This window comes from Phaethon aethereus (genome assembly GCF_964289735.1).
Source record: "Phaethon aethereus genome assembly, chromosome: 20".
In the NCBI taxonomy this organism is placed as follows: Eukaryota; Metazoa; Chordata; class Aves; order Phaethontiformes; family Phaethontidae; genus Phaethon; species Phaethon aethereus.
This window is the reverse complement of record NC_138596.1, coordinates 5,539,391-5,609,678: the sequence shown is the minus strand read 5'-3', so window position 1 is coordinate 5,609,678 and position 70,288 is coordinate 5,539,391. Positions and strand designations below refer to the sequence as shown.

General features: G+C 52.1%; 1 protein-coding gene across 1 annotated transcript; it reads left to right on the top strand.

The window, feature by feature from the left end:
- Nucleotides 1–18,723: 18,723 nt before the first annotated feature.
- Nucleotides 18,724–69,766, top strand: MEGF9 (multiple EGF like domains 9; the record flags this gene model as incomplete). The annotated part of the gene is made up of 6 exons (XM_082008946.1): nucleotides 18,724–19,051; nucleotides 47,495–47,696; nucleotides 60,341–60,480; nucleotides 64,022–64,165; nucleotides 65,067–65,339; nucleotides 69,312–69,766. The coding sequence occupies 6 exons, from the start codon at nucleotides 18,724–18,726 to the stop codon at nucleotides 69,764–69,766; spliced, it is 1,542 nt and encodes a 513-aa protein (XP_081865072.1).
- Between the last annotated feature and the right edge of the window lie 522 nt (nucleotides 69,767–70,288).

Sequence of the window (70,288 nt, the reverse complement as noted above, 5' to 3'; positions counted from 1 at the left end):
CAGGGCAGACCTTCCTCTGAGCCATTTCGTCATGCTTACACCAGTAAAGAAGCTTCCACAAATGACCAGAGCTTGTGCTGGGCTTAGCAGAGAGCCACAGGGTTTCATCCACTCCTCTTGTTCCCCTGTTGCTATTTTTGAAGGGAACCAAACAGGAACTAGCCAGAGGTAGGGGATCCTGAAGGAGGACCTCTTCGTACACGTGCACAAAAGGAGAGTGGGACAGGAGACGCCACTGCTGCTCCCTGCCCCATTAGAAACCATTACCTCCAGTAGAGACCATAATGGGCCCAACATACCTGCTAGTCCCTCTTCTTCCAAGCTTTTTTGAGTCTATGGGCCAGGCTGACGCAAGAGGCATCATCCGAAGCTCCCTGTCCCGAGATTCCCCTTTTCCTCTGGTTTCTGGCCTCAGCCTACCTTGCCCACATCAAGCAGATGGTGCCCCAAGCCTCGTGCTGGAAGTGCTGTTGGCCCAAATGAAGCGTAACGTGCCGAGTTGTCCCTAACAAAGGGGTCCTCTGTTTGGCTTTCCCATGAGGGTTATTATAGCCGGCGTTTATTTTGGACTGGGACCAAAACATGCATTAGTGTTCCTCATCCTGCGGATTTCTGTGCACAGCTTGAATGAGTGTGGGGGCTTACAGACGCCGTGCCAAGCTGGAGGAAAGTTTTTCAGGAGTTCGAAGTCTTCTTCCTACACGTACACCACTCAGAGAAATGGGCTCCGGGTGTCCCTGCATGCTGGGGAAGGTGTGGACCGGCCCCATACGTGCCCATCCTTGCCCGGTTTGCTGTGGGGCAGCGGTTAGCTGAGGGACAGGCTCAAGCCCCAGCTGTGCTGCTGGGCTGTGCAATGAGTCGTTTTGGTTTCTCATATCTGGATAATGATACTGAATTCCCATCATAGAGGTTTCAGGATGTAATGAGGGAAGCAACAGGTTCCCGCTGCGCTGGGAGGATGGATCTGCGGTGGTTGAAGAGGTGTTCCCATTCCCAGTGCACAGAGCTGCTGGAGAAATGTGTCTTTCCACACCCGGTGCTGCGTGTGCCGACCCTCACGCTATATGTGAGTTGCTCCGAGGAAGGTGTTACCTCTTCCCTGCAAACCTCTCCAGCGCACCTCCTGACCAAGGTCAGGAGAAACCCTTAAATCGCTTTTTGCAGCCTCAGAAGAAATGCCCGCAGGGTGCTGGGCAGCAGCAATGCAGGGTGACGTGAGCCCCAAGGTGGACGCTCGGACGCCCGCTCCCCCTGCGCTGCACCACCGCTGCCGCCGCAGGTGCTGCCGCCGTCTCCCCCGTGTTAGCAGTTTGCTCACCGTATTTTCGGCACGTCCTTTGCTGAATTATAAACGTCAAAGCAGATTGCATCTGCTCTCTGTGCCGTGCTGTAATTAGAAAACAATATTATTAAACCCAATTCCCATCTCTGCTTTCTTTTCATCTCCCCTCCTTCTTGTTGTTGCTCTATTCTCTTCCCTTTGCAGGCTGTGGCCTTTGGACCGAATGCTGATGAGCCGTTGTTCGGTCTAATCTGCAGCGCTTGTTAACGGGGTTGTTAACGTAGTTTCTAACCACCTGCTCCGTGTTGGCTTCCCCCAAGTCCCTGCCTCAAAGCTGGTTCAGTTCCTCTGCATCAGAGCCTGTTGCTGCAAAGGCGCCGGGGTTATCGCTCTTTTCTGATCGAGACGCTCAAGGGCACAAGCTTCGCCGCCCGCATTGGAACCGTGCTCTGCCCAAGCTCCTGTGTTTTGCTGCGAGGTGCAGAGAGGGGCCAGCGCAGCTCTGTGGGGTGTCCGTGCCGCAGTGATACTTTGGATAAATCGCTGCATATAGGCGTTGCATATAGTTTTGTATCCACCCGTATCCACAATCATTTGTTTCCAACGGGAGCATGGCCGGAGTTGGCAGCAAACCCTGTGATTTCTCCTGGGCTCCCACCCGAGACATCCAGCTGCCAACGCTGGGTGCTGGGTGCTTACAGTCACGCTTCACACAGCAAGGGGTTTACCTTCAATTCATGCATCTTACAGTCAAATTTCAAGTCTGAAGTGTGGGCACAACACCCACAAATACAACTCCCTCCGCCAAATGAGTCAAGTGGGGAGATGGGAACTGAGGAGGCGTGGGGACGCAGGGACAGGGAGGGTTGGGTGGCCCAAGAGGAGGGGTGCCCATGGAGCTGAGGTCTTGGGGTGTTACCCTCTGCAAGACAAAGCATGACTCATGCTTCGTTAATAGATGCTTTGAGCTTAATGGGTGACAGCAGCGCCGTAGTTGAGCACTATTTATACACGGCACTCCCGAGTGTGCCAAGATGCCATTTCAACCCCGGTTCAATGGCGCAGCCATGTTGCAGGCGCTCTGCAGTAACAGCAGCGCCCCGAGCTCCGCGTTACCCCACCCCGAGCTCCTGCCAGGGGCTGGGGGTGGAAAGCAGCTACAAGTCGCTGCTGGAAGAAGAGCTGGAAATAATCGACCACGTGTCAGAAGGAGCACATCTGGGGCGTGAGAGCACCATTCCCCTCAAGCCGACGGCCGGATGCTGGGATGGTTCAAACCGGCTCCTTCCCGGGGACCGAGCAGAGCTCACTCTTTGCAGCAGGTGATTCAGGTTATACTTCGAAGGTTGCTCTCATTTTGGTATCATTTTAGTATAGGAGTAGAAGGAAAGATCTAGAAGCTGAGGTTACTTTCAAGGGGAAAGTTAGTAGTAACTTAAAAGAATGACAAAACTGTATTGAAGACGTTTGTACAGCTTTCCTACCTAATGTTCTCCTGTTGTTGAGCACTGTGTTTTTGGCTGGGTGAGAGCCTCTGTCCCCACATACTGGGTGCCATCACCTCCCGGCGCAGGGTACTAGGAGACTAGTTTGCTGGGAGCTGCAGACAGCGATTTGCCAAACACAATGCCACCTTTGAACCTTAGTATTGCAGACAATAATACTCTTTTACATGCTAATAGATAGTATTGTTCTTCAAACGTTTGACGTTTGTAGTAATATAATATCTCTGGTGAAAAGCACGCCAGTAACAGGCACCGCTTCTCCAGGCAAGTGCTGAGGAAGCAGAGGGATGGAACAGGAATTAATATACAAGTTTTGTGACTGAATTTCACTTTAGGCTTCCTCCAATTGCTGCTGTTTCCTTCCTGTATTTCAGAATTGATGACTGCCCTGAAAGATAGTTCAAAAAAAGAAAAAAAACCCCAGTATAAATACAGCAGGAAATGTAGATGGGCTGTAAATCAGCATCATCCACCTGCAAGCTTTTCTGGCTGGTATCCAAATGAAAAATCAGGGACAGGCCCAAGTAGCGCTGCTTAATGTCAGAGGGAGGCAGTAGGCAGGAATGACTGCCTGGAAAAAATGTTTGCTTAAAACGAATGAATTATTAATAAACTTGTTATTTATTATTGTTCTTAAACAGCCTGTCTCACTGCACATGTTAAAACGGATTTCAGTCTTTCCTTATTCTGCCTAACAAATATTTGTGTGCAGATGTGAAGTGAGAAGGTGCTTCTCTCGGGGACGGTACCTAGATCCCCAACGAGATGCACAGAAGGGAATCCGTGTATATGGGGCACTAGGTAAGGATCAGAAATCAGCATTTCTGTTTGCATCCTGCCCACCAGAGGATAACTGCTTGTTCACGTGAATCAAACAACTCCGCGATGGCCAGCCAACCCATAACCGTGTCGGAAAACCTTCTAGGAGAAGACGTGCAGCAGCTCTAAAGGGGAAGCCACGAGGTGAGATGCAGGTGGAGGGAGGAGACAGAGGTGGCGTTTGACCCAAAATTCCTGGTGACTCCATCCAGAGCTTGGGTCCTGCCATGCATCCAAATAACCTCTCTGCTACATTCCCAACAGAGAGGAGGGCTTGAAGAATAGCAAGCCTTACATTTTTGGTGCTCGTTCCTGGCTGAGACAGGAGCAGAAATGTTGCCATGATGTCTACTGAGTAAATATGCGCTACTGCTGCTCTCGTTTGTCTTTACAGTTTTGGAGGAGATGCAGATGGTCCTTTAAATACTTGCAAAGCCTGCAACTTTTCCAGAGTGTTTTTTTACCCCTCTTTTTCCAAGCTACTTGGCTCCCTACAGTAATTAATATTATCTAATGGAGTGAAGAGCAAAGCAAAGCTTCATATTTGAGATTATTCACACAAACAAAAATGTAAACAGCTGCCTGAGAGAGAAGGAAGAAATGGGCTCTGAGACAGGACCCTGCAGGAACAAGCTTCCTGGAGCCGTAACAAAAGACTGTGCCGGGGTACTTGGTGCCCACTGGGTACAGCCAAGTGGGAGAGATGCCGTGTAGCCACGTCCTCATCAAACGGGGAGGACACTGGTAGCCCCAAGCGACTCTGTCTGGGGGGTTTTATTCCCTGGAGAACCTCAGTTCCCACAAAACCCGTTCCTCTCCAATGCTGCCATGCCGAGATTCATTGCCGTGCTCATCCGCATGGCTCAGTCTAGCTGAAAGTCCTCAAGGACTTGAGGAAGCACAAGGAGAAAATATCCCACATCAACTGCAGCCGCTTAGTTTCAGATCTGTTGCTTGCTCGTGGAGAACTGGATCATAAAGCTGGGTGATTTCAGAAAACATGAAAAGAATAACAGAGGGGCAGATCATTAGCTTGGCTCCATGGTGGCAGGTGGCTCTGGTCAAAGACAGCCCTAAGAGAGACCCCAGCAGAAGCATCTCTGGTTGCACGAATAGCTCTGTAATGAACTGGGCTGCAAGCTGATGTATTGCACATTTTGGAGGAGGCATTAGCTTTTAAACCAAGCAGGTAACCTCAGGAGAAGTGAAGGAAGCATTTCCCTTTGTGTTCCCCTGCCTTTCCCCCCTCGCTTGCCCTTTGGGCACAGTAACCCTCTCTTACTGGCCTATATAATTCGTCCTGACTTTGTTCAGATCTTGAAAGGGGCTTTTCCTCCTATGGCGTTTATAAAGCTTCAGTAATTTTTTCCAAGAGGTTTAATGACAAAAGTTTCTACTTCTGGGGCTGAGGAAAAGATTGTGGAGCTGGTGGCTGTGCCTGCAAGGCTCTTTGCAGGGCATGGGGATGGGAGCAGCGGCGTGGGAGCAGCTGGGGAAGGCAGAGGAGGAGACGGTAACCATGGGCAGACCGCTCCAAAAGAGCTGGGAAACAACATGCGACCCTGCCCGTAGCAAAGGAAAATATTTAAGGGAGTGCTGCAAACGCTGACTGCTAACGGAGGATTTGCTCAGGAACACGTGGCTAGACTGTGGCTCTGGGGGAATTAATGAATAGATGTACTGCAAGGGGCTTGAAGGAGCCTGTTACTGCAAAAAGGGGGGATTTCTCTTCGGCTCTGTGTGTTTGAGAAGGGTGCTGCTGGTCTTTGGGCAATGAGCTTGTGACCCACTGGGGAGCCCCAGATCCAGGGCAATGGCAGAGCCCTGTGTTTGCATTAAGCAGAAAGACAAAGCCCTGGTTTTAAAAAGAGAAAGCCCCTCTTCCCTTCTTCCCTTTGGGATGGCTCAACCCTCCCCAACTCGACGGCTCGAGTGCCTCAACCACTTGCACGTAATAATCAACTAACTCGTGACAAGGCTTATACTCAGGGTGTTCAGTAGCAAGTCCCCTGCAGGAGCCAGGGCTGCTCTTGCCTCAGACATGGCCGAAAGACGTGGGGAAGGGCCGAGGCAGGCGAAGGTGCTATGCACTCCTTGACATGGTAGAAAAAGAGAGCGGCAGCAAATTCTCAGATACCGTCTTGTTTTCGTGGCTCTCGTGGCCGAAGTGGGTCACTAGGCAGACGAGCCGCCTTTCTGCTGCCCTTCGTTGGTGGCTGGGCTGTACGCAGGCTCCGTCGGGCTGGCAGCTAAGCTGGCTTTAAAACCGTATATATTCCTGGTGTACTTCCTATGCCTATGCTGCGATGGGATCCTTTTCCACATTTTTTCTTGCAAGCCCTAAGTATCTGGATGCACACAATAAATAATAATAACAGTGGAAAAACGTCGGGAATACCAGCCATGCACTTTTTACTGAGTAAAGGTGTGCAGTTTTGCTACCTGCCCGTGAAGCCGCGGTTCTCGGCGTTGTGGGACTGCTCTTCGTGTTAGTGAACTTGACGAGCGTTTCGGTTGGAAAAGGGGGCTAAACCTACCCCCAGCAGATTCACAGCACCCACTTGATCTCTGGAAATAGCATCCCCTCCTCTCCCCAGCTCACTGTGTTGGTTGGGCATCCAGATGAAATGACTTTCTGAAGTCACAGAGGAAATTTGGGACGGCGTCAGGAAGAATCCACGTTTTAGGAGGTTTTGCTTCAAGCACAAGGTACTGGAGATGTTTTATGGTGATAAAGTCACTCCTGAGCCAGGATCTCCTCCCCAGGAGAAGAGCTGATGATGACCCTTGTGCTGCCACCCGTCCAGGACCTCAGTGCCTCATCAGCTCTGCAGAATAAAACAATTCACGTGGCCTGTGCTGATTCGCATAACAAGGGTGAGTTTCACCACCTCTCAGACTCCTCAGGTCGGGCTCTTGGTAGCAGAGCCAGAGGATTTCAGTGCAACGCTTTGTTGGCTGCATTCATACGCCTTCTCTGTGTCTCCTGTGGACAGACCGGTTGGGTATCTGAGATCTGGCGAGGACTTTTCTTCCAGACGGGAGAGACATTGGAAAGTTCCAAAATTCTCTGCGAGAGTTAGGCTGGAAAAGATATTTTGTGCTTGGTCAAATGGATTTTAATAATTGAAAACATTTTTGTTTTCATAATGATTTACTTTATATTCTAAAATTAGATATTAAAAATTGTTTCAAAACAGAAAAAATCAAGATAACTCATTCCAAAAGTTTGGGAAAAGGATGTTGTGACTCAGTAGGAGCAATGTGTTTCTCTTTCTGTCCCTAACACGATGTTTCTGTGAAATGCCCATGATCTTTTGATGTTTTCATTTTGACACGCTTGTGCTGTCCAACAGAGTAATGATTCTGTTTAAGCGTTTTTTCCAAGCACTTGCGCCTATTTAAATCAGAGCTGCGTTTCTGCTATTTGCGGGCGATTCAGGCGAGGTGCCGTGGGCACCATCACCATGGATATTCCTTGCACAGGCACGATGGTGCCAACAGAGAAATCGTGCATCGTAGGGAATGCACTTTATATAACTTCCTGGCTGAGGGAAAATTTCCCAAGTTTATGTTAGAGTCACCGAGCAAATCTCTCGGCTGCACAGGAACATCCATGTAGTACAAGGCTGGGGATGCTCAGATCCAGCCTAGAGAGCGCAGTGAGCCAAGCTGCAGCCAAAATACGCGTCTGATCCTCAAAACCACTCCAGTGCCCCAGCAGCTGTCAGGTTGGAGCCTCCTCTTTGCTCCCTCGCTCCCGTAAGGCAGCCTGCGACTTAATTCCTAGCTGCAAGCTGATGTTTGCGGGATTCCCGCAGGGCAAGCTCGTCGAGGGGCCGGGTGAGGAAGGCACGCGGGACTACACACCCAGCGCTTACTTTTCTGCGATCTTGCCCATCACGCAGTTGCTCACGAGGCTTTGGGGCGCTGGGTGCTGCCAACACTGGGTGATGCACATGCTGAGGGGCTCGCCCAGCGTGTCCGTGGGCTCTCCGCGTCTCTGCCTTCGGCCCCTGGCCCGGCGATGCGGCGCTGCGTGGCCATCCTTCCCCGCGTGCTCATACTTGTGGTGTGAGTAATCCGCCCGGGTGCCCCGCTCGCGGGTCACGGAGCCGCTCGGGCCGACCCAAACAGGGTCAGGAATCACTGCTGCCTTCGCAGCTCCAGCCTGATTGCTCCCTGGGGGGTTCAGACCCGAAGTGAGCCAGGATTTAGCCTGTCATCTCCCTGGAGCACAGCGGAGTTTTGTGGATACTGCACTAACAAATGAATTTGAAAGAAAAAACAAGAGTGGATTAACCCTCTTCTAGCACAGCCTGTGTGGCTGAGAGCGTGACGGAGCATCACAACACTCTCTGGGGCGATGTCTATGCCCACTGCTGTACTTCCTCTGCAACACACGATGCCCTATAACAAGCTCTAATGCTAAAACTGAATTTACACATGAAAAAGCCCAAAGCTATTTAGCTGGTAGCTCCTGGTCACTCCCGGTCACTCCCCTGCATCCACGTCCATGTCCCTTTGCCAACGTCCCTGGCGTGGTGGCTGCTGTCTCACACCACCCAGGCTGCTCCCGGGAGGCACCGGGGATCTCACGGGGGCAGATGATAGGGAAATGATACCACTGAGAGATTTGACAAATAAATCCTCAGGACCTCCTCCTAAGGCTGGAGAGTCGCCTGCCCCCTCCTTTGTTGGAGGTGGGTAAACGAAGCACAGAGAAGCATTGCTGGCCCGGAGGATGGCCTCTCCTTCAGAGCCCGGTGTTGGACTTTCTGAATGGAGGGGGAAGACATCTCCTGAGCTGAACCAGCTCCCTTCAGGCCTGGTGACACACCTGGACAAGCCAACAAATCTGCAGCCTTTGAATTCAACACCCACCTCTGCCCCCAAAGCCAACAAGAGCTTTGTTCGCTTCTGGACAGCCAAATTTCCACTACATAAATCCATCCCCGCTTCTACCCTGGCGTGAGGCACCATCAGCACTGCTATTCTACGAAACCAGTGCAGAATGGTTATCTTTTGTTGTTCCCCTTTTCATGAAAGCACAGGTCCGCCCTGGCCACCTGCGTGGTTAATCATAGACCTGAGTCTGCAGGTGGGAAGCTCGCTGGGTTCCCAGGACAATACGTTTTCTCTGGTGGCCACTCCACTTTTCGCCTTTCTCCTCACACCTTTAATATATATTTCTCTGAGGTGATGGACACAACAAGGAAATACGTTACCAAGGCAATAGAAGGAAAATCCAGGCCCCCTCAAGCAGGACCTGGAGGGGATAGGGGGGCAGCCAAAAGCACGAGATACTATTGTATAGCGCAAGAGCTGCACGAGGCTGGTGCGGAGGTTTGAGTACCCCGCACCGCTAGCTCTGGCAATACTTCCTCAGCAGGTAGGGATTTTGCCTCTCTCCATTGCTGGAGGGCTTTTGTGGGCAGCCCCGGGCCCAGGGGGATGCTCTGCACGGCATCCCTTCTGCCCCGGGCATCGGCTGAGCCGTGCAGGGAGGCTGCTGTGCCGGGGAGCCCGGCAGCGGACCCACGGGTCCTGGCACTGCTGTTCGGTGGGGTTACGCCAGCTCAGCTCTGAGGACGAGGGCGATGTCCGGAGCGCGCCTGCCCAGCACGCTGGCTTTGACTTCTGGCTCCTATAGAAAACAGGAGCAGGAACATTAGGTGATCCTTTATCCTTGCAGCCGTGCTGAGCTAAACCCCATGGTGGCATTTCGGGGGGTGCTGTGCTTTGCACGGGGCTCAGGAGAGGGGTGAGATGCGTCCGTTGCAGCCCAGGGCCCGGGTACCCGCTTGCCGGCCAGACCCCTTCTCCTGGAACAGGGATGCCGTTGCCACCCCTGAGCCCTCGGTAGGCGCTGGGCAGCATCGGCCAGTCGTGCCGCGCAAACAGGACCGTCCCTCTGCCCGGCAAGCGCCGCACATCGTCCTCAGAGCCGCCACCCCCAGTAACGCAGTGCTTCGGGGAGAGCAGGTTCGCTCCCACGCGGGGGGCAGATGTTGCGCAGCTGCGCGCGCCGCGTGGAGCAACACTGACGTGCGGCGGTCGGCCGCCGCCTCCGCCTGCCTCCCCTGCCCGCCCCGCGGCCCGTCCGCATCAGGGGTGGACGCGGGCCAAGCCTCGCATCGCTTGCTGAGAATTTAGCTATTTCCCAGTGGAAGAAAACATCCTGGCTGGTAATCTTCCTCCCGCAAAAGCGGTGTTTGCTGCAGAGAAATCACCTGCTGGTTAAGGAGGAGGGAATTGTTAACAGCTCTCCGGCAAGGAGCATTTTTTTCCAGCATGTTATTTAGATTTCTTTAAAACTGATCCCTAATACTGCCTATAAGTTACTGTGCTGCTTCCAGCCCTGATGGGCAGCGGTTCCTAGATGGAAAAGTGTGTGTATGCGCTGTAGCTGCAATACCAGCCAGGGCAAGGAAAAAAAAGGGAGAAGAGTTTCCGATATTTCAGCTCCCAGAAGCTCTGCCGGCAGCTGCGTGCGCCCGTGCTGAACAACGCTGCCCTTTTATCAGCGCCGACCGGGTTTGAAACCTGGCCAGGGAAATGGCATGAGCTTGGGGCTACCCCGGCCGCCAGCCGGGCTCCCCAGCGCAGCCACCGCGCGCCCAGCACGCGCTCGGGGTCGTGCCAGCTGGCTCCAGCCCCTGCTCCGCCGCCGCGGCCCGGCTGCGCCTGGACGCCTGCCCCCCCGAGCCCGGCAGCCCCGGGGCGGCCCGGGGAACGGGCGAGAAGGGACGGCAGGCAGATCCTGACGTCCGGTGCGAAACACCTCCCTTTTCCCAGGCTGTGGGTCGGTATCCAGCATTTAGCACACCACGCGTTTACAGTGCAAGACCAAAAGGCACTATTATAGCCTGAATAAGTGTGGAATGGGAGCAGTTCAGTGAGGAACTCCCGTGAAGGAAGGCTCCAGCCTTAGCAAACGGGGGTAGTTTGGGCTGGTTTGGTTCTGTATAAGGACTTGAGGGGGTTGTAGTGCAGCATCAGCTCAATGGGAACTTCTTGGCAGTGTGTGATGTTTTAGCCAAAAGACTGAATGAGATTCTTGGATGCATGGGAGTGGAAACGATGAGTAGGAGCCAGGAAAGGATTTTACCTTTTTATGGGCTGGGGAGGCCGATTTGGGAATTTTACATGCAGTTCAGGTGTCTGCATCTAAGAGAGGATGTTGAAAAGAGCTACAAAAATGATTGAAAGGCTGGAGAAACAGCTTTACGGGGGGGAGGACTTAAAGACCTCCATCTGTTTGCATTATTAAAAAAAAAAGAGGTTGAGAGGTGACTTGATGACAGTGTATAAATACCTTCACAGGGAGAAAAGAGCGGGCATTGCAGGTTCTGTAATCTGGGGGGTGGGGGGGAACACAGATGGATGGCTGGAAGCAAGAGCCAGATGAAGTCAAACTGGAAATTAATCACCTTCATTGTTAAAAAAAAACAACCATCAGGTCCAACATTTTGGACCAAATCCAAAGGAGAATGGTGTTTTTTTCATTCTCGGTGTCTTGAAATGAAGACTGGGGTCTTTTCTGGAAGATAGGTGTTAGCTAAGGCACAAACTAGCACTTACTGGCGCGGGCTCAACGTGGAGATCCTTGGGTTAAAATGGTTGTGTGGATACGCTCTGCGCTGCAGCGCCGTAAAGGACGCATTAGCACGAATGTTTGGGCTTATCCACCAGGCTTCTGAGCAGGGCTAATGAAGGACGTTAACTCGGGAGCAAAGATGTGGTCAAATCCATCATGGGGCTTTATTTTGCATATTGGCTTTTAAGAGGAAAAAAAAAAAAATCAGAGGCAAGCAAAAGCTTGACACAAACATCTGCCGGTGCGGAGCGGCTGGCCAGGGCACGGCCGGTCAGAATAACCCGCTGTAAGCGAGTGGACAAGTAGCTGCCCCGAATTAATGAAATCAGTTTAAGAAGGGGTTTAGCTGCGCTGGTGCAGAACCTCCTCGTGATGACAGCCTCGAGGCCCTTCCTAGTGGAAACGCCAGATCGGGCTGTCGGAGGGTGGGATTCTCCCTACCCTGGGCGCACATCTGGTCTTTTGTTCTGGACAATAGGAAGGCGCCTTCCTCTGCGCTCCCGCTTGCGCTGTGAGCCCTGTTCCCACTGGCCAGCCGCTGCCGCCGGCGGCTCTCAGGCTCCTCACATCCACCCCACCGCCTGCGTCCCCCGCTCCTGCCAGCTGAGAGCAGCCGGGCGCGGCTGGATTTTGGGATGTGGCGATGCCAGGTTGCGGCTCCTCGTAGCAATGAAGCTCAGTCCCAAGCGCTTGATGGAGAAGCAGAAACAAGAGGTCTTGCTTTGTCGGCTGATGGATTGTCCAGGGTTAGAGCTGAAATGGCCACTAAATGTCCCACCTGCACCTCTGTGAATATCAAGGACCTTCTGTCCTGCATTCACATCAAGACTTTCCTAAATCGTGCAGGGGATGCAGGGTTTGGCAGCCGAAATGGCCAAATGCCGGCAGTGTCTCATCCCAAATGCTGCTCCTGGTTGGGCTTCGGTCCAGCCTGACCCCAACTCCAGCCGCATCCTCCCGCTCCGCTCCCCGTGCGATGCTGCAGTGCCGGTCCCCGCCGCGAGCCAGGGCGAGCCCCGGCCTCGCCGGAGCCTCGTGGGGATCCATTAGAGCAAACACGTGGAAACAGTCAGACACCAAAATTGGCCTTGAGTGTTTTGGGAGGGAGCTTGGGCTCTGGGGATAGCACCTGGCTCAGTGCGGCCAGGTAATGTGGGAACACTTGTTTAATTTGGACAGGCCCCCCAGTCCCTTATCCCCTCCCACCCCACGTCCCAGGCGATAACGTGCTTTCAATATGCAATGAAAAAACCCCGAGTGAAAGGCAAAACCTCTGTCTGTGGCAGAAAGCAGGAGAGATTGAAAGTGTTACCAGTGCTTTAGGGTGGGTAATAGCAGGAGATTTGCTAAAGGGATCTGGGAGAAAAGCCCTTTTTCAAAGGAATTGTATAATCCCTAGTAGCTCAGTGTCTTACACTCAAGGACTTGCCTCCACGATCTGCCGTCAAACACGGAAAGGATTTGCTGCTCTCTCCTGTGGATGCGCAGCGTGGAAACCCTTCCCGTGCTGCTTTTCTAAATCCTCTTTGGAGGGATGCTCCTCTGCTCCTACCGAGTGGCAGGGCTGCCCCTGCTTTGTGCCCCACGTTCGCAGAAACAGTCAGAAATACAAAAGGGAGCAGAAAGCAGCTGCCGCGGAGTGATGTCCCTCGAAGCCCTGAGCGCAGCATCCCCGGAGGCAGGGGCTGGGGAGAGGGGGCTGGGGGGCTGCTGGGGGGCTGCATCGGAGAGGAAATATCCCAAGGCTTGTTTCAGGCTGCGTCGAGGGCAAGAAAAAACATCTGGGTGCGAAACAAGGCGTGTGCGGTGGGGAGAGAATCGGTCGGGGTGTGCGACAAGGACGGAACGTGCGTACGTGCACACACGTGGAGATGTGTGTGCAAGAGGGGAGCGGGGAGGACATCTGTGGGTAGGAGCCCGGAGCAGCCACCCGTGGGTGCGCGCGGGTGCGTTTGCAGCCATACTCAGCTTCCCCGGGTCAGCCGAGAACCACTGTGTCCGAGAGGTGCACCGGGGCCAGCACCCCTGGCACAAGGCAGCCCGGGGGTCTTGCCCCCGACTGTGGCTCTGCGGGGAGCTCGGCTGCAGGCAAAGCGCTTTTGGCAGCGGGAAGGCTAGAAAGGGTTTCAGTGGAAGCGATTTTTAGTGGAGAGCGTGGTTTTGCCGAAATCAAAGCATTTTGCAAGAACACATAGGAAATTATTGACAGGGAAAAAAACCTGAACCATTCATTCAGAAGATATTTTTTTTCCGAAGCATTTCATTTCACCAAATTGCTCGCTTTAGCTTTGAGGTTACCACTCAGATTAATTCCACTTCAATCTTCCACGTGTGCGAGTGCTGGTTCCCGGGTTGCACCCGGGCAGGCGGCACCAGCGCGGCGCTCCCGCCGCACCCCAGGCACCCTCTTCTGCTGCCGTGTGTCAGTTAATACGGCCAATGCCACCCCCCTCGATCAACGCCCCCGAAAACTTCATCTGGGAAATTTGGGGCAGACAATAGGATTTGGGCATGAAGACAGACACGAAAGTGCCACAGTTTTCTGTGGAAGAGAAATTGTGGTTTCTGAGCGGTCAGTCAGCAGCACGGAGCCTGTCCCTCCCTGCTTAGCCCTTTTGATCCAACCCCTCGGAGGGCAGCGATAAACGTATGCAGTAGCCTATTTGTTTGGTCTTTTGCATTTGTAGGACATTTTTGATGTGAAAAGGAGCTTAGCTTTTCATTTGTATGACCTCGATGTGCTTAAAGTTAAGCCGCTCTCTACGTGTGTGCAGAAATTGGGACCTAGTAGCGGTGCACGTGCCACCACCGCGTCCCGCTCCTCGCCGCCGACGTTCACCCCCTGCAAGAACGGGAGGTCTGGCTGCTCGCTGCGTATGGCTGAAATGACGACAGACCTGTGCTGATGCTGGGTTTGTTTGTGCTCGCAGTAGGAGCGGCGGCTGCAAAACTGGGGACGTGACTTTTGCTGCTGTCCGGGGAGTTGGAAGACAGACGCCAGACGTTTGCTATTTCATCGCCGCGGTTGTTTTACGCAAGGAAAAGCAGGTGCGTGAGGCCTGCGGGGGCTGCGGGACGGCTCGTGGCCGGGGCAAAGGGACGCCCCTGCCCCGCTGCGCCCGGGAGCCGCGACGAGGCTCCTCCTGGGGGATTTGCAGCGAGCCGGAGGGAGGGATGCTCAGCACCGTGCTGCAGTGACGGGGCTCGCGCCGAGAGCGGGCAGCCAAAGGCACTTTTAAAGCGACATTATTATTTCAAAGACACGCACGAGGGTAAATTGCCTGTGAGCACCGCACATGAGGCAACTGGACCCCAAAGAAGGAGGAATTTGTGGGCTCACGGAGGCTCGGCGGTGCTGCGGGCGCTCTTCCCGCGCACCGAGGTGGGGCTGCTGGCCTCTGCCCCCCAAGCCCTGCCACCAGCAGCCATGCGCCTGCAGAGCCGACCCTCCAGGCTCCGCTTTTAATTCACTTGTTTTCATTTTTATTCAAATCAGAGGATAAATGTAGGCAATGCGTGCACTTCAGCTCAGGCGAGGCTGCTGGTTCAGAACAACTACATAGAAGGTGTTTTATTTTTAAAATGCGTGAAGAAAGAGATGAAGATACAGATCTCTGCACTCTAGCTGTCATCTTCTTGAGGCTAATGTTGGCCTGGTCATGAAAACAGAAAGATTTAAAAAAAAATTATTTGCTTCCCAACACACATGCTGTTTACCTGATTCCAGCGGTGGAAATAAAGCCATGGCTTCTGCTTGTGTTTTACATCAGCTCCTGCATCTCATGCACGGGTTCACGGAGATGCTCCTGGGGCTTTTGACACTCAATTACTCTTTATTTGATGATTTAAACAAATGATAAATGTGCATGTGGAATAATGAAAATATTCACTGAAGAAGTGCAGCCTAAAGAATATATTGATCTCCGTTAAATTAGGGCAATGCTTGACAGGGCTCTGCAAAGGGAGGGGAGGGCACCCTCCTCAGGGGCAAGTCCTGCAAAGACCCACTGGGTCAGGCTCTTAAATGAAGGTGGAAAAGATTCCGGCATCATGGAACCCTCACAGGCTGCGTGCACTCTGATAAAGCACGTGAGATCTTTAGAGCATGATTTTGCCCTGAAAGATGATCCTGACGCGCTTAAAACTGACAGTGCCCTTTTGCAGCGTGTTTTTTAAAGAGCAGAACAGCCGCGTGCTAACACTTACGTGCACTGGCCGGGCTGAGATTTAGCTTTGCTCCCCAGTCCCCGCAGTGGATTTGTGCAGCCCCATCGTTTCTGGGCTCTGCCCACCCCAGAGCACACGGGACTGTCAGAAACCACTGAAAAGACGCTGACTGACTAACGGGAGTTAGGCAGTAAAATGCTGCTGGGTGCTTTGAAAACTAACTCTGCAGAGGGGATTCCTTGTTCCTGCATTGCAATTAATGATAATTTAAAAAAAAAAAAAAGTTTTTGTATTGGGAGTTACGCTGGGTGTCAGAATTAACATCTCATTGAATTATCAAAGCTTTCAAGCTCTGGGTGGTGGAGAGAGTGGCTTGGGGCTTGCAAATAGGTCACAGAAAGAGCTGGTTGCTAAATAGCTGATGGAAACTTTCCACTGTGGAAGAAAATCTTGCTGATTTGGTGGAATAGGAACAATTCCGGGGAGGATGTCGATACCCTTAAAACCTAAAAAAGCAGGCACGGAGGCTGGGCTGTGCCTGCTCGCAGCCTGGGCTCTGCGTCAGCCCTCCTCGTTCCCCGAGGATCGATCCTGCTCCGACGTGCATTTCTCACCTTCTCATTGCAAAATTGAAGCATAAAAAGAAGGGAAGCGTGAACGCTTCGGGGCGCGGTGCCAGCGCAGGTCTGCTCTGTGCCCTCGGCATCCCCAGCTGGACGCCCTGGGAGGTGGCCAGCGGCTTTTCGGGTGCTTGTTTTTTTGGGGTCCAGCCTGGGACGGTTTGGGCCCGGTGGTCAGGGGTGCGGAGCACTTGCAACTCTATTTGACATCAACAGGGGGAGCGGCGAGTCCTGCTGAAGCTGTCCCTGTGCAGGGCCTGGGACATGCCACCCGCGTCCTCCGTCCCCTTCGCCCAGCATCTTCCATAGCCTTTTTCCAGCGTTTTTCATAGCCTTTGCCCAGCCCTTGCTGCGGACCCTCACAGCTCTGCGGGTCGGCGGTGATTTCCTTCAACGTGGAAATTCAGCCCTGGGGCTTTCTGCCCCTGCTGCCGCCGGGACGCGGCGTTACCGCAAACGCTCTGGGTTGCGTGTGCCACCGACGCAGCAAAGACAGTCAATGGTATTTCTGCAGCTCTTTATAATGATTCTTATGATAAATCTGCACTGAAAAAAGCCAGCTGGGCCAGATGTGCAGAAGGAGTCTCTGCTTTTGTACGTGACCGGTCTTCTTTCGTGAGTCCTACTGGGATAAGGATGCCCCAAGGATGTCTGACGCTGGCAGAGCCTTCCTATCTCCCTCCAGTGTCAGGACGGCAGCATGGGGCCGCCTGAGGATAGAGATGAAAGGTTGTGATGTGCTTAACTGCTCCTCCCAGGCAGAAGGGGAGAATAGAATATTTTGGAAAGCAGACGAGCAGATCTGGCAACCTGCACTGCGCGGGCTCTCGTGCCTCTGCAGGGAGCAGCCTTGAGCCGGGAGATGGGCGCAGGGTCCATCCTTTGGCTGCTGAGGCTGCGCAGCTTTTATTTAAAACTGAGGAATTTCTTTGTTCCAGACAAGTCTTTCCTTAACAATCGTTCCCCCACTCAGCTTCTTCCTTCCCGTTCCCATAGACAATAACCTTGTGTGAATCGCTGGAGGAGAGACTTGATCAGCAAACCATCTTCCCTCTCTGCCAGCTGTGTTCCCCCTGATCGGGGGGACTCTTCGGTCCCCGTGGGGGATGACAGGCTGACAACAATTATAAAAAGCAAATCTTAGAAGGGTTTGTCTCCATGGGGGGAACGGCACAGCATAGCTGCCGGGGAATAATAATTATATTATTATGTGGGAATAAAGCCCCATTTATTTCGGAGAAGGGAAAGGGTATGGGGGAAGAGTAGTGAGTTACTGCAGAATAATTAGCCCACAGCATCTATGCCGGGCAGCGTTTCCCATGTAGACAACCGCTAGAGAAGGACTCACAGCCTAGACCGCGCAGTGGGTGACGGTGGGGCTACCCGATCCCGCAAAGCCACTCGTCAGCGTCCACGGGCTCCTGCAGGAACAAGATGCAAACTGGCATCACCACGCACCTACGGGTAGGGGCGGGCAGCCGAGAGCCACCGTGCCCCCAGTGCTCTGCACCATCCCGCTCCACACCTTCCTGCAGCGGGATGCACAGGGGTGGCTGCTGCCCATATGGCTCCATACGGCCCAGCCAGCTCCTCCGGCACACCCCGGCGTGCAGCCACATGCCTTTGTGCTGACCAGAGCAGCGTTTTCCCCACCGCACAGGGCTGGCGGAGCACGCCTGTGTCTTGCTTCAACGCCTGTGAAACGGTGATCACCCAGTTGGGTACCATAAATAATTGATATATGTGTCACCGGGCTCCTCGCCCCACTGCGCTGCCGATCGCTCGTCCGGGACGGGGTGATTTGACCAAGGTCGCTCCCGCTGTCCGGCCCCGTGAAGTGCTGGGGTGAGGGGCAGCCTGGGTGCTCCCCCAGGTTTCAATGACCTTACGGCTGGTCCCCGGAATCGGGACGGCCCCCAGACGAGCAGCACAAAGGGGAACGGCGTTGCTGGACGCCGAGATGGCGGAGGTGGGCAGGAGGAGAAGGAGAGAGGTGGCGACGGAGGGGGCCGTGCCCAGGAGGCGGTGACACTCCCCCCCCCGACCTGCTGGACCCCTCCAGAGCCCGGCACCGCTGCACGGGGGGCCGCGCCTCGGCAGGGACGTCCCCGCTTTGTGTCCAGCGGCGCAACCCGGCGCCTTCCTCGTTGTTTTGCAAAATTGGCGGGAGCGGATTTAATTTTTAAAATAATAATATTAAAAATAGGAAAAATTTTGAAAAAACTTAAAAATTGGCGCTGAAAGGCTATACACCCCCCATGCAGAAGGAAGGCGTGCGACCGGGGGCGGGGCAGCTGGCGGGCCGCGGGGGGTGTCGGGGGCGGTGCCCCCCGTTGGCCCCGCCCTCACAATACCGCACCGCCGAGCCCCCGGCGGCACGGAGCCTCCTGCCCACCCAGCTCGGCCCCGCCCCTCCGCCCGCCCCTGTCGGCCGCTGATTGGCTGCACCGCGCACAAAGCGTTCCAAAATTGCCATCAGGTGGGGCGGGGCGGTGCTGATTGGCGGCGGCGGGCGTGGGGCGGGGCGGGGCGGGGCGGGCGCGGCGCTGTCAGCCGGGCCGGGGCGCGGCGGGAGCCGCCTGTGGGGCGCTGGGAGCGGCCGCGGCGCGGCATGGCCGGCTGAGGCGGGCGGGAGCCGCCGCCGCCCGGCCCCGCTGCCCGGCCACTCTCGGTGGGCGAAGGAGCGCCTGGATGACTGACTGACTGGCTGGCTGGCTGAGTGAATGAATGAATGGCGGAGCGCCGCGCCGCAGCATGAGGCGCCGGCCGAGGACCGCGCCCGGGCTCGCCCTGCTCTGCCTCGCCGCTCTCCTGGCCGCCGCCGCCGGGCTGCCCTCCAGCGCCGCGCCGCCCTCTGAGCCCGGCAGCGGCAGCGGCGGCCCGGCTGAGGGCAGCCCCGGCACCGCGCCGCCGGCTCGGCCCCGCGGCACCGCCGCGCCCGCCCGGGGCAGCGCTCCGCCGCCGCCGCCCCCGGAGGAGGAGGAGGAGCAGGAGCAGGCGGCGGTGGCGGAGGAAGAGGAGGAGGAGGCGGCGGCCGCGGCCAGTGGCCCCGCAGGTGAGTGGCCCACGCGTGTCTGTGACAGGGGCGGGGGGGGAGGGGGCGCGTCGGCAATGAGGCCACCGGCTCCGGCGGGTAGCGGGACGGGGCTGCCCCCTCCCTCCCTCCCTCCCTCCTCCTGGCGGACAAAGGCGCGGCCGGGGGGTTTGACAGGGGGCGGCGGGGACGGGCGGCGGCGGCTGCAGCGACCCTAGTGCGGGGCAGGAGGAGGGACCCAGTGGTCGGGGACCCCCGGGCGCGCCTCACGCCCCGGCCCCTTGTGCCCGGTGCGAGGCTGGGGCCTAGAGGAGGGCAGCGACCCCCCGGCAGGATTCGGTGCGGGGGAGCCGGGCGGGGCAGGTGCACAGCAGCCCGGCTGTGCCGGTGGCCTTACGGGCGTTACCGGTGGTTTCGGGGAGCAGCGGGGCAGGTGCTGGCCCTGGCCCTCCGAAGCATCCTTCCCTGCGCAGCGCGCTCCCCACGGGGGTGTTGAAGATGGGTCCTTCCATCACCGCCGCATCGCCCTGGGCCCGGTGGGCGCATCCCGGCACCGGCAGCAGAACGGGGCTCAGGGTAACTCAGTGTCGCTGCCGACGCCTCCTTCCCGGTCCCGAAGGCGCGTTGGCAGCTCGGTGGGTGCCGGGGAAAGCCCACGCCAGCGCCGCACCCCACGGGCACGCGAGGGGAGAGCGGAGCCGCGGGCCCGCTTCTGCTGTGGGCGCGTCGTGGCGAGGCCTGCTCGAGGCCTGGTCCTGCCCCCATCGCCGTTGGGGGCTTGTGCAGAGCCCAGCAAAGCGTTATGGCGGTGGCAGTAAGTAGCGATACTAATGAGGAGCGCGGGCAGGGATGCGGCGGAGGGTGGCTGGAGGGCCGTGCTTTCCGCTGAAGCTCCCGCTGGGTGTAGCGCTGAGGGACGGTGCCGGGAGACAAAAACACTGATGGTCCTCAAAGCCAAGACACCAGTTCACTTCTAGATGGAGGAGACAAAACTGCCAGAGTCCCTGGGTGGAGCTTTGTCCGCCTACTTTCCTGGAGAGCTCAGCTTCACTCTACATTTCCGAAGCTTTACGTTCAGAGGCATGCAGATGCTATAGCACTGGTTCTTTCCTTTTTTGTATGTATTTTTTTTTCTCCTTGCCTGGAAGATGTTTGGTTTCCATGTGTTGAGCTTCCTCTCATGTGAAAGGAATATACTCTGCTGTTCTGGTAGCTTTTGCAGTCTGAACAAGTGGATTAATCAACCTGTTTTATTTGGCTAGAAATATAATCAGTTGAAGATCTGCAGTGTCTTGTTTTCAGACTTTAATCCCTTCTTTTCCATTGAGGTTTCTGTCTTTACTTTCTCCGGAAGAGGTAGAATGGTTTAAGATCAGGAATTCCTGATAAACATAGGAGGGGTTGAGTTTTCTTAAAGCAAAAGCAATTTTCTCTGTCGTGCCAGGACCAGACCTCATCGGCTCAGCGACTCTCCTGGCACGTGCGGCACGGTGGATGGGGATGCACGTACCCGCCCTGAGCTGTGTCAAGCACATATTTCCCCCTCTGACCTTCCGGTTGGGTTTGTTTCCATCAGTGTCGGAAGGCGTCACCTCTCCCATCTTGGGCTCTGATGGTTTTATCAAGAGCATCCCCTCTCACAGGGGCCGAATGACAAGCACCATGCGAGGGCATTGCAAGGCATGAGGTGGCTGGTTCAGCAACGGCTTTGGGATGCTCGCCGATGTCCACGTATGATGTTCCCATAATGTCCTTTTACGTCTGCTGCCCCAGGAGATGGCAGGGATGCAAGTCGGGAAGTTTTGTGTCTGATCCCAGCGCTGCCATGGATCCCCACCACAGACTGCCCTCATCTCTGTGTTTCAGATCCCATGTGGGAAATGGGAGCACCGATGATGAGTACTCTTCCCCACCACCCCTGGGTGTGCTGAGTTTTTTTTTATTGTGGAGGCCAGCATCACCCTTTGAAGTTTTAAAGTGATAATTATTAATGGCTGCAGCCGCTTGATCTCAAAATTGCTCTCTGGTGCATTTATGCTGTGGTGATGGCCAGGGTAGGAAGGCATGGGCAGATTATGTCTCAAACAGGCTAATTTGTAATTCATTAGCATGGTGGGTTGAGATTAACCCCGGCTGGTGGGGGATTGCTGGTGTGCTCATGGGTCGGGTGGGTTTTAGGGCATGGGGGCATGACCCGGCAGCAGGAGGAGATGCTGGGCTCAGCAGCATCCCCTTGGGGCATGGGGGTGGTATGGGGGAGTGGTATGGCCGTGGTCTGTATGGGAGCTGGTCTCCGTGGGGTTTATGTGGGGCTTTTCTGACCCCACATGCCGAGGGCCGCTGGAGTCTTGTGCAGCAGTTTGTTCCCAAAGGGTGTTAAGTGCTGAAGGCACAGTAAGGCAGGTGGGCACCACGGATTTAGCTGAAACCTCCCTTTTTCTTCAATTCAAGCATGTTTTCAACATTACTTTTTCAATTCCATAAGGAATTAATGCATTATATGCTTTATTGCATGAAACAAATGGACCTTTTCTCATGCACGTTATTAGAAAGGCTTCCTTTAATGCTGATGGTGTTACTACTGATAAGAAACAGGTGTTAGAGTCCTCACATTCAGTGTTTGTTCAGCGCTGCCAAGACTTAAATTCTGACTTCAATGCATTTTTCTCATTCTGATTTAAGAAGTACTTCAGCTACTGCTGAGCTGCCTGCTTCCTCTACTCTTGTTCTGTTCCCTTTCCCAGTTCCATGATGTTTATTTTTCTTCCCAAGCCTGTGATCATGTTAAAATCCTGGATTTTGTTTTTAAGAGAAGTAAATTGCTAATCCTTATGTTTGTGGAGACAAGCTTAGAAGTATCCCCTGCCCTATCGCCAAAGCCTGTAACACCCGCCGTGGAAGCTCTGCCTCTTCGTTTTATACAAAATAGCCTTATTTTAAAGCAAAAGCTGGAGCTTTGCTGGGGAAGCTGACTTGGAGATGGCTGCTGTGGCCAGCCTAGTCCTGGCTGGACTTTCCCTGCGTGAAGAACAAAATTTCTCTATCCCACCCATTCCTATAGGACAGTGTTGAACAATATGGGTCTCTCTGAAGGACATTTTGTTCTGACTCATTCCCAGCCCCATGTGCAGTAGATGAGTGGGCTGAAAAGCCCAGACCTCCTTGCACAGCCTCGCTGTCCCCATGCCGTGGCTAGGTCAGCAGAAGAGCTGCACCTGGACCCTGGCTTTAGGTGTCTTTAGACTGTAGCAAGTGTTGTGGATCTCAAAAGCCGTTGCCTTCTCTCCTCCCTATGGTTTCTGTACCGCTCCACCTGGCTTCCTGGGTCACCAGCTCCCAGGCATGACCCTGAGCCTGGCTCCTCGCCTCTGCGCCTCGTGGGAGGGGACAACCAGCAATTTCTGCTGCAACCACAGGGCAGGAAACGCAGGTGGCCCGGCCGCTCGGTGCAGATCACCGCGGGAAGGCGTCCCGTGCAGCGACGGAAATGGGTGACAGCTGAGTCAGGGCGCGCGATGATGTTTGAGGGGTCTCCAGCCGCCGGTGTGGGGCCGTCTCTTGCTGGGATGCTCGCAGCCCAGATGGAGGAGGTGCAGCCAGAGCCCCCCTGTGGGTGGTGGCCGCGGCTTTGGGTGGGATTAGCTGATGGGTTTAGTTTGTTAAAGAGAAGCCTAGCAAATCCCGGGGGCAGTCGGGGGTGGCCGGGCTAATTGGCTGGGTGCAGGGGAGGCAGCAGGGCGAGGGGTGGACCTGCTCGCAAGTTCTGGCTTAATTTCTTCGTCATCCAGCTGGAGAGGTGGAAGGTTTTGCTTTTGCTCAGGGTGCATGGGGAAAGGTCCATGCACTCCGTGGGGGCAGGTCTTGTGAGGAGTCCCTGCAGCACCAGCAGTACTGTTGTAGGCAAAGAGTTTGGACCAAGCCATGGAGCCGTCAACAGGCAGACCCTGCCACAGCAGGGCTGTGCTCCTCGAGGGGCCGGGAGCTACCAAATCCCAGTGGGACAGAAACAGCCAAGTTGCTAAGGCAGTTTCGGGACATCTTGCCAGTGCTGGTCCCTTTTGCAGCTCTGGGTGTCTCCTCTTCTTCCTTCTTCCCATCCAGCTGTTAGCCCTTCGTCCTACCTGGGTTTGCCCCATGATCAGTGTTTTCCTCGTGCTCGGTGTGACACAGGGCTGTCTCAGGGATGCATGTAAATGTTTAACGCCCATGCAGCAAGCTTGGTTTCTGTGGCTGGGGCTGAGCAGTAGATGAGATTAAATGTTTGCAATGGACTTTTGCAACCTTAAAAATCTCCGTCTCTTTAAGTGCAAGCGCAGGTCCTGCCCTTCAGCACTGGGCTGGTACGTAGGCATCTACCCGAACGCCCCTGCGCTGCCTCTGACCCACCGAGGGGCAAGCAGGGGCAGCCGGGGAGGGTGAGCTGGGGCTGTCTTCCTGCTCAGCGCTTGGGAAGGCAGTTTAAGCTTTCCTTGTTTGAGGGCTCGGGGTTGCGTTCAGTGTGGTTACTGAGGTAGCTAGCTTTCCAGATGTCAGTGGGATTTAATTTTTTTTTTTTTTAAAGAAATGGAAATTAAGTTACAGATGTGAAGGCTGAGAACAAGGAAGATGGTCATGTTGCTTGGGATCAGTACAGGAGCAGTCAGGGCGCAGAGAGCCTTTTTTCAATCAAGTAATAAATTGCGGAGCTGGTATCTTTGAGCTTAAAATAAAGGGATGTTGCCCACAGCAGAAAATGTCACTCCCTTGCCTTCATCCTTGCCTCCACGCTCCCATCTGAGTCATTCTTGAATCAAATGCATCCAACTGTCCTGACTCAAGATTTTGAGATTCTTGGACTTAGCGATGCTCATGAAAATCAGGATATTTCTGGGAGGACCTACAAAGCATCCAAGGACTCGCTTGTTAGCTTCCCTCTGCAGGGAGCAGTGCTGGGATTTTGCTTTGTTTCTTTTAAATGATAGCTGTGATTCGGACATCGTCACATTGCTGAGCTGCCACTCGGAAAACGCCACGTGTGAAGCAGGACCGCTGCTGCCTGGTGCGTTGGAGTTATTCACCTGGCTGCTTTCAGTAATAGCCCGAGACCGGCAGGCGGGGCGGCCGCCGGCAGCCGAGCTGCGGGACGAAGTGGTTTGCGTGAAGCTGTGGGGCGGGCGGGAGGTGTTGTGGTCCCGTTCGCTGACCCGGCGGTTCTCTGGGCTCTGCGGGGGGTTGTGGGCCCCGGGGGCCGGGACAGTCGGGGCAGCACCCAGTGGTCGGGGTGCTGGAACGTGACTGGGGGACACTCTTGCAACACTGATTGGGGTTTGCGTGGGGTGCAAAGGCTGTGCCTGCCCAAACAGCTGGGAAGCGCATGGATGAGCGTGGGATGGGTTTCCCAGCCAGTGGCTGGTTTTGCCTCTGGAGCATCTTCCTGGGGCTGCCTGTTCCCAAAGGGGCACCTTGGCCTTGAACCTGCCTGCTGCCCGGCCTGCGCTGTGCTGGAAGGGAAGGGGTAGCACCGCACTTAAGGAGCGATGGTGCTGGGTTGGCAGCAGAGCTATCTTATCTCATGGGCTACGCTGAGGTGTAACCTCAGGGGACAAATAAGTGTATCCCAGAGGGGACCGTGGCCCTTGGAGGTGGCTGCGGCACCCTGGGTTCTACCCAGAGTTGTGGTGGTGGGCACCGAGCCTGTCCCCGGGTCTGTCCCTACCAGCTGTATGCAGGCGAGCAGCACGAGGATGGGGACGTCCTGAACTTCTCTACCCACAGCCGGGGTGTGGGAAGCACAGAACAAGCTGTCCCCGAGGAACAGAGCCCCGGACACGAGTCTGCTGAGGTCGGGGGAAAGATCTCAAAGGTTTTTTGGTTTTTTTTGATGAGAGCCCGTGGCCTATAAATACCCAGGGCTCAGTCATTGTGCTGCTGCTAATATTGGCAGAGCTAATGCCAGCCGCCTGTCAGGAAGCGCTGCTGCAGATCTGAGGTGCTCGCTGGTGCTTCCAAGAAGCAGCCGAGATCTTAGCAGTGGCGTGATGCATCTGCTGTCGTTAGAAATAAACTCATGCCTATGCTGGGTGCTGAAGGCAGGGGTTTCTCTTGCAGCCATCTGGCTGGAAGGGAGGGCTCCTTCTGCTTTACCTCTGACAAGCACTTAAAATAACATAAAGCATGTTAAGGAGCTGGATTGCTGTACGGCACCTAGACTGCACCTGAGACTTCAATGAGCTTTTAAATAAGGTTGCAGCAAGGGCTTGGACTTGCTTCAGAGGTCCTGGAAACCCGCAGGCTTTGCTGCCCCGGCTCGTGCTGTGTGTCTGAGCTCAACAGGGCTGCCTCGTGCAGCGAGGCATTGCTCGGTGGGGATGGGGACCGGGCGGGCAGAGTCTGGCACTTGGTTGGGGATATTAATATGTTTTATGAGCTAAAGGCTAGATTGCAATCTAGCCATCTGCCCTGCCTTGGGGAGTCGTGTGTCTCTGCCACCCCAGGAGAACAGAACCGGTTGCAATTGAGTCTCATTAAACTGGCTGAAGACCAGGGCTTCTGGTTCACAGGAAATTATTTGCTTTTTTTAATTTGAATTTTGCATTGGGTCAGACTGAAATGAAATGGTGGTTCTTGCATTGCATCTGCTTATGCTTCCAGTAAGCTCAAGGGTCCTGCACCTTGAGGCTGCCCTGTAAGACCAGCATCCGTGTTGTGCTCGGGGCTAAATCCAGCCCAACCCCACTGGTTGGGGTCCCATAGCCGAGCGGCTCCGGGGCATCCTGGCTGTCGCCCCTTGTTTTCACCAGCTATTTAAAAAGGCCCCGAATACCGTGGGGGGAATGCTCAGTTCACGTGGGTTTTCTGGATTGCGCCTAGCTGCCCGCGAAGAATGGACCGTCTAAACAGGCTGCCGGAGCGCTAATCGGCCGGGAACGGTTTGAGCTGCCCAAAGCAGCTCTTTTGTTGGAGGCTGAATTCCTCCTCTGGCTGATGCTCGCACAGATCTTCCCGTGCAAAATTCCTATCCCCCTTCATCATACGGGGTCTTGATGCTGGGCAGGCATCGTGCTCAGCAGTAGCTCCGCTCAGCTGCCTTCAGGCCTTTTATTCCCCGCTTTGGAAAAGACTTTTGGGTTTTCTGCTCCTACTTCATATACACAAGGGTCCTGTTTCAGTAAATGAGGAGCCTCCCCAGAGCTGCATGAACTATCGTGAAGCCTTAGTTTGGTCTTGTGCTGCTTAAAGTAGGATTTTTTTTTTTCCTGAACACCTGCTGTATGAATTAAAATTTGCCTTGTAAATGTAACCGATTCAGAGTCTGAGCATGAAAGACGTGCGTCTGCTTTTCGCCTGGAAAAAGAATAAAGCAAAACCTCGAAGGTTTTGCTCTTGAGGCAGCTCAGCCTCAAAACCAGAGAGAAGCCCAAGTTGCTCTTTTTACCTTTTTTAATTCAGTTGCCCCCTGTCCTTATTAATAAGCCCCCAGAAACATGACGAGGCAAGCATCTCTGCTATTTATAGCTTGCGCTGCTCCACATGCCTGTTTTAAAAATCAGCCAGCTAAATGGCTCTGCAGCCTTTCAGCAAAGGGCTTGTTGACACGGGCATTTTATACGCCTGGGTAGCTGGATGTATATCGAAAGGCCGTTCGTTGGTGGTGAGCCTTCACCCCGAGCAGGCCGGATGGTTTCTGCAGCGGGGCTGTTTGTCCTGGGCGAAGGGGAGCGGCTCCGGTTTAGTCTGCACCCCCAGGGCTCACCCCGACGTGGGACTGGTGCCCCTGGGGATGCTCCCGGCCGGGTTGGTCCTCCCACCTTTCCCCTGCACCTTGGCTCTCCAGGGGGGTTATCACTAGGCACGATATACATTGATACTCCCCAAGCTTTTAAAAAAAAAAGTATTTTTCTGAAGCTGCATTAACCCTTTATTTAATTCATTTTTCTTCCTTTGTGGCATTACCTCTGTGTAATTAAGAGGCTGCCGGTAACCTTTACCCGTTTATCTGGTCATGCCACTTCTCAGATGAATCTGCTTTATTCCTGGTAAATTATACTGCTGCAGTTTTCAGGCAGCTTTACTCTATTTTGACTGACTGGCTGACTATATTAACTGATAGTGCTGTTTGGGCTGCTTTGATCCTGTATTATTTATGGAAATGATGGCATATAACTCTGAGTAGCTGATTAATACTGCATGTATTTTTAATGTGCTAGTTCTACTGTTTGATCTGTGCTAAATGATTATTCTCTGATGTGTTCCTGGGTTCATTTTGGTTCCTTATGAAAAGGATATTGAATTGGACTGTTTGTTTTGTTGCTTTTTTTTTTCCCCAGTGGTCTCATCTTGTGCTGGTTTTTTAAGCTTTCACAGATCGTTTTCCCACGTATGGCTCTGCTGCTATCACGTTATCGCTATTAATTTGAGCGTTGCATTGGTGGCATAACTGCAAATTCATCGCTGTGTGTGAAGTTTTGGGAAGATACAAGATGGAAAAACAACTGTGTAGGTGATGCTCAGATCTTCCTCACGTGCGATTGCTGAATCCCAGCTTGGCTGTGACTCAGGTCCAGTGACATCTGAATGAGAAAGAAACCTGTTTAAATTGGAGAGGGTATAATTAATATTTTCTGTGGCCCGTCACAGGATGGCAGGACTGGTTGTTATTAAGAAATGACTTTAATTGCTGGGGAGGTATGTGCTCGACCCGCAGCTTCCTCCTCCGCGGCGTGAGATGTGGCGGTGATTGGGGAGGGAGCGGTGGACGACGGCGGTGTTTCATCCTGGGAAATACCCACCGCATCCCACGGCGTGCATGGCACGTGCAGTGCTCCTGGCACCGCCGTTGGGGATGTCCTTCATCCCTCCTCCAAAATCCTTCCCCATCACCAGACGTGGCCAACGGGGTGCAAGCCAGGAGGTCGTTCCAGGAGGACCATCTGTGAGCTGGAGGATCAGCATTTCCCTTCCCTGGAGGCAAAAAGGGGGGGGAAGTTGATTTTTTTTTTTTTAATTTAATTTTATTTTTTCCCCTGCCTTTTATAACACCTGCTTATTTTCATGGTACAGGCAAGGGTTGTCTCCTAACCCCTGCCCGCACCCAGCGCATGGTCAGACATACCTTCTCCTTGGGCCGCGGCGACAGCAGGTTCACGAGGATGCTTTCATGAACAGCGCTGTAAAGATGCAAAGCAATGCCAGTTGAAAACCTTTACATGAAGGCTTTTTTCCCTCCTCTGAACGGGGCTTTTTGTCAAGATCAGCAAAATATATATCGTTCTGCAAAAGATTCCTTTTTCTTTAATGGACTTTTCCATCAAAAACGATTTAAACTTGACAAAATCTCCAAATCTTTCAAAGCTGCTTGTTCCATGAAAAATTTCAATACTTCATTTTCTTCCTGCCTTCTATTTCAAAAAATATATATGAAAATATACATATATATCATTATGCATATAATTTTAAATACAGATATATTCTGTTGACTATAACTCTTGCCTTTTGTCACCAGGAACAAAGCAAACATTATAGACCTTTTTCTGGGGTTCTTCCCCTGCCCCAAAATGTAGACGTGCTAACCTGAGCACTGCAACGAGCCAGTTATTTGGGGGGAGAAGCAAGAGGGATGCCTGAAAAAGATCAGGTGCCAAGGGAATGGGCAGGATTTTTGGATACGGCTCTTACAAAGCGAGTCGCTTCCCTGAGATGCGTCTCGGTTGCGGACGCGTGAGTAATGGGGCAGAGGCATCCACGCCTTCGTGGTGCTGCTGGATGGGGGAGAGGATGCGGTGCCCGGCACAACGCCCGCAGCTGGCAGAGCTTGCGGCGGGGGGCTTGGTTCTGTGCCCCCCTTCCTACCCCAAACTGCAGCCTGAGGCTGTGGGGAGCTGGGCTGGGGTGCAGTTAGGACTCCAGGAGATCCAGAGGAGGTGGAGGATCTGCTCCGGGTTGTTTATCAAAACAAAGGGCTTATTTGAATTGAAGTGGAGCACGCCGACCTGTCGGCTCTTGCCTGGCTGGGTGTTTGCTCGTTTTGTGCCAACACAGGAGACGTCTTCGCCAGAGCCTGCCCCGCTAATGAGGGCAGCCCCTTCGTGCTCTGCTCTTCCCTGCTGTGGGCAGTTGGGTTTTTTCCCCGTCCCAGTGCTTGAGGAAGGATTTGGGGGGGATTTGCCTTGTTTTTAGGCTCCCCAGGTGACTTGGACGCGAGCACGGCCATCCTGCCTCCCGGCACTCCCCTCCCCACAGCCAGCCATGTCGTGTTAAGATCGGTCTTGTGGGGTTTTCCAGCAATGCCCCCAATTCTTGGGCAGGGCTGGGGTCCCGCTGTCGGGCTCGGGGGGAGCGGGCGGGCTGCGTGGCATTGCCACGTCTTGCGCAGCATCCCCTCCGCCGTGGGGCCAGCTGGCGCGGGGAGCAGATGGAGAGGTGGAGCCGGGCTGCTCGGCCGGGTTTCAGGCTACGATAAAGCAAAGTGACGTAGAAAACTAAATACCTGTTATCAGAGAAAAGCAAACAGAGCCTCCACCTGCCTCCAGCCTTTCTCCCTTCAAGGGCAGGCTGCATGCCCGGCGTGTAGCTCCCTGTAAAAGATGTTTTATTATTAACGTGATTGCTTTGGCTTGGCAGTGTTGTTGAGAAATCCAAGCTTGACTCCAGATAATGAATGACAAACATTTGTCTGGCCTTAACTATTTTATTCTGAGTATTTTTTTTCCTCCTGGAAGTTTACAGTAAGTTGTCGACAGCGTGCCCTTTGACGTGGATTAGTGCTGACGCCTCACAGTTGGATCTTCCCATCCCTTTCACATCTTGGGTGTTTCTTTTCAAGGGAGGCTTTTGTGCATGTCTAATCCATTTAAAATGAAAAATAAACAAGAAATGGACTGATCTCTGAAGGGGCAGGCGGGTACGAGGGCGGTGCTGGCTTCCCTGCAGAAGGAGGAGAGCTTTGGGATGGGATGGAGGGAGCGGTGGTCCCGCCGTGCACGGGAGAGGGCCTTTCCCCCAGCATCCCGGTTTGGTGGTGGTGGGGGGGTGCCTGCAGCGATGGCTGTCACTGATTTACAAACCCCTTAAATGTTTCCCAGTAGGGGTGTAGATGACTTCAAGCTTGAGGACTTGGAGAATCCTTTTCTCTCTCTGTTGCACCACCCATCACTTCATATTGTCCCTCTCAGCCTAAAACCAGTGCTGCCCCAAACCTCCTATGGGGCTCCTTTGTGTCCAGCATCGTGTACATATGTGAGCTGGGTGGCCCTCACCTTAAGGCCGATGCCTCTCCCACATATCTATATATGTAATACCAGGTAATATATTTTAACGGTGTGTGCGATATCAGCCGTACAGAACTAGAGCCTCTCCGTGCGTTGCCAGGGTCGTGTCGGGTACCTGCAGCTCCCCCGGGTTTGGTAGGGCTTTGGATGCCCTTTTGCAGATGCGACTCGGGTTTGCAGGGTTTCTCTTTGGCAGCAGAGCTGGTGGAAGAGGAGGCACCGCTCCTCCTCCTGGCCCCTTGCAGGGGTGTTGCAATGCCAAAACAGTCATTATAAAGCCCTCAAAAATTGGGAAATGGTCGGGGTAGAAATGTCAACAAACCTCTTCTAGCTGACCCACTGGCTACAGAGGAAGCTCAGTGGTTTTGAGCATCTCTTTGACTTGGGACCAGGCTTGTTTCTGCCAACCCAAAACTGAGCGTGCTGCCTTTGCTGAGGGCAATCCCCGCTTGGTGATGCCATCCCGGCCGCAAGACGCGGGTGATGTGATGCTGCTGGTGAGCTTGGCTCTGACCCTGCAAATCAGCAGTTTGTGTTTAGCATCTTGGCTCAGACTTGGTCTTAGCTTAGTGCCTAAGCTGTGCATGGGATGAGGAGCACTGCATAGGATTCCCGAAACCCCTGTGCCTGGCTGCGTCTGTCCTCCCCGTCACGCTTTTAAGGGTTTTGCCTATTTAAAGAGGATTTTGCTGTTCTGTGGGGCAGGGCTGTTACCTGTCGTACTCTACCAGATGGCCTGGTATTTATTGTGCAGGTTTCAGAGAATTGGCTAAGGCCTTATCTTACAGTGCTTATTTGTGGTTGCTGAACTTGCTGTTTAATGGAAACATTTTCCTTTTGAAGGTGAACTACTGCTAGAAATAAATACAGGCAGTACCTCGTGGGTGAGGCAGGAGCCGGGGCTGGAGGGAGCTGCAACGTCCGTCAGCGTTGGCAGCAGCGCGGTAACTAAGGGGAGAGAAATTAAAAGCCGGTGTTCAGCCTGGACTGAAGCCATTAATCTGCTGCAGGGCTGGGGGCTTTAAAGCAAAGGTGAGCGGGAGGCAGGGGCTGGCGGCTGCCTGCAGCGATCCCCTGCGGGTGGGCTTGGCATGGATTTGTCCCCTCTAAATTTATGCCATCCCTGCAGTCGATGGAGAAGGGTTTGGAGCACAGCTTGGATGCTCTGGGGTGTCCCCTGCCCCGGTCTGCTCCCGCAGCAGTGGCTCTGCAGGAGACTGTAGCGGATCTGCTGCAGCTCCCCCCTTCCAGTGACAAGGAGCAGTTTTCTCCGTCTGGGTGTTCCCACGCCGTGCCCCGGCTCGTATCCATTCCCTCTTTGAAAGCTCAACCTCTCCTCCATGGATTTGCCAGCAAATTTTGTCTCGTTGCAGTATCTGCAACCCGGTTTGGCTGGTGCTGGATGAAAGCAAAAGCGAAACAAGTTCTTAAAGGGGGAATTAAAGTCACCCTATGTGAGCTGGAAGTAAATGCAGCACCGTGCAAAGTGTAGTGGGGCAGGCACATGGTTGCATTATAAAATAAGGGAATAAAACTTATGGAGCAGGAAACCTCCTCTCTTCCCAGCTCAGCAGGCATTTTCCGTGCCCTATCCCAGCAGCTCTCCCTGCTTGCAGCACATTATAACTTAAAATTCCTTGTCTGGCAAGAGTTTTACGGTAACTCCAAATTAGCCCGTAGCACTATGTCATCATAGCCTTGAAACAGGACCCAAATGGCAAAACCTGCCTGAAACCAGTTGTGATTACTCATGCTTCGTGCTATCCCTCGCCCCGGCTGGAGTTTCTGCTATGGTAATTCCACTTATGAAGCAAGGAGACAAAACACCTCTAAAAACTTGGAACTGAGCTCGGGAGCAATGAGAGAACCGAGACTCGCTGGCTTTGGACTGTCAGAAGGTTTTCTTCTCTCTTCAGGTCCCCTCTCCCTTCCTGTGCGCGGCCTTTAAAGTGAACGAGGGAGGAAGAAAGATACTTTGCTGTTTGTGAGGAATAAAATTATGCATTTAAATATGTTTATTTAGAGTAGGAAAAACTTGGGAAAGTGTATTTGGAATGAATCTTGTGATGTTGGGACTTGCACTTTCAAGCTTGGAGATGAAGTTAATGAGCTGAGATGGACAGGGGTCTTAGCTTAGGCTCTGTAAAGCTCCTTTTTATTAACACTTTCAAGAGAGTGTTTATTAACACTTTCAGTGAGTTTTTATTAGCACCGTGGATAAAAGAAGCCTTTGTTAACGGGTCCGTCCCTTTGCTCCTCTGGTGGAGGAGCTGAATCTTGAAAGGAATTGCCCTGGGCACCTGCTGGAGTTACTGATGAGAGTTTTCGTTCCGGATTTTCTCCACAGGCTTAAAGATAAAATAACCTAAAACTCTCCAAAATCAGTCTGCCCTCTCCTCCTCCTTAAAAAAGCAAAAACAGTTGTAAAAATGCCTCTTGCTGCCTGCGTGCAGAGCTGTGCACGGGGACCCCGTGCCCTGTGTCTGCAGGGAGCATCGCTTCGTGCTAAAACAGCTGAGAAGACATGCACGAGCCCCTTCAGCAGTTTGATCCTGAAAGGATTTGAAGAGAGTTGCTCGCGTTGTCGTTGGCTTTTGTTCGTGCTAACTGGCACGGCTGTCGGGCTGCAGAGGCGAGGGAGGTCTGCTCTGCAGGAGCTGGCGGCCGAGGGGTGTTGTGCTCCGTTGTGGAAGCTCCCTGTGACATGGGGACACATCTGCCTGGTCCCACGGGTCCACGGGGCACGTCGGAGGAGCGGGTCCTGCCCCGAGGTGGGGCTCAGGATCTGACTTTGCTTCTTGTCTTGCAGCAGCAGGAACCCCCTTGGGTCCATCTTCAGCTTTGTAGGGACGCCCAAAGTCTCCCTTTGAAAGCATCTCTCCTTGGCGAATGATGAGAGCAGTTTAGAAAGCGCCGCCGCTCGCGTGGGGGGAAAACCTGGGCGCGATGCGTGCACCGCTCCCGAAGGCGAAGGCCTTCTCCAGGGCTGGCCGAGTGGCCGTGGCAGCCCATCTGCTGCTTCCAGGAGAGGTGGAGCGCTCCTCTGCCTCTCGCTGACGCCTCGCTGGGGGAGAACGCTCTTCCCAGCATTTTCCTATTGAATTATGGATCGCACGCATGCGCCGTTGCTGTTAGCATCTCCGTGCTTTTGTTCTGTCTTTCCTCCCAGTATCAGAGTGACTGCTTTATATCAGAGAGAGAAAAACGATGGCTTCTTACCACATCACCCTACGTTGGACCAAGCTTTGGTAATTCTGCTTGGTGTCAGCGGTGAGGGAAAGCTGCAGCTCTCTCCGTACATTGACGGAGCGCCTGGTTACACCATGGCTACACCTGCTGTAAAGAAACTGGGTTCTGCCTTTGCTACCAAAAAAAAGGCATTTCGCAGTGAGATCAGCCACGTGTGTTTGCGACCTCACCAGGAAACCTCCCCAGAGGTCTCAGCTCTGCAGCTGGTAGCGTGATGTACCTGCGTGGAGGGATGTGGACTGTGGGCTGTCATGGTTCCCAGCAGCTCACCTCTCTTGGGTGCAGGTTTCAGCTACAGCAGCTCACGGTGCTGAAGCAGATGCGTTATCATCTGCTGTATAATTTCTGTACTAAGCAAAAAAACGGCTTTACAGCAGTCTGAACTTGGCCATTCCCTTTTTTTCTTGAAGGTGGTGTGAGCACACACCCGTGGACCCAGGCCAGTGATGGCCTGGGATGGCAAACCCCCCTCGCCTGTACCGGTGTAGCTCTTGGGGTGGGTGGTTCAGTGGATGCTTGGCACTGTGCTGGGTCCAGGGTGGTCTGAAAGAAGGAGGCTGGAGGTCGCATCCATTTCTGCTGAAGCTGAATTTGACACTGACAGCACGAGGAGCTAATTGAGGTGACTCAGGAGAAGAGAAGCTACTGCATCCGAAGGCACTGCCAGCAGGCAAGGTCCAGAGGGGAAACGGCTCTGGAAGGCTGCATGCCTTGCAGCAACATATTTTGGTTTTAAGTAACTTAATTGTGTCAGACAAACGTGCAGGCAGAAGGCAGCTCCGGTAGCTGGACGGATTAGCTCCTTGCACACCGTACAAAGTCCCGGCTTCGCAGCCTGCGCAGCTTCCCCGGAGCCGAGCCCTGGCAGCGCAAGCAGCCCGGGATGGGGGGACCAAGCAACGACTATTGCATTTGTGCAGAAAAGCTCTTGGATGAAGAGGGAGAGCCAAGCCCCGGCTTCATCTCTGGAGCAAAGGAGTCCTCTGCATGCTTCACCTGGGGTTTTAGGAATGAAGATTTGCTCTTCATGGCTTGCAATTTCTAAGAGTCTTAGTGATGGAGGCACAGAGAGTGCAGATCTCTGGTGAGGCCATCCTTAACTGCTATATATTTAAGGTAGCTAGTGGCTGTAATCTGCATCTCAGTGGAATTCCTCACAAGGAAGTTTTTATCTGTTAATTCAAGCAAGGAGAAATCACTTGTATTTAACTTCCCAGTGCGCAGCTGTCCTGCCAGCGGGATGCTGCCTAACCACGTCTTGGTATTCGCCGGGTGATCGTCGATGCTGGCAACAGGAAGGGAGATAAGGTGATAAAGTCAGGCCAGGAGTTGTGTGCCGGCCTCAGAGGAGTGGGGTGCTCGCGTTGGCACGGCTGCTGTGCAGGGAAAAGGCAGAAGCATCCAGCAAGGACTCACTGTGAGGGTGGCTCATCTAGCTACAGTGCTGATGTTGCATGGATCTGCCTTATTTGCAGTAGTAGCTGCTTTAGAAAAACCGAAAAAATCAAAATAAACAAATGCTACATCTCCTATGAATCTGTCAGATGAACATCCCATGTCCAACTGGGGAAATGCAGTCTTGTTTCGCAGTCGTTGGTGGGCTTTCTGTGAGTGGTGGCAGCCGTGGTGTGGGGAGCGGCTGCTGTGCCGGGGGAGCTGGGAGAAGCTGCTGGTGGTGAGCTGGCCCGTTAAGGGGTCGGTCATTATCTTGGAGGAGTCAGGGAGGAGCCTTGACGTGACATAAAGGAGCAAAGATGGAGAATGCGGCCTGTAAATGTTCTGTATCGCTGCTCGAGTGGTCAGACCTCATGTATTCTGGGTCTTCTGTGTGAACCTGCCTGAAGGTTTATCTTCATTGATGGCTCCTGGCAGTAGGAAAGTCCTCTCCTCTACTGGAGTCACCTAGAGCAAGACCAGCTGTGATGGGTTGAGAAGTTACCCCTGCCTCCATCCTCTGCTGGAGGTCCCCGCTTCTTGGCAGGAGACCCGTTAGGTGCTGTGGGATGAGGCTGGTGGCTGCACCCACCATCCTGGGTGGGCAGCTGATGGACGGGAACTTTTTAAGGTGCTTTTAATAAGGCAGAGCCCTTGGGAGCCTTGGCTGAGGACACCTGAGTGTTTTGCACCAGTTCGTAGCAGCATCAACAGCGTCTGACTCCGTCGTGACAAACGAATGCCAGGAGGCGGTGGCTCGAGGGTGCAGCTCGAGGGTGCAGCTCGCCGGTACAGCCCCGGCAGCGTCGCGGGCTTCCGGCGCGGTGAGGTGGCTCGTGCTGTTGCGGTGGTTAGCGCAGCTGGGCGCGAGGGCTGAATGCCGCGCTGAGCCTTCCCACGTGTTTGGCCAGGCAGCGATCAGATGGTTCATGAGGAGTTGTCTTTGTACGGGTGGAAGATGGGTGTTGCAGAACTGGTTTCCCTCTCCCTCCGCCTTCCAGCCTGCTGGCTTTTGCATTTTATATCATGGAGTCTTTGGGTTGGAAGGGACCTTTAAAGGCCATCTTGTCCAACCCCCCTGCGGTGAGCAGGGACATCTTCAACCAGAGCAGGTTGCTCAGAGCCCCGTCCAGCCGGACCTGAGATTTGTCCAGGGATGGGGCATCGACCACCTCTCTGGGAAACCTGTTCTCCCTTTGCTTCTATATTTCTTCCCTGTTAGCTTTGCCTTGTTCAGCTGCTTTATCCCTCACCGCTTGCCTTCCAGCAGCACCAGCTGCAATGCTGGAGGAGCCACCCAGTTGCCCCAGCATAGCCCCTTGTTGCTGTTACCCCTTTTTGGTGGTGCGTGAGCCTGTCCCTGCAGGTCCCCGACCAGCACCTGCGCGTTGGGTCAACTAATCCCTGAGAAAGGGGACGGAACGGGGGTCTTTGTCTCCGCACCTGGCTGTTACTGCTGCTTGACCTTGGAAGCCTGCAGAAGGTGTCGGGGGGAGCGCTGATGGCGTCGGGGTGGATGAGGAGGGACACCTGCAACAGCTTACCTGGGGAGGAGGAGGAGGGTGGCCGCGCGGGGAGGGCTGCGGCTGTGTGACAGACGGTGCCTGCGACTGATGCTGTCAAGCGCATCAGGAACAGAAAGTTTTGCTTATCTCTACTGCGGCAAGTTTAAGCAGCAAACCTGACTGTTGTTATTTAAAAAAAAGATTTTTACTGTGCCCTCCCTGAGACGTTGCCCAGAAGAGGCTGCAGCTTGTCGCTGAGCGAGAAGGATGCGCAAATCCTTTTCTTTGTTTAACTGATGATGATGTGGCGTTTCCCCCCGCGACCTCACGGCACATCAGCACATCTCAGGGCTGTACGGAAGCAGCTCTTGAAGGGTTTGGACACTCACTGCAAAGAAGCATCTAAAAATTTCTGGCTTTTGAAAACTGAGGAAGGACTCGGGTACATCCCCGGGGCTGGGGCGAACCGCGCTCTGCGCCTCTCTGAGCCTGGGCTGGTGTCACCTGCCCCTTTTACCTCAGCATGAGCACTTCTGTGGGGCTCTAGCCAATTTATACCAGCGTTGAGGGAAAGAAAAGAAATAAAATCTTTCAATATGGAAAGTTACAGGCCTGAAAAGGCCTTATTAGCCCTCTGTTTAAAGATCTAATATCACGGGAGTGTCTCGGCTTGTGCATTGCTGCTTGGGTGTTGGTCTCTTCTTGGGTGTTGGTCTCTTCTCCCAAGTAAGTAGCGATAGGATGAGAGGAAATGGCCCCAAGTTGCACCAGGGGAGGTTTAGATTGGATGTTAGGAAAAATTTCTTCACTGAGAGGGTGGTCAGGCATTGGAACAGGCTGCCCAAGGAGGTGGTGGAGTCACCATCTCTGGAAGTGTTCAAAAAACTTGTGGATGTGGTGCTTCAGGACATGGTTTAGGGGACATGGTGGCATTGGGTTAATGGTTGGACTTGATGATCTTGAAGGTCCTTTCCAACCTTAGTGATTCTGTGATTGAATTGAAATGCAAACGTACCTGGGGGGTTCCCCCCTTCTTTTGCTCCAGCCACGTCTGGGACAAAAATTAAGAGCCAGGGACTCCTCAACAGGGTGATTTATCGCTGGGCTCCCCGGCAGAGCAGGGGCAGTCACCAGGAGAGCCTGGCTCCCCCTTTTCTCTAGGGAAGTGGGAGCGAACCCTCCAAGGGAGGGCTGGTCGTTGCACAGGACTGGGGGTCGGCGCTTTCCGGGCTGGCAGGGATCCCCGAGAAGAGCCTGCTGCTTCATGCCATCATTGCTGTCATCTCCAGATGGGTGGGTTTGGCTTGGGAGATGCCTGGAGACCTGCGGCTTCCTGGACAGCTGAATAAATACCCCCCGAGTGGCAAGGGTAGAGCTTCCTCATCGCATCCTATTAATGCCCCTCAATGCTGCCTCGCAGGGTCCATCCTGGGGGGTGTCTGCATTGCAGTTGTGGTTTTGGGTGTTTTGATAGGAAAGCAGCAGCAGTGAGGGCAAAGTAACTTGGGTTTTCACGCAGGTGCAAGCCTGTGCAGGAGCCTGGAGCTGGACTGGAGGAGCCAGCCCAAGCCAAAACCCGGCCCTTTCCCTCACCCAGGCAAGTACCAGCCCTGGCTGCGTGCTGGGAGCCTCGCTGGGAAGGGTGGGGAGGCGGTAAGAGGGCTTCATCCAAGCTCATCCTCTAACTCATCGCCTAACCCTTGTTTTCTTGCTGGTTATTCATGCAACACGACTTTATAGCACAGATACAAACGGTTGAAAGGATGAATCTTGCTCAGGGTTTTTCTTCGTGGCGCCTTTAAAGCTCCTGTATAAATTAACGCGTTCGTTCATTAGCTGCAATTCCCCGAAGCATCGAGTAAAGTTTGTGACTTTAATTACTTTTTGAAGGGATCTGAGCACACGGAGACTTCACCAGATGATTATAGTTTGTATTATTCATGCAGCTTTTTTTAATCCCTTTCTCTGCTTGGACATGGTCGACAGATACTAAAATTGAAGTCTGCTAATAAATTCCCAGCTCCATCCCGTGTGAGGTGTCTTGATCTTCGAACTAAAGCCTTTTGCTGACAAAATGATTAAATTTCCTGAGAGGTGCTGCAGAAAATACGTCTGTAAGGAGGGCATGAGCTGCCAGGGTGGCTGCGTGCTGTTGTGCAAGTATTTGCCGAAGTTACATTTCAGCCTATTTATCTCTGAAGCCTGAGCTGGGCTGGCTGTGTCACAGGCTGGGTGGTGAAAAATACAGAGATTTTCAAACAGAAACACAGAATATTTATATGGTTGCAGACATTTGTGAAAATATTAGTGGGAAAATCTAACCAACTAAAGTAAAAAGCCAACAAAACTATTTTCAAATTAAAAGGCTTGAATCAATTTTTTTTAACTAGGGGTTTAATCCTCAAGCATTTATTTGATTTGTTTGAAGTTACTGTAGCTTCTTGTGTCATAAACATTTTAGGGCCATGTTCTTTATATGCAGTCTGCTTAGTAGAGACCCAGAGGCTTTGTCTGTGGATGGAAATTTATTGTTATATAGGAATAATTCCTTAGCTGTAGCTGTGTAATCCCTCCTGCACAGCTTTCTGCGTTATAACCTGATTCTTAGTAACTACGGGACCCCTCCTGCTTCTCCCGACATCTTCTTGTCTCATCGATGGGAGCTGCTCGGGTATTTTGCCCTGCTGCCAGTGCCGGCGGTGCCACGGGCTGGGGATCTCCCAGTGCAGGAGGAAGACGAGGCTAAGGAGAATCCATATTTTATTTAGGGGTTGGTTTTGGGTTGTTTGTTTTGCTCATGTTTGCAGGGTTTGATCCTTTAGTCTCCCAAGACAGCTTTACACCTGTGAGTCTGACATTTGATGGATGTTCAGCGGGGAGCGTGCCGGTTCAAAGCTCACTGTGCGGGTTGCTGACTTGTTCAGCATCAAAAAGGGACGGAAAGCAGCAAAATCGCTTGGTGCTTGCGCTGCACCGAGGAGCTTTTAGGAGCTCCTCAGAAACCAAACGCCTGTATGTTCAATTGCAGGTGCAGGAATAAAAATAACTAATCCCAGGAGAAAGCGGCCGTTGCGTTTGTTTAAGGTCTGAGAGTCCTGGCTGTGGGTTCGCCGAAGGAGAGGAGCGGTGGCTTTGCTCACGGCTGGTGGGGTCGGAGGGCTGTGAACCGAAGCGGGGAGCGATGCTGCATCGCTTTGACCATGCAAAGAAAAGGCAGAGGGGTGACATGGTCTGGGCTGAGCGAGGGTTTGGCCAAACCCCAAGTCTGCCTGCTTCACGCTGATGAAAAGTGCTTGTGTGGCTGCTGGTGACCCAGAGAGTGGGGACCTTGGCTTTGTACTTCTTTCCAAGTGATAAGAGAGAATTTAATCAGATTTAATTTTCCTCAACAAATATATTTAATCTTTTAACGATATTAAAGTGATGTATAAGCATTGAGAAAGCCTTGTCTTTCCGCCCCTGTTGACCCATACAATCCTTTTATGGAACAACACAAGTGACTCGTGTAAAGCTCTTAACAGCATTAATGTGAATGATGCTGTTCTCTTCACCAGCAGCGTGCCTCATGCGGCGGTACCTTGAGCTTGATGGAGTCCATAAGTGCCCTGAATCGGATGCACTCAGTAATAATACGAATGCAAAACAATAGAAGACACTTCTGTATGTATGTAAAATTTTTTTGGGGTATGCAGAGATCCTACCACTCTGGCTTTGCACTGTAGCCTCAGGTGAGAGTGAATTACAGGTCTGAGCACTTTAATGTACCTTTGTAATGCAAGAGTCGACTATTATTTTCTGCTGAGGGTCGTCTAGATGTGAATGGAGCCTGGGACTTGGCGGCATGCCTCTCTTTAAGAAGCTACAGAGCATCAGCTCAGCTCTGATCCCATTCTGGCAAGAGCTCTTCGCCCACGGCAGATGTTCCTCAGCCACCGGCGCGAGGGCTCCACCAGCCCGTCCCCTTTCAGACCTGTTGCGAGCCCTGGGTGAAGGCTCCCTTGCCTGCAACGGTTGAAGGCAAAAGCGTTGTTACACTGGAGTAACATCTCTGTTCGTGGCATCAGCTCGGCAGCACTGAGCTGCCCAAGTGAGGAGCAACGGAGTTGAATGCAAAAGCCAGTCCGAGGCAAGAGTTGACCATGCTGAGACAGAGCTGGAGCTCAGCAAGTTGTTTTACCAGGGCCGGGATAAAGATGACATTCTCTTTTAACAGCTGGTGGCTCGTGGCGAGGCTCTCGTTATCTTGTATCCTGCGCGGAGACGGCACCGTCCTGACCTTCGTCCGGTTTGCTGGGGGTTTAGTGCGCCGGTGGATGGTGTTGAGGGGATGAAATATCTTCTTGGGGTTAAGGGAAGCAGCCTGTTGAGAGGTGAGTGGGACAGAGCAGCAGTGCAGCACAGCTGCATCTTCGACCATAATAAGAAGAAATTCCCAGGGGAAACAGCCAGGTCTAACTGTGTCAGGGGATTGGTGTGTTTGGGGGGACGACTGGAGCCGCAACCATCCCTTGAGCAGTGGAAACGGGGAGAAAATCAGAACTGCCAGGCTGGGTTGGAACAAAGCTTCGCTCGTCCAAGGCTGGTCAGAAGAAGATGCCAAGAAGGACAGGGCATAATCCCGACCCCTTGCAGCCTGCGTTTCAGGGGCTTTCCCATCAGGACGCTTCCTCCAGATCCCTGTGTTTAACAGCTACCAGCAGACCAGTTCTCCGTGAGCTTACCCAGTCCTTCTTGAAGCTGTAGGTATTTCTGGCTCCCAGAACATCCCCTGACAATGAGTTCCCCAACTTAATTACAAGGGGAAAGGAAATGGCCTTGGGTAGATTTTTAAACCTACTGCCTGATCCCGTTATTCCTGTGTTGTCAGAAATGGTGCCTGGAGAGGGGTTGAGAAGGGGAAATGAGGGAAAAGTGAGAGAAGGTAGGGCTTAAATTTGGGATTGAGTATGGGGGGGGACGACTGCTAAATTAATACCAAAATGGAGCCTTCCCAGGGAGGCGATGCCGTTGTGTGCAGCGAATGCACTAGCTTCATCCTCTCTGTGCAAACGGATGGGATATGGAGCCGGTGCCGTTTTAATATCTGGGAGGTCAGACTGGTGTGAAGTGAGATTTACATTGGTGTAAACCCAGTGTAACTACAAGCACTTGGTAGTCTAGAAGCGCGTGCCTCCAGCTTCGGACGGGCTGGGCTTTTGGGCTGCGCGCCTTGAGCCACGTGTGCAGGGGGAGGGATTAGGGTGCAAAGGATGGAGGGAGGAGGTGAGGACGTCTGGCTTCGCCTCTACCAACAAAAGGCAGGAGATGCCCCGCGCCTGGCGTGGTTACTGCGATTTAAATCCAATGGGATACCCACTGGTGCCTGCTGCAGCCAGCCCTGCAGCAGTGCGCTGCAGGAACCACGCTGGGCTGCACCGCCGGCTCCCGGCACCCAAAGATCTAACAGGACCTCCAAGCTCTAGATGGTTTTCTTTTTTTTTTTTCTCCCCCCATCTCTTCATCCGGAGGATAGAAAATGTCTGTCTCCCTGGGGATGTTTTTGAAGCAGGACAATAAGTAGCATCCCTGGGACTTCACAGCTTGCTCTTTCAACTGTGTGTTCTTCTAACAAAAAATGTGCATCTTGCATTTTCCATGTTGGCTCCCAGTAAGTAGGTGACTTTGTTCAGGACTTGCACTGTTTTGGGATGTCCCCAGCAAATACAGTTTCATATAGATGTCTTCGTGTGTTTTGTAGTGATTTCTTCTCTTGCTGTTTGTAACTATTTCACCCATTTAAAAATTATTCATTCATTAGGTGGCTTGGATGGGAGAAGAAATCATGCTTAAAACATGTGCAAAGACTTAAAACACTGCAAGTCTTGAAAGGAGGTGAAAGAATAATTCAGGAAATTATTTTTTACACCAGAACAAGCCCTACTTAAGTACTAGGAGGGGATGGGAGATGAAGGGACGCGGTGTCACGCCGGACCCGGCTCTGGCTGGGGCCTCGCTGGGGTTTGCAGGGTAGGGCTTCGCATGGGGCTGGGGCGGGCTGGAGGGGCTGGCGTGGGGCGCGGGGAGCCGGCAGCCGCGCCGAGGGGTCGCAGGGCACCACGCTCCCCAAGCCCTGCGAACCTGGCAGGTTCCTGGTTGCGCTGGTGTTGCTTACAGCCATGGCATGTATCCAATACAATAAAAAATAGAGATAACTATTCTCCAGTTTATTAGTAACCTATGACTTTTGCGTAGTAATTACTCCATTCAGGTTGCAGCAAACTGAAATCGCACATTAAATCTGTCACCCACACAGCAGCATGTCCCTTGCTGTAGCAGACCGTAAAGCTTTTCTTTTACTCCACCTGCCTCTAAGCAATGAGAAGTAAAGGTTAAAATGCTGCTCATGAAGGGAGCAGTGTTTGGGTGTTTTTCTGCGTGAAGGAGTAACGTGTGGCAGTGATACGCACTTTTATAGTGCCTCTCTTCTAGGATCTCAAAATGTCATTGGGCTGTTAATTAATTAATTAAAGCCTGTCAACACCTTCATGAGCAAAGGTGGTGGTTTTTGTCACTGATAGCCAGGTGCTCTGAGCTGCTGTGTGGTGCTTTATGGGGAAGGAAGGGAAACCTCGATGTTTTGGAAATGGGGAACAGAGCCAGAGGTGAGCAGAGCTCGTGTTTGCGGGTTGAACACGAGGCGGATGGGGAAACTGAGGCAGAGCAAGGGTGAGTGACTATAGCAAGTTGGGGAGAGCCAGGAGTCGGACCTTGGACCGGTGTCGCATCCCTGAGGGCTCTTTGCCCCGGCTCCTGTTGCTGGTGGTGTTATCCCAACCTCAACACCCTCCCTCCAGCCGCGGCTGAGCACCGCGGCGCGGGGCAGCTCCGGGGTTCATCCATCCTCGATCGTCCCTGTGCGTTTGCAAAAGCTCCCGGTAAGGTGTTTTTGAAGGTTACCTTCAAAAGCAAAACACTTGCTTGAGAAAACTGAATAAAGGCTCCAAAAACCCTGGCGCTGGCTGGGAGCCAGGATAACGTTCCCTAATCATCTGTAGTGCTTGTCTCTGCTGTGTTCGTGGAGCCGAAGGTCGGTGTTCGTTACCGCTTTCCTGGTCTGGCTATGGGTGCCTTCTCGGACCCGGCTGCCACTGGCACAACAAAGTGTCTTTTAAATGAAGCCTGGGGTTTCCGTAGTCTGGTACCTCGTCGTGTCAAACCTCGACGCTGCGCCAGGCGATGGGTTTTAACGCTGCTGCCTGGTTCTCCCCCGCTGCCCAAGCGAAGGGGCTTTGGGGTGTTTTTGGGTTGCATCAGCCAGGTGGAGCGTGAGCTGAGCTGGGTGCAGTAAGGGTGGGACGGGGGACCGCACGCGACGCCGCTCCCCTGAAGCGGGCTACTGTCCCTCCCCAAAAATCTCTGGGGTGGTTTGGGGGAGGCAGGGCCTGCAAGGAGACGACCCTTTTGGGAGAGGTCTTCTGTATCTGTCCCCTGCTGCCGTATCACGCACCCAGGGGCGATTTCGCAGCTTCGCCATCGCTTCCGCAGCAGCCGGGCTCCGCTCCGCGCCCCCACCCGCGGCAGAACCAGCCTCCCCCGTCGCTGCCGAGGCAGCTGGAGCCCGCGCTCCGCCAGCCTGCGAGCAGAAACCTGCTTTTTGCCTGCGCTATTTTGGATTATTGCAGCATTTCTTGCTCTCCTGGGGAAGCAACGTACGCAGAGCTGGTGGTGTGTGCGCTGCCGTTGAGTTCGGCTGCTGAGGCTGAGCTGCCTCCTGGTTTTGACCCGACTTGGTGCAATTTTGATAGGCAAAGACCTGCAGGGGGAAAAAAAAAAAGGCCTTAGGAAGTTGCTGTGTGTGTGTTTTTGGAAAGCATTAGGCTTTCCAAAAGCACCTCTGCACACAAGCAGCCCTGCTGTTGGAAGGAAAACCCAGTTTGGTAGTTGGTGCTTTAGCCAAGATCCAACCCCAAGTCAGCTGCTTTTTCCTGCAGGGCTGTTCTTGTTTGCATCCCTCAGACAAGGCAGCGGATAAGGCCGGATCCTGCCTTCGCCTCCCGCTGCTGCCCGGTGCGTGCGGGGCTCCTGTAAGTAGCGATGAGGTTCCCAGTGAGTTGCATCACAGTTCAGCCATGGCCGGACCCTTTTGATGGATGATTGAGGCCCTTTGATAAAGGGTGAAAGAAACGTGAGGCTCTTGCTGATAAATGCAGCCCCTCTTCTCTGACTTCTGGTTTTTCCTTTTTTGCCACGGCTGATTTTCTTGGAAGGTCATAGGCTGTCAACATCAGCTCTCCCCCCGCCTCTCAGTATAACGTATCTGGGGACAGCCCTCCTTTTTCCCCTGGTGCACACATGGCCACGAAACCAAGTTCGTCAGTCAAGTTCACAAAACCTGCTCCAGTGCAGCTCTACCTCACCCAGGGCCTTTCAGGCTCTTGCGGCTCATGAGGTTATGTAGTTTTCACAGCAACATGCCCAGGTATCGGCTGTGCCGCGTGTCCTTTTGGGCTCTGATGGCTGCCGGTGAGCCGCATCCGTCGGTGCAGGTTTGCTGGGTGGAGAGGGCAGGAGCGGAGCAGTGCTTGTGGATGGTCCCCGTCAGCGTGGAGGAACTCTTACCCGTCACGTGCGCGCCAGCAGGATAGCGGCGTTTTGAAGAGGAATTTGACTTGTAGCACCCGTCGCTGTTCAGCTCTTGGCCGGTGCTGCCGGAGCATCGGGATGGAGGCTCGTGCAGCTGGCGGTGGCTCCGGCTGCGATGTTCCTGCAGCACGAGGGTCTCTGCATGGAGCAGCTCATCGCTGCCGTGCTGGACCTGCACTCTCAGCACTTCCCATCGCCGTTAGAACTGATACAATGCTTCTTTTCTTTTCTTAATCAAGCCTAGCAGGTCTAATGACACGGCACATAATGAGCTTTGAAAGGTAAGCTTGTTTTGATGCACATTTGACAAACTCCAAAGTGCTTTTGCTCAACAAGTTTTCGTGGCTCCCCTTAGCTGGGAGAAGCCCAAGCGCCCAAATCGATACGGTTCCGCTTGGGTAATTGAGATAGGAATTTGGTTCATTATGTGAAGTGGCTGCTGAAGAGGATAATTGCAGATCTTCAGGTGTTTGTCCTATTTGCTGGTTTAGATTGGAGGAAATTTAGGTGCAACTTCACCAGTGTATAGGTACAGAATGACTTCTGTGGGGACACTGTGCATGTATTGATAGAGTAACAGAGCTAAATAACTCGTATTTCTTCGTGTGTTGGAAGAAAACAGATGAAAAGTAAAAGTGCCGGGGGCTATTTAACAGCCAGGCTGCCTGTTGGTTAGAGAGCTCCTGCGGCTCCTGCACGGTCCCTTTTTGAGGATGGGGGGATCCCTCCTCTCACTTGGCTTGTAGCGTTCCTTGAAATGTCAACCGGTAATCGCGTCTTTACGTTTGCTTAACGTCTTTGGCAACCTGCTCCATAACCTGCATTCCCGCTCCACTGCAGTCCACTGGTGATCGTGCCCCGGGCGAGGGCTGCTCCCCGGGGGGACGGACGGACGTTGGGGAGCCTTTACAATGCTGATGTGATGGGGGAAACCTTATGGCTTGTGTTTCTAAAGATACTCCGAGGTCTTCAGTGTAGTACGATTTCAGCAGGTTACTTAGGTATTCATAAATTAATCTTTATCCAGCCACTGGGTTTTAAGTGTGGTTCGATCCAGGCACCTGCTGAGCCCCTTTCCCTTGGATTGGGGCACGAGTTTGCAATATAAATGTTAAATAATCTGAAATACCCGTGCTGACATTAGAACATTAGTGTGGGGTCGTCTTGACGTGATTTGTGCGTTAAGTCAATTTTTCTTGGGATGGGGACCTGGCCTCTCCCGTCTCCATGGAGAGCCCTGAATACTGGCTTTTCTCAGGGGATTACAAATACCAGTGGTTGTGTAAAGCCCCTGATGCTTTATACGCTATTTCTGCAAATAATCCTTGTTTATAATTCACCCTTGGCAGAAAAAGACTTTAAATTATTAAGGCACTAAATATTTTGCAATGAAGGATTGGAGATAAAGCTCTTGCCAGAAACAAACTGCTGGGGAGAAGTTACTCTCTTTGGTGCATTTGGTACTCAAAAATATTATGAGAAATAATGTGCAGGGGGACTGGGAATTCATCACTTGATCAAAAGATTTGCTCTTCTCTTAAAAAAAGCAGCTGCTGGCTGCGAGCTTTCTGTAACTCCTGTAAATAAGGAGTGTCCCCAAGGCACACGTGTGGGTCTCCAGAGCTGCCCCCACTCACCGTGGGGCTGAAGGTGGCCCGTTGTGGTTTAGGTGGTGAAGGGTGGTAGCCGGGAGGTCTCCATCCTGCCCCCAGCTCCACCGCCCCGGCATTTAAAGCCGTTTCCACGTGCTCAGCACTCCTCCGAGGACAGATTTTCAGGGGAGCTGGGGTGCTGCGGTCGGGAGCCCTGCCATCGGGGAGCTCCTCCACTCCCTCAGCTCCTGGCCGGGGATTCCGCGTCCGTGCCCCAGGAGCGGGAGGTGCTGGTGCCGGCTGATGGTGTAGGTGAGCTGTGCACGGCCTGCGTCGTAACAACCAGCCCGCTGGTAGATGGGAGGTTGTTCCAGTGGTGTGAAATGGAGGACCTTACAATTAGTGATTTTTGCCACCTGTTGCTTATTTATCCTAATATTACCACAGCTAGCACTTGTCAGCTCCTGGAGTCACGGAACCAGACAACAGTGTGTGTATATGCATGTACAGGTGTTATATACAGCTACAATGTAGGTATTTCAGTAGTTTTACCCATAATCTTCTAGCTCTCCTTTGGAGAGAGATGTGAAACATGAACCATGGGGGTTCAAACCCCAGAGTGCTCCCAATACCTTTTTTTTTTTTTTTTAATCATCTCAACATTTTAAAGCAAATATCATGTTTACGGCGATGTTTCCAACCTGGGGTAAGCCAAGGGAGGGCAGCCGTGCCGACGGCGGTGCTGGCCCCGCGTGGGGGTCTCGCTCAGCGCCGTGCCCCCAGCATACCAGTTTCAGCCTCTCTTTCCCTTTGCAGGAGACCTGTGCAACTGCAGCGCCGTGGGCAGTGCCAGCGCGGCCGAATGCAACAGCACGACGAGGCAGTGCCTCTGCCTCGAAGGCTACGTGGGGCTGCGGTGTGAGAGCTGTGCCCAGGGCTTCTACCCGGAGCGGAGCAGCCAGCGGTGCCGTCCCTGCGGCTGCAGCCCCGCCGGCTCCAGCAGCACCCAGTGCGATGAGTAAGTAAGGCGGCGTTTCACTGAGCCTCCCGGGGAGGGGGGGGGCCTGTGTGCGCAGTGTTGGGGTTTGGGGATATTTTGGGATTTGGGATGCAGATCAGGCAAGAATGGGTCTTGTCATCTGGTGCTAGTATTAAAAAAAAAAAAAAAAAGGTATGAAAAAGCAGGAAGGAAGCTGGCCATATAAAAATTCATGAAGCATATTCTTCTCTTTCAAGATCTGGAGTATAAAAATATCCATAGCTCTGGCAAAGGCCCTGGCAGCCCACAGGGGAGTTAACTTGCATCTCTGAGTTGTACGGAAGCAGAACCTCTCCTCTAGCGCCTTGTGCATCCGTTGGTCCCTATCAGACGGGACTGCCTTCCCGCTTGAGCTCGGGAGGGTAGCAGAGGAGCTTTGGAGAGGTTTATTTTCCAAAGGGATATTTGTTACTCCAGAGGCAAGCGAAGCTTTGTGCTCTGCCCGCGCTGAGCATTACGAAAGATGCAGCAGCTCGACAGAAGTGTCGTCTCCTGCCTTGCCTGGCGCTTAACCCTGCCACCTCCTCTCCTCTTCTGTGTCAAGAAAGCCGCCGTAGCTGATGCTTTGAGCTCTTGTATAATGAATGTGGTGTTCTTCATTTCACCTCACCCACCCTCACATTTTATCTTTTAAAAGCCAGCATGCGATTATTTTTTTTTTCCAACTTCCAGGGATCCGTAAGCCATTAGACGTTTGTTGCTGAGTTGAGGGTGTCCCTTTATTTATTCCTGCACATAATGCTCTGAGCAGCAGCCAGATCCTTTGGGTCCCCTGCTCATGCTCGCAGTGAAATGCAGGGTCTCTCCTTGGAGGAGAGACCACCTGCAGTGACTTCCATCTTTCCTGGGCTCCCTTCTCGTGCGGCCACCAGAAAGTTGGCAGCAAAGGTGGTTCCCAGGGTCCCTGACCCTTCCTCAGGGCCCTGCAAGGGAAACGCTACCTGCCTGTGGGTGCAACGGGCGCCTGCACTGGTTGCCTTGCATTGGCATTAGCCTTGTTGTCTTTTAGGGTTTGGTCCAGGCTCGGTGTGTGTTGAACACCTGCACTTTCCTGCCAAGGCTGGGGCTGAGTCAGAATCGAAATGTTCTGCAGAAACATGCTGTTTATAAGTATTTTATACCTTCCCCCCCCCCCAAACACCCAAACCCTCTGTTGATGTCCTTCCTTTTTGTTTCCTTGCTGCATTTTTCTGCTTGCATAGGCTCTGAAAAATCAGAACTTAAAAGCAATGCTCCAGTTGTCTAGAGTAACCTTCTTACTAAAAAAGGTGATTCTTGAGGGTGGAAAGTGTAAAGTTTTTCACTTGTTTTTTTTAGTGGTTGTGTTAGAGATGAGAAGATGTGACTGAAAGCATTGGGGTTTGCCACTGCCTAGAAAATCTGAGTTTGGTCAGATCTACTGGAAAGGCAAATAGGGCAGAAAGGCAGATGGGGCAAATCTTATCTTTGAGGACTGGGAGAGGAGGGAGGTGCTACTGGAGCAACTGGGTTAACTGGGAGGGAGTGTTCTCGCTCTGACTCTGAGTCACCAGGCAGCGGGCGAAGCACTGATGCGGGTAATGTCTCCCCATGTCTCGCTGCATGGAGTGAGCCAAGAAACGCCCTTGGGAACCGCAGGTGAGATGCTCGGAGTTGTGAAGGAGAATGACGTGGAGTTTGTGCACGTAGTGAGCCATCGCACCCAGCCCCAGCGTGGATGGACCCAGAAATGGCAGAAGACCTCCCTAGCTTCTCCTCCTCAGCACCGTTTTGCAGCCTTGAGGGGCGTGGGAGATACGGATCCTCAAGCCTTTAGAATAGGCAGCGTAGGGCAAAATTTGGAGGAAGACTTAGGAAGGAGGACTGATGTTAACAGAGATTGTTCTGCGTTTCTCTTCCCTGTTCAGTGGGGTTTGCTGCAGACGGAGATGACCTCTGGGTGTTTAAAAAGAGGAAAATTAGGTCAGTTGTCTGCGTTGTAGGGCTGGGGGCATCAGCGTGGCTGCGAGACGGGCAGCCTCGTGCATAGCGAAGTCTATGGGAAAATGAAGTGGGATGCAAAATCCGGCTGGGCAGAGCACGGAGTGTGTCCCTGCGTTGGGGTCTGTCCCAACAGGTGGGAGAGCCTCTTCTGCATTGCAAGGACATGTGTGTGTGAATCCAGGAATGAGTTTTTTGACTCTTGTTCTGGAACTCTGGGGTCTGGAGCTCTGGCTTTGATATCTACCTGCCGCCGAGTCTCTGGCGGAGTGGTGCATGTGCCTCCAGGCAGTCCCCGCTTGGGATGAGGCATGCAAGCGTTGCCCAACGCCAGCAACCAGCTTCTGTTTCACTGACATTAAAAATACTGTAAACTGTTCTTTATTTATTTATTTATTTATTTATTTTTTTAAGCACCAGCCCAACTCGTAACTTGCTCAAGTTAATTCCTGGGTGCTGGCTTAGGAAAAAAGCAGCTGCTGATCAGATGAGTCTCTGAGTAAAACTGCAGCGTAATTTTGGACTCTGACCCTTTTGACAGTGACTGATTTGAGAGGCAGATAGCCTGAAGGCTAAGCTCTCAGGGCACACAAAACATGCCTGATAGGTTTCAATCAGCTTGCCCAGGCTTTTGTAAAACTGCCTTTTAAAGCACCACCATATGACGATTATTAGTATTATTTCTAGGCACGCTCTATGGCTGGCCAGATGGCACACCCAAGTACACTGTTTATTAACTAGACCTCAAATGCAGACCATCAAATAAAAATAAAAAAATCCCTTTCCCGAGGCAGACAGTTGATTTTGGGAGTGAACATTGACCTGACATGCTGTCGTTATGAATGGGCTCCGTGGCCGCTAATCAAAGGTCTGTTTTGGTGGTGGTTCAAATTTGATCCCCCTCTGGGATAGCAGAGGATTTCCGTTCTCTGGTTTGAGTGGTTTTTTGTTAGATGAAAAGCTGTGTGTAGTTGAAGCTGGAGCTTGCTGTGGGGCTGGATGCAATCCTGGGCTGCTCAGAGAGGGCTGACGCATCTCAGAGAGGCGGAGTGTGTTCTCCGTATTGCGGTTACGCCTAGAAACCTCAGATAAAACCACGTTTCACTGGGTTGGATGCTGTGTAGATGCTTGCTAAAGATAGCTGTGGCCTGGAAGTGTTCATAGTCCATAGAGGAAGGGTGGAGAAAGAAGCTGTAGTTTCAAGGGCCATGGTCAAGGTCATGGAGCAGTGGAGAATGACGACGGTGACTCACGTGGGCGCACAGCCTGAGCTGGAAGGGCTGTGCTCCTTCTGCAAAGCCCCAGGGACGGTGCCTGGTGGTGGCCCCAGCCCACGGTGAAGTGGCCCCAGCTGGGAGCTGCCCCTCACCACCTGCATCTCTCACCACCTTTTGGGCACCTCGAGTTGGAAGCTGTGTTGTCCATCAGTCTGTCCTCCAAGGGAGCAGGAATGTCCCTGCCTGGTGGAGGAGGCAAAGACAAAGGTGATGCTGCTGGAGAAGGTCACCGCGCCCAGGCTGGCCAGCCCAACTCTCCCAAGCTTGCACGCCTGTGCATTTATTTTTCTTTTTTCTTTATGCGAGCAGAGTCATCTGCCTGCACTCTCATCTCCCACTCCCTATGGCCGGGCAAGGAGCCAAGCCAGAGGCAGCAAAGGAGGTCTCGGGCGGACGGTGGTCTCCAGCCCTCCCATCTGGGGCAGCAGTGGGAGTGCTGGGGCTCCTCGCCGGGTTTCTGCAGCACCCTGCCCTCCTGGCTTCTCCCAAAATGCCACTCGTGTCCCCAGCTGACTCATGGCACGGCGAGCCGGCACAGCGGCGGCTCCCCACGGCAGCCCTGGGCCGTGGTGGGGTGCTTCCCGGGCGAGAGGAAAGGGGTTTGGTTTGGGGGAAGCCTTTCCCTGCTGCGGAGCAGCAACGCTGCAGCGACACGAGGAGCTGTACGGGCGCAGCTATATAAATGCATGCGGAAATAATTTTCCTGTGTAAACCTGTCCTCTGGCTCATTTATTTAAAGGAGCAGGACGGCACGCAGGAAGAGCCCAGCCTGAAAGAGGCAGTGTGTGGCACGCTGCTGGTGAGAGGAGATTTCAAATGACTCTGCAATTTAAAAATTTGTTTTTACCCTGCTAGCAGCACTGGCCATCCCACACCGGGCTGCAAACATGGCTAAAAACTGGCCAAGAGTAGCCCAGTGCAAGCCAGTGGTCTGGGGCCCCGTTGGCTCATCTGCTGCGTGCTGGTGCGGGGCTTTGCCGCACGCCGGTGCGGGGAAGGAGAGGTGCTGTTACCCCGAGTTACCTCTTGCAAGGCATTCATTCGAGGTTTTCCTAGCCCAGCACATAGGCCTCGGGGCTTCTCTCCAAAGCACAGCCCCGCAGCGCAGAGACACTATGTTTAGCCCACGAGCAACTGTCCCCGCGTGGGTGCTCTTGCACCCCGCAATTTGGGATGTGACCGGTGGAGGAGGGCTGTGAAGCGGGGAAGGTGCTATGAGATGACGCTGCCCGGCAGAAGGGTTCAGCCCTCCATTCCCTATTTCCCTGGGAGGTTTTGTGTTTTAAACTAACTTAACCCTGTCCTCGGGAAGACGAGGTGATGCACCCTTCAACTTCTGCCACACTCTTACCGGTGCTAGCGAACAAGAGGAGAGCTGCGGCTGCTGTGAGGTGTTTAAGGATTGCCACGTGGTTTAGCTAAACCTGGGTTAACCATCTAAACCGGGTTAGGTTTTTCCGGTTCCCTTAAAAAGCTCTGAACTAAACACACATTATATGGTATCGCTGTCCCTGGTGAAAACAGACGCAGGTTAAATTGGGGTCCATGAATCCGTTTAAGTTGCTCCCTCTGCCCGTGCCTCAGTTTCCCCCAGCAGAAGGGCGATGGGAAGCAGAGGCTCTGACGCGCTGCTGGGAGGCGAGGTTAGCTTTGGTTCATGTCCTGCGATGAAACACGCTGCCCAAGCGCACAGTACTCCGCTCCTTCGCTAACTGAGCAGCCTTTCCTTACTGCTGGCTGGGGAGACAGCTCTGCGGCGTGCGATCCTGGTTCACGCGCGGTTTGTGCCCCAGGCTCGGCGTAAGTCATGTTGGAGAAAGCTCCTGTCACCCATTTCCGTTTAAAAAAAAAAAAAAAAAAAAAAAAAAAAAAAGCATGCATATAAATGCCAAAGTGTTAATTCAGAGATGTTTTGCCCCCTCAAGGGGATCTCATGCTTTGTGTTCGTATGAAAAAGAATTAAGGCAGAGTGTCCCCGAGAGCATTTATAGATGGCTGTCCCTTGGAGCAGGGATGCTGCGAGGCTGAAAGGGGAGTGCTGTTAGCTGGGCACTCTCCATCCCTGTATGCCGCCTTTGTAGTGGGCTTCTCTTTGGAGAGGCTGATCTTGTGACCCTTACCCATATGGATTTGCAAGAGCGTTGCTGGTGAGAGTAAGGTCAGCAGCGCTGGACAATGTTCTTTGTTAAGGTCTGTGAATAAGGGCTGGGGTTTCTGAAGGAGCTTGGGGAGCTGGGCAGGGAGAGCCGCACGCCGGGTTTGCAGAGGTGGTGGGATGTGAAAAGATGCAAAGACCATGGTGGGGGGAAGCGACAAGATACCGGTCCTGATAGCGTTGGGAAGCCCCCAGGTGGGTCACAGACTAGACCCACTTTGAGCATCATGCGGTGTGAAGCTACCTGGGGCAGAATTTGGTTGGGTTTTTTTGTTAGTCAGAAAATGCAGATCTGTTGAAGTTCAAGGCTTTTGTGGAGCTTCATCGGCCTGGTGAACGGTGCTTGTGGCAACAGTTTGAGAAGACAGACCTCGTGTTCCAAGGGCTTCTGCCCATCCCAGAAGGATGTTTGGGGAAGGCGGTGGAGTTCTCATTTTGCATAGAGAAAATCTTCATTTTCTGTCTTTAGAATGTCATCACACTTCTGCAACGTCTTTTCTTTGCCTGGGAACTGTATTTCCATCCTACTGTATTTTAGCAGTCCAGTAAACCACACTGGGCACTGCTCTCTTTTGGAGATAAGACCTTGGAAGCCCAACTCCTCAAGGACTTATTTAAAAAGAAAAAAAGAAAAGAAAAACAAACAAACAAAAAGCCCCTTTTCCCCTGTTTTAAAAGACTGCTCTCCCTTTTACAGACCGGCTGAGCACAAGCGGTGGCTCACTATCTCCCAGTAATGCCTTGTCAGCATCACTCCGCAGAGAACAGTTTGTTTTTTTTTGTGGAAGTTGTTAAATGTGGATGTCATAAAAGCAGAAGAATACCCTGTTAGAGCATATTTTTCTGTGTGCTTTAATTATCTAAATCTCTCCTGTTGCAGACTCTCACATCCTTTACATCCAATTAGCTCTTCTCCTCTCTTCCCCCACAAGCAGTTGTACCTGCACCCATTTTTATTCAGTTGCAGGCGGGGATGGGAAATGAATGAGGGACCGGACACAGCGGCAGCGAAAGGCAGATTGTTATCGTCTCCCCTACAGTAATTGTGGCTTCTCAGAAATCCCATGATTTTGTTGATTTTCCAACCAGCTTTGTTGTTCCTGTGTTGTCTGTCGCAGACTTGTTGCTCTGGTAAACATTGACTGCCCTCAAAAAAAAATATTGGCACAACTTTTAAGCTCTTATGGCTGAATTCTGGTTTGGGGGAAGTGGTGCCCAGCCTGATTTCAGGCAGTGCTTGTTGCCCGTGCCTTTTTCTGCTGCCTATGTGGAGGCATCAGTAGAGATCTGGGGGATGGAGGGACTACGCTGGGCAAGTTTGGTTTGTCCAGTGGGAACCAGCCCAATCTCCCTGCCCTTCCCACTTCTGTCTCCTCTGCATTGGGGTTGCCTGTCCCATCCCCGTATTGCTGTGATCTCCAGGGGCTGCTCTGGGAAGCCGAGACCCACGGTTTGGGGTTGAGATTTTGTGGTTAGTTAAGCTTTTGCTGCTCCTCCTTGTGCCAAACCATAGAGGACCCCATCCAACCTTGCTCTCTGGGGCCATCGTGCTCTTCCCATTGCTTCCTCTCTCCCCAGCCACCGAGGTCCCGGTGGTTGCTTCTGGGAGGGCACCCAGAGGCGACAGCACAGCCCCGGGCTGGAGATCCACAGCTCTCCCAGCAGCGCGGGACATCCTCGGTGGGGGAGACGGGGCTGCGGAGGCGGCGGTGGCCAGACAAGGTGGCCCTTTGACATTTACAGAATGGCTTTTCAGAGCTGTGAAGTGTCCCCCCTCCATTGAGGGCTGCCATATAGACAGATGCCATCCCCTGGCACAAAGCGAGGAATGCGGCGCACAATGGCCCAATGTTTGCTGCGATAAAGCCCCGCTTCTTCTGCCCTCCACAAAGGCAGCTCTGAGCCGGGCGGCGGGCGCGGGGCTCGGCCGTGGTCGCACTAACCCTTCCACCAAAGCGTCTCGGCTGCTGGCGGCTTCGGTTGGAGCCAAGGGAAGCGGGGAGGTGAAACCCAACCACGTGCTCTGCGGGGCTTTTTCCTGCTCTCTGCTTCCCCACGTGCTGATATTCAAATTAATTGACCTAAAGGAAAATCAACACGCAGGTTACAAGGGTTCTCAGTTGGCTCGGGGTGAGTGTTAACAGCGTTGCTTTTCCATGGAAGTGTCTTGGAGCATTTAGCTTTCAAATGGTACTTTTCTATGTTGCCCAGAAAAATGTAAGAGAGATTTATCCCCTGGCTGCTGTCAGACATCACAGAAAATCAGCACAAAAGGAACTGAGCTCGCTGGAGAAACGCCCCGTTTTTTGCGACATCTCTTCTGAATCCCCCTAAGCTTTTGCAGCATCCTTTTGTCTTATTCCATCAAGGTGTGACAAAGCCTTTTCATAAGGGTTGTTTTACAGATGCTCGTGGTTCAGCAAAGCATTTTTCCTCATTCAGACGGAGCGCTGTCGTGGCTGGTGACGGTGTGCGTTACGGGAACACCTCCGGGCCCTGCTGGCATGAGTGACGGCGTATCTATCGTCGGAGGTTTACAAGGCAGTGGCTGGGAGGGGACGGGGCGGCAGGCGAAGCTGGAGCTGCCGCCGGGTCAGGGAAGGGCTGGCTGGACCCCTTGCCCTCCGTGGCCCCTCGCCGGCTCTTCTGGGGACCGTCCTGGCGAGTGAGGTGGTGCTGGGAGATGCTGGGGTGTGCGGGGCGCGTGCATGTGCTCTGGGCTTCGAGACGAAGGTGATAGATGTATTTGGTAAAGCTCTCCTTCAAAGCCGTGGGGGTCTTTGTGCGGCTCATTCACATGGTATGCCCTGGTTTGAGACACATGGTAGCTCCTTCCTTCTCTGACTCTGCCCCAACATCTTGCCAGTCTCACACGTTTAAAATAACGGCACAAAAGCTTGGTGCTGGACCTGACTTGGTCAGGCAGCCCCTGGGCTCGCAGTGGCAGCCAGGTATCCAGGTTTTTCTGGCAGTTGGGAAAACATTCAGAATGAATTTCTGCCTTCCCTCATCCTTGGGGAGAAAAAAAAAGAAAAGAGGAAGAACATAAACTATTAGAGCTTGCTAAGGGTTTTCTGTTACGCCACTAAACCGTGCGCAGCATGCCTCCGAACAGCCCTTCAGGCTGTGGTCCTCCGTCTTCCCATCCATCTTGTGTCTGTCGTGTCCCCTGCTAACTTAAGGACGTTTTCGTGGAGGAGGAGCGGAGACCCACTGCAGATGCAACTGCACGTCGCAATCTCTCTCGGATCACAGATATTTTAATGCTATTTTCTTTCCCTGTGATGAGGCCTCAAGTTCCCTTGCTGTCCCGCGCTGAGCAGTGCGGGGTTAGGGCATTGCCCGAGCTCCCGGGCAGAGCCCGTCCCATCGGTGCGTCCTGCCCTGGCCACCAGATCTGGCAGAAAATTATCGGCATGATGCTCTGCAGCTTCAGGCCAGGCCCGAGACAGGATTTCGGAGGTTTACCCGTTCTCTGTGCTCTGCTCCCAGGACACTTCCAAGTGGGGTCAAAACCACCCGCAATCCTCCTCTTTAACGGGAGCCACAGTAGTGCACAGAGGGGATTTCTCTGTTGTGTCCCCTTAACTTCTCTAGCTGTAAAGCTGCAGTCCTGTGTAAAATCCCACCACGGGGAACGTTTTGTTGCCACTGGTGGCGCGGATCACTTGCTGGGTGATGGGATTTCCTGCATCTTGTGGCTCTTTCCTCTCTGGTGGAGTAGAAGGGGGCTGGGGGGTGTGGAAGTGAAATCAGACTGGATTTGCAGACGTTTCTTCGGGTCTAGGCTGTTCGCCTTGCCCGATACTTTGCTTGTATTTGCAGCCCCCTCCCCAGTGTCTGCTGGTGTGCTGCTGCCCTGGGTGGCCGCATCCTGCCCGCGGGCGGGTGCTGACCCCGGCTGTCGCCCTGCCGGCATCGAGACCGCAGCTCCCGAGGCACCGCGTGAAGCCCGAGGGCTGAGGGCACTGAGATGCACAAGCTCCTGCCCTGAGGGGTCCCCAGCCTGGCGCGTAGCCCTCGGCCCCGGAGGGTCGGATCACGCGGCGTTGGGTCCGAGCCTTGCGCGTGGTCTGCCCGTGTCCCCGCGGGCTGGCTTGTCACTGCCTGCTCCTTCTGCCAGGGTCTCTCGTGCTGATGATGTTTTTAATTGTTAGGAGGTGTGTACAAAGTTGATGGATGATGTGATGGTGATAAACACTACCTACACGGTCTTTAAAGTAAGTATATTTGTAAAAAACTAGTAGAAACCAAGGCTGGCAGGAGACTTTTGTTGCTGGAAGTCTGGTTTTGTCCCAACACATCCTTCCATCAATTCTTTTGTGAGAGCTAAAAATTGGCTGGCCTCAGTGGAGTTAATAATCATCTGAAATGGAGTTGAGCAATTGATGTTGCTGCATCAAAATGTTTCCCTCCTCCCTTCCCCCTCCTACTCCCCCACTTCCCCCCAAAAAGAAATTCTTGGCTTATACTCAAAATCCAGTTCAGTTCTCACTGTGCAAGTATTAAATTGTGGGTTTTTTCTTTCAAGTTTCTGGATTTTTATGGGCACAATTGGTCTGTTAACAGGACTTTTTTTTTTTTTTTTTTTAGTGGTTTCAGTGCATTTATATCCTTGACCTTTGCTTTAAAAAGTGTCTGACAGTCTTTACTGGGCTGGAGCTATGAAGAGGACTGTTGTAAGGGGGCTTTATTCTATGGAAGCAATGACCACAGGCAAAGCTTTATATTTGCTGAGTGATTTAATTCTTGCACATGCAGAACTTGGCTCTGTGCCATGTGTAACATGTTGAGAAAAGGTCTGCTTCAGAGGCATTAAACCCAAATTTTCCAAAACCGTCTTTTTTTTTAAAAAAAAAAAAAAAAGCTTGCTTTCCTGTTATTTTTAGACTAACAAGTAAAACCAAGGGACGTTGCCCCAGAATGGTGCATTGAGCTCTAGGGAAATAAACCTCCTTTACAGAAATTAAGTGGGAGTTTGGATGGAAAGGTGCCAGCTGGGGAGGAAGAGGAGGGTGTCATTAAGATAAAGGCTTGATCAAGGGACAGGAGAGAGTAAAACGGAGCACCCTGGACTCCAGGAGGAAACCTGGGAGGGTGAAGGTTATACAGTTCTAGTGCTTGGTCCTGTAAAGCCCTATTCATAGGGCACATCCCCACAAGATGAGTTTTCAGGCTAAATGCCAGATCCCCCCCAAACTACTTGCTTTTCCCTGCCTGGCTCTGGCTGTCCCCTGCCTACTTACAGGAATATCTGTCCGGTAGCAGTCAGAAGCAAAGAAAAACAAACTGCTTTTTGTTTTCTCTTGTTCTAAACACTGTGACAACATTTGGATTAATGTTAGGTCTTGTGAAGAGCTCTTTAAAAGTCAAACATACTGAGCTGCTTAACAGCATTCCTCTGAATTCTGCATCTGCCTGCTGCAATTCCAGATAATTGTCTGGAGAGCAAGGAAACATCATATTTCTTTCTCCTTCTTCTAATCAGTCCATTAAATATGCCTGAAATTTCATATTCTGAAACTATTTAATTGTGCAGCCACTTGGGCTGAGTTCCGTATTTTGGTGTGCCTTTGAGTATTTCCTCTTCCTTTGGCAAGCAAACGAACAACAGAAATACTAAATTATGCTAATTTCTAACAGAAGCAATGTCTTCCCAAAAACCTTGCCATCTATGTGCATTTTAATTAAAAACAACACATCAACAGTGCATCCAGCCATTTGGAGCCTCACCCTCTATTAGTTTTAATCAACAGATTTTTCTAGGGGCTTTTAGAAGCAAATTGTGCGTTACTTGCTCTTCACCGGGAGGGAGAACAATAGATCATCTTTGCACAGGCACACCGAACCCTGAAATACTGAATTAAAAAGGTGTATGAGTTGGGTGGAGGCTGTATAGGGGCAGAAGTAAGGGGAGGGCGCACCCAGCGGTGTGCGGGGCGTGCTCCGCGGGTGGTACCTGCCTCCTCCGCTGCAGCTGCAAAGAAATCCATCTCCTGGAGGAGACCAAATCACGTTTATTTGGGTTGCTGTCCCGGCTTCCCTGTGCAGCACGCAGGGGCTGAGGTTTCCTGCAGGTCGCCCCAGGGCTATCGGAAGTGCCGAGAGGCACTTCTGCGCTCTCCCGTGCTCGGCTCGGGCGTTCGCGGTTCCCACGTGTGCAGGTGGGGTGAGCCGTAGCCGGCGGTCGCCGTGCCGGGGGTGGTGATGGGAAAGAGCATTTCATCCATTCCTGTGGTTTCTCTGAGAACTGAGCCCAAATGCTGCTCGTGTATGAAGTCGCTGATGAAAGCGACAGGTTTGAAGTTTCTGTGTGGAAAAACTGGCGTGGAAAGCCAAAGGAATGAGGGTAACCCCTGCTTTTTCTAGCCTCCTGGTATTTGCTCATGTCGGCTAACACTAACACGCTCGACTTTAACCGCGCGGAGGGTGAAGCTCTGCAGAGGCAGCCTCGGTGCCCAAGTAAACAGGCTCCCGCCTGGGGTTAGCTATAGTGGAAACTGCTGGGGAAGGGAAAACCCTCTCTTGTCTTGTCCTGGCTCCTGCTGGGTAGGAGAAGTCCCGGGGGAGAGGGGCTTTGCCTGGGTGGCTGTAGGGATGTTTTGTGGAAGGGATAAATAGGATCACGGAGGAGAAGTGGAGGGAGCGCAGGTGGCTGATGCCTGCCTGGGCTTAACCGTGAGCGAGAGACCTGAGCGGCTGCGCCGGCGCACGGCAGGGAGCCGGGGAAGCAGGTGGTGGGCACGGAATTGTCCGCTCACCCAAAAATCCGGGAGGTGCTGCTCAGCGCCAGTGCAGAGGGTGATTATCCATGTGGGTGCTCCTTTACCGCTCAGGCGTAGGGAGCGCGGGTGTCCCCATGTCCTGCGGGGCCCGGGGCCGGCGCAGGTGCTTGATGAAGCTGGGACTGGAGAGGGGCTGTGGGAGCATCTGCTGGGGGCTGATGCATGGGGGGTGGCTTTGGGCCAAGGCTTTCCAGTTTGTGTGATGATTTCTGGTGCCTAGCCGGAAATTGCTGTCAGGGCAACTGGTTTTGCAGAGACTCAGCCTTTCTTGAACTCCCCATCGCTATTTGGAAATTGTTGCCCATGGGTTTCGTGTCTCGTTTCCAGCGGGTGCTTCTGCGCAGGGTTCCCTGCTCTGGAAAGGGAGTCCAAAACACTGACCGCAGGTTGGTACTTTGGATACATCCCAGCACATCCAGATTTCACTGTTGGTTTTTCCGTGTGCAGCTCTGGGAAATGCCAGTGTAAAGTTGGTGTCACGGACCTGAAGTGTGACCGGTGCAGTGATGGATACTACAGGTTTAACGAAACCACCTGCGAGCCATGCCAGTGCAACAACCACTCCAAAACCTGCAACAGCTTAACAGGTAACCTTCCTCTTGTGATCATGGTGGGTGGAAGCTTTGCCTGTCTCCTCTGTCTCCAGTTTTTGCCATTTTCATTCAGCAGACCTCCACTCTTGCCCTCTTCATCTGCATCTTTATGCCTTGAGTGCCCAGAATCTTTACCTTAAAACCAAGATTGAAATGTGGGGCAAGGTTGGAGCTAGTCCTCTTCGCAAGGAAGTCAATAAAGGCTGTGTTATTTACCCCAGGCTGCAGTGCAAAGCCTTTATTCTGCAGTCTCTATCGGAAATCAGTGCTCTATTGTTCTCTGCGCTTACACAAATACACAACACGGGCTTTTAAGGAGCTTTTGTATAACTGCTGTTTACCTGGAAACATATACTGTACTGGCACTGACGTAAGGTGACTGTTATTGCCACAGATAACACGGTTAGTGCTGGAAAAAACTGGCAGCACCTGATTAACATTGCCCACTTTTTATAAATTTGCCATGTTCATTTTTCTTGATCATTTCTTTCACTGTCTCTCACTCATACAGATGTTGAGAGAGTGCAAACGTCCAAGCACCTGTGCTCAAATAGCTTATGGGAGGGCAGGGGGGATCCTAATTGCTTTCCCGTCTCCACTGAAAGGAGAGATCCCGGAGGAGCAATGTTATGGGATTCCCTAAGCAATCCCCACTTTAGCAACAAAACCCACACTTCAAAATCCAAATTCTCATCAAATCTTCCAGACGGAAATGCAGTTCTGTAACATTTATCCAGGTGCTTACAAAGGAGCAATAATTTAAAAAATGTTGCAGGGTTTTTTCGCATAGCTGGCAGAGAGGCAAAGCTCAGCAAATCTGGTATTTCTGGGCAATTTCTGTACTGGTGTCTGTTTGCAGCAGAGGAACGGGTGGCCACAGTGCTGCCTGTGCCCAGCCAATTCCCTGAGCCGGCTCGGCAGAGAGGGCATTTCTGTGGGTGTCTGGGGTAGCAGCAGGCACCAGATCTGCACTCCTTGAGGATGAATTATGGCATTCATTCCTACAGTGAACTTTATGTGCTTGTGTCCTACTGGTACTGAAGGTTATAAGATTGTACCCGAAGCTATGCGCACCAGCTGTGTTCCCGATTTGGAGCTGGGTGTGTGGGTTTTGTGAAGGAGTAAAATAATCTGTTATTCCTTTTTTTCCCCTCAATGTTTCCCCCACTCTCTTGATTTTGAAAAAAAACCAAAACAGGGCAGACCTTGCCTCTGGGTTGGGGCTGTTCAGGCGGTGCTTCTGCTGGGGCTGCCCAGCACTGCCCACAGCATTGCAAAGAAAAACCCCGTTTTTGGTTAAAGACCTATTGTTGATTTGACAAAAATGCCTTTTAAAAAATTTTCCTACATCTGCTTTATTTGCTGCCGGGGGTGGGGGAACCCAACAAAACCAGAACAGAGAACAGTCAATTAAAAATTAGATCTGACATCTAATAAGTCATGCAGTGCATTCAGCCTGCTCTAGAGACTGCACTTTGTGTGACCTCCCCAGCTTTACATCAACTGGATGTAGTCTTTGTCAAATTTTCAAGGTTTCTTTTGCATTAATGCTGTACTTGGGGCTCCCTCTGCCGGCTCCGTCACCGGCTCCATATGGCCTCGCTCAGCGTCGCTCTGGCCAGGAGCAATATTTGGAATTACTGGGCTGGAAATTGGGCAGCCAGAGCTCCCCAGGCGACAGCGCTTCCCTCGACACGACCCTTGTGCTCCATGTTGTGTCTGTGCAATAGCGTGGTTGTATCTGCCCAGCTGAGCTACTGTGAGGCCTGATCCTTCCCGAGGGCTTTATCAGCATGGGAAGTGCTATTAATTATTAAGGCTTTCCACAGCGATACCTGATCGCAAGTCCATGCGTGCTTTGCATGGCTGAGCAACTTGCTGACTCATTGGAAATGCAGCCATTTTGCAGGGTCGGTGTAGATAAATGTGAGTAATTTCCACTGATGGGAAAGACATTGGTCCTGAAACGACCAAGACTGTACAGAAAACGACGTGTGATTCCAGATTTATACCACCATTAATGCCTGCAGAGCATTAATGCTCTTAGTGCTGATGGGGCAAATTGACCTTCCACGAGCTGGTCTGTCCCAGGCATCCCGCTGAAGCAGCTGATCCAGGGTTGCAACTGGAGAAACCGAGCCCAGCAGATATTTTTCCCCTCTAACCCTGACACGTCTCCCACAAAAACCACCGGCTCGCGTCTGACAAGCTGTTGGGTGAAGAGCAAACAGTGTGTGGGAGCTGACGCCATGCAAGTGTCCTTAGTCATCGGGTGCTGCCGGTCCCACCGCGCGGATGAATCAGCTGCTTCCCAAAAGCGGCAGCTGCCAGGGTTTGCTTCCTGCCCTTGGCACCAGGGTCGGCTGCAAGGATGCGACGGGCGTGCTCGGGCTGCTCGGCTGCAGAGTCGTCGCTGTGGAAAGAGCAGGAGCTGTGCAGTGTGTTGGGCTTGCAAGGGAGCCAAACTGTTCCAATGTAAATAAGAAAATCTGCTGTGTTTATTTAACAGTCAGCATTAACCTAATTCAGGATTTTTTTGTGTGGTTAATGTTGATATGAGACTTTTCCCTATCACCTCAGCACTGCTAGATTAGCGCAGTCAGTTTCTTGTCTGTGCTTACATATGCATTGAATAAACTGCTCTGTGCCACCCTGGTTTGTTAGAAGGTGGCTGTTGCCTTTTCAGAGTCTTGTACATGGGATTTAATCAAATAAGCTTCCCTGAGGTCACTGCCACCTCGACAAGGAGCCTGCTGAATTACAGGATGTTCCTGTTGATGGATGGGCTTTTGATAGAGGCTGCGTTTTTGTAACTAGGGAGACTTTTCTTCCTCTGGTCACAATAGTATCAAAATGCAATTTAGAGGGCCATTAGGACACAGCCTCTGCTAAGACACAGAACATCGATTTTCTGATTCAGGGGCTTCCCCAGGAAGGGGAGGTGGCTCACGTACACCCCCAGTTCTCCTCTCTTTCTCCGGGAAGGTCAGTAATTGCTGCTGCCTTGTGCCTGTGACGGGGATGAAAAAGCTGGAGCCACACTGGTGGGATGCAGCCATCTGCCCCCAGAGCAGGATGGTGGCACTTCCTTACCCCTGACCACCAGCTCGGTGGTGTTGGAAGAGGCTGCACACAAGAAAGGGCAAATGCATAAACTGGAGGGACCCCTCGTGGGAGTGGGGGATTTGAAGCATCAAGATTCCATCTCACTGGCACAAATGCAAACTGAAACCTCTTTTCTTGAGGACCGTTTAATATTGATAGCATGTGTTTACCTGCACTGACCTTTTAAAGTGATGAACTGTGGGCCTCTGCTGGAGCTACCTACTTTTTCATATTATGTGTGTGTGCATGTGGAGGGGTGGAATGACCATCAGAAGGTCATGAGAGGCCAGGATCATGTTTTGGCCAGAGGGTATCCAAAATCACCTGTGAGCTCTGATAATTGAGAGTGCTCCACGCAGATTCTTGCTCCAAATGTTCTGCTCCAGTTCCTGCTGCCGAACGGTTGCTTGTGCTCCTGTCCCTTCCCCAGGCACCTGCCTGCACTGCCAGGAAAACACCGAGGGAAACCACTGTGAGCTCTGCAAGGAGGGCTTCTACAGAAGCACCCACCCTGCCCACGCCTGCCATCGCTGCCCGTGCTCCACCGTGGCATCGACCGGCACCTGCCGAATACGTAAGGCTTTTGTTTTGATCTAATTCCTCAGATAATGAATGTAGCTCTTCTCAATGTGTTTCAATTAAATTGCCACTCAAAGCGCATCAGCCTAGCGAGGCGGTTTATAGCCCGTGAATCGCCCATTCGTAGGAACTGGGGCACCTTGCTGGGAGCAGTGCCTGCCACGATGCATCCCTGGTGCTTGTCTTGCTTCTTGTAGAGCAGCTGCACAGCAGAGGACATCAGAAATGCTTCGTTACAGGCTGCAGGTTGCTCTGAAAAACCTGCAAAGTTTTGCAGAGAGAAACTGCTGGGCTTGTGGCAGCCAGGAGAGGTATAGGAGATGCCCAGCAGTGCCATGTGGCCATCCATACCTCTCTGAGCCCTCTTCTGAACATCTCCATGGGACTCTAAACAGAGATTCCCCAACCTTCCTGCTCTATTTTCATGTAACCGAGAGAAGTCATAGCTGTAACAAACATATGTAAGACTTTTTTTAAAATATTTCCTTAGTCAGCTTTGCAGTCAAGCCTCCCCTAGCTTCATATAGGCCAAAAAGTTCCTGCAGATTGCTAAAGTCCCCGGTACAGTTCCAGCTGTTTTCTGAAGTTGGATGTTTGAGAGGGAAATGTTGAGGAGTAATAAGCTGTTTGCATAGCAGCGTGCCGAGTGTGCTCTGTGATGCTGGTACGAGGCATCAGAAAGCCCCAAAGCTTATTTTTTGCCCCCTAGGAACAGAAAAACTGCTGCAGTTCAAAAGTTGTATTTTCAGCTTAAAATTTGAGATTGCTTAATACTCAGTGGCTGCTGATTTTTGTCTTAGTGACTTGTGGTCAGGTCCCACAGAACAAATCCCACAGTGGGTGTTTCTCTGCAGGGGGACTATAGCACATACCTGGTTTGCTTCTGTATTCTTTAGAGCCTGATGAAACTGCCCCACGGTGTGACGAATGCAAAACTGGGTACACTGGCCCGAACTGCAACCAGTGCGACAACGGCTACTACAACTCCGACAGCATCTGTGTAAGATGTAAATGCAATGGGAACGTGGACCCAGCGCGGTCACCCAGCGTGTGCAAGCCGGATAGCGGGGAGTGCATCGGCTGCCTGTACCACACCGCTGGGTTTCACTGCGAGGAGTGTGAGGATGGCTACGTCCGAGAGCCTGAGGGGACCAACTGCACCAAGAGAGGTAAAACATGCTCTTCAAATCATGTTGAAGGTAGCTGTGCGGCTCAGGTGGGCACAAGCTGCCTGAAGGCTGGGGAAGGAATACTGTTAATTATTCAAATTGGTTTAGATTCATCTGACCTGTGGTACAGGGAAGAAAACCAGACCTTTATAACATGTTGGTGCCTACCGGTCTTGAAATCTGTGGTTTAGACTTAGCTCTGTAACCACCCTGATTCCCAGACTGTGGCAGGTACCTCTAGTGAACAAGCTGGAAAACAAAAGCTTTTTGCACTATATTGAAATGTAGGTTTTCAGATTTCCATTGCTTGATGTAATTGATCTCCTAGTGCCCAGGGAACTGTCCTTATTGACTAGTCCATTCAATAGCACTGTCTGGGTCCCTAGTTTATAATAAATTTTGTCACTCCTCATACTCTGCAAACACTAACTACTTGGACCAAGTTTAGATATATATATATTTTTTCTTTCTAAATGGGGAAGCCAAAGCTCAGAGAGGTGAGATCCAAACTTACACAGTGAGTCAATGCCAGAATTTACTGGTACCAGCTCTAGGGGTCACTCATCAGTCTTCAGTTGACATCCGAGACACTGTATGTAGCATCTCGGACGCAAATTAGCTCTGCATAGCAGGAGGACTCATAGTAAAATGAGAGAAAACGGTTCTTAAGTTGCTCTTTCATTGGTTATCAGGAGGTTGGTCCACAAGGTGGATCTCCAGCTCCATGCATGGAAACGTTACAGGTGTTATGTGTCAGATAAGAGAAGCCAGAGTTCAGGAAAGTATCTGGGCCCAAATTTGTGCTTGTCACCAACAGAGATTTAATTCAGATCTTCCATTAGGGGCCAATGTAGTTTTCACTCCCATGCTGCTGTCTGGAGGTGTAATCACAGTCGTCCTCTGTGCAGGGAGATGATCAATACAAAAAAGTTGAATGCTCATTAGCTGTAACTACTGTTACAGGGCTGGAAATGGCACTGTTGCATCAGGTCATCCATTATGTCCCCCTGCACAGCTCTGTCTTTGTGCAAAGAGCTGCATGACCTTGCTCCATTAAAATCCATATGTATGGCTTTGCTTGTATACTTGTAGTTTCCACCATTCATTTTATTTCAATTACATTGTTATAGCCAATTCCTGGTGCGTGGAATGACTGTCCCCTTTCAAAGGGACAGGGATGTGTTCTTCTAGCTTTCCTGTTTCCTTGACACCTGTTTTTTCCCTTTCTTACTAAGCAATTAAAAAGGTACAGTTTCTTTCCAGTTTCTTATACATAATTTGCCTAAAAATTGACATGCTGAGGTACTGTTGTATATTAAAACTAGTTTTATTTTAGCTTAAGATTTTCATTAACTACTAGTGCATTTGAGTGGCCTGGTTTTGAGAGGCTTCTAGAGTGAAATCATCACCCACCAGAGCTGCAGATGAAATTGTTAGAGTTTGAGACTGTATTTAAGTGGTTGTGGTTGGTAAAAGACAGCATATTCTGTACCAACCTTGAGTGTCCACGGGGACTGTTCAGAGTCTTAAGCCTGACCAAGATTTCGATGCTTTCAAGTCTAAGGGAGAGCGTATTCAGAGGACGTATGGGATGATCGAAGTTAGTGTTTTCAACCCCTGGGTGCATGGTGTTCCTGCTGTGATGCTGAGGCATAGCAGCAAGGACTTGGTGATGCAGCATGGCACTGTGCTACCCAGCAGAACATCACAGCCTTCCCCGAGTGCCGGTGCGTGGGCTGCTGGCGCGGCCCCGGCTCCTGCCGGTGCTCATTCATCGCAGGAGGTAGCAGAAGCTTTGCAGAGGCTGCGTTTCGATCAAGCAGCTGGATGTGACGCTCATGTCAAAGCTGCCAAAGCAGCCCATTGACTGAACAGCTGCTGCTCTCAGGGAGCTGCTTTAGGACATCTGGAGGGCTTGGCGTGGCCCTGGCAAGCAGAAACAGGCATCGTTGTATCATGGCCCAAAAGCGACGGTCCACGGTCAGAGCACGGCACTGTTTCACCATGACGTTACCGTCAGTTCCAGGAAATGTTTTCACCAATGTCCCCCTTGCCAGCACTTAGCTGATGCTGACTCACAAATAAAGCCCAGAAAAGTCCTTTTTCCTTGCTGGTGAATCAGCCATTGTCTCTGTTCTGTTTTTTTTTCTAATTATAGCTACTTGGCAGGGTTTGCCAAGAATTGAGTGTTGATGAAGGAATTTGGAAAGGATGACTGAATTCCTCATGCCTTTCTCCCAAAGCTGTATCCAGGAACCTCTTCCTCCCGTCACGTTGCTTCCTACTGCTAAATTCTGCCTGTTATCCCATTGAGAAATGCCTTATGGCTTTCAGCATCCCGAGTATCCTTATCAACCCAAGACAGGACCTGCAGAGAATAGAGGAGCTGCTGCAGGGAGGGACTCTGAGGGGGAGCTTAAATTAGGTGTGTGATGCTCCATCCAGAGGAGTTTCTTTCTCCATTGCCTGAACTGGGAACGTGACAGCCCAAAGTTAACTCATGGGAGTTCCCCTGAGAGCCCGTGGCAGGAGACATACTGAATATTTAGAGTTCCTGTTGCCATTGGAGGTGCAACTTAGTGCAAAATTGGTCCTTCGGAAGTGACTCTCCTCCTCAGTCATAATTAGTAGACATTATCTTCAGGAGAGCTGATCAATACAGCACAGCACCATCAGCTGTAATTGCTGCAGCTGTTAAGTGGGTTTAAAATGAAGCTGCATTTCTGATAGCAGAAAGAGAAATAGAAGGGAGTGGGAAAGAGGGTTGCAGAGAGTCCTGTGGAGCAATAGGTTTAGAGAACATTTTGGTTGATTGAGGCTTCAGCCTGTGGAGGGTTCCTGCCTGGACTTGAGGATCTAAAATAGATCAGGTTATTCCTGTGAAGAAAATGCTTTATTAGTTAGATTTTGGAGCCTAACTACTCAGGCTGTTATGGTGCTCTCTGAGGCCTACCACTCAACTGGTTTGAGGAAGGCGTAATGAATTTGCATCCCACTTACGAGATCTCCAGTGTTAACCTGTCGCTGACTCCTGGATCTGAGAAGGGAGTTATCCCATGTCTGCTGGAAGCAAGGCAGATTCTTGGCTTTTCTGTGCCTGGGAGCAGGCTGCAGAGAAAGACAGAGATTGTGGCACAGTGTGGTAGTTCCCATGTTCTCATCCTTCATGTGTGGAGATATACCAGCAGCTGAAACCAAAACAGGATCCAAACTCACTTCTGCTGTCTTCAAAAGCTTCCTAAGAACATCCACAGTCTTTTTTTGTTTTGATTCGGTTACCTTCTGCTTCTGGTTACGCAGACTGAGGGTTTCCGAGAGATTTGTGCATGACTTCTTCATTCAGAAGCAGAACTGGGATTATTTTTCCCTTTTCCATAAAGCAGTGTAAATATTGAAACCTGTTGCTAAACACTGTGACAGCGGAATACTCACGGTTCACTTTTTCATTTTTGATCATATACAGGTAAGGCAGAAATAATAACATTGTGAAGATAATCCTACGTCTAGTGTACTAAGTGTGAAAGGTTTAAGCTCTTGGAGCCGCTGTGTCCTCCCAGCCTGAGTGTGCAGCCAAGTGCAGACAAGTGAAACTCTGCCTTTGTTAGGTTCAAAGTCCAAACTCTTGCTGTGCTTGGTAGAGCCCCGCTTTCATGGGCTGAATATGAGCTGGACCAGGTGGCTTCCTTTTATCTTATGTATCTCATGCTGAATCTTGGCTACTGCACCTATCCATCCATCACCAGATTTTTCATAGGAATGCTGCAGTCCATGAGCACTTAGCACACAGAATTATTTAAAAAAACCAAACCCAACCCTGGCTAACTGTTTCTTGTAAATTATTTTGACAAAATACCAGCTTTAACAGTGTAGACTTAATTGCCATAATAACTGACATAAATACCAGATATCTTATGTTTCTGTTTTATTCCAGCTTAGCATATTTCTAATGATCATTTTTTATTTGTTTTGTAGAAGCCACTCTTGGCCCGGAAACAAGGGAGTTTACAACTTCTGCTCCAAATGCCAGCAAGGCAACATCATTTTCAATAGCACTGATAAACAGTACGTTGTCACCAACAACCATACAGACTGCATTTCCTATAAGTTCCTCTGACAACAGCACCTCTGCTTTTGCAGATGTTTCATGGACTCAGTTTAACATAATTATTTTGACAGTTATCATCATTGTTGTGGTCCTACTAATGGGCTTTGTGGGTGCTGTCTACATGTACCGTGAGTATCAAAACAGAAAACTTAATGCTCCTTTTTGGACCATTGAACTCAAAGAGGACAACATCAGTTTTAGCAGCTACCATGACAGCATACCCAACGCTGATGTTTCAGGGCTGTTGGAGGACGATGGGAACGAAGTTGCACCAAATGGACAGCTAACGCTGACGACTCCCATGCATAATTATAAAGCTTAGACGAAGCAGCAATCCAGCTATTCCAAAGTTGGCTTTAAAAAGTTACAGGGCTTGTTAAAGGGGTATCAGGATCCGTGCCAAGGCTCCACGCAGGAAGGATTTGCTCTTCAGATACTCTTATGCTGGGCATGCTGTAGCTTGGAGGTGAACAGAAAAAAAGTGTAGTACATCTGAATTTCAGGTAATATGGTGGAATGCATTCAGTGTCCGGTTCTCCATAACGATCCATAGAATTCACTGTTGTTAAAGACTTGATTATGCTGCTCTTAAAATTTTATTTTTTTTAATGCAGAGGTGGTGGGGTAGAGAAAGCGGTACCCCATGATTAATCAGAAGCTACTTGATTTCCAGACAACCTAGCACTTAGGTCTACATCCTTTAGTTTGAAACGTAGCTCGTGAATAAACAGTGGATTTTCAGGAAATAGACCTTTGTAAAGGCTTCATAGCAGTTCCTGATATAAATTTGCTTAAAAAGGAGGACGAAAAAAGGGAAATTATTGTTCACTGTACTACCAAGAGG